A 60,948-nucleotide genomic window follows, 5' to 3' on the forward strand; every position below is an offset into this window, starting at 1 on the left:
CATACATACAAACATACCATGCATAAATTGTATAAGCCCGGGGGAGATGTCTCAGTTCCCCCATGCCTGAAGACAAAGGTGGGTTTTAAAGAGCTTACGAAAGGCAAGGAGAGTAGGGGCAGTTCTAATCTCTGGGGGGAGTTGGTTCCAGAGAGTCGGGGCCGCCACAGAGAAGGCTCTTCCCCTGGGGCCCGCCAACCGACATTGTTTAGTTGACGGGACCCGGAGAAGGCCCACTCTGTGGGACCTAATCGGTCGCTGGGATTCGTGCGGCAGAAGGCGGTCTCGGAGATATTCTAGTCCACTTGCTTTCCCTACCGCAGTGTTTCCCAACCTTGGCCACTTGAAGATATCTGGACTTCAACTCCCAGAATTCCCCAGCCAGCATTCTTCTGTTAAACCTTGGCTCTGCTATTCCTGGATTCCTGGGTACTTCCCAAGAGGGTGCTGAAAGTCGGTTTGACCCTCGCTCGATAAGAAGGGTGACGTTGCTGACCCAGGAGTGTAGAAAGCGAGATTAGCAATCTCTCGACTAAGCCACTTCTTGGAGTCCTGGCACACGTCCATTCCAGATAGTATCCCTCAAGATAGCTGCTATTTAACCATCCAGATAGGGCTACTGATTTTTGCAAGCCCGCAATAATGTTTTAACATGCTAGCGAGCTGCACCATTTTGTCATCTCTCTACATTTAGCTCAGGATTCTATTCTTCTTCAGCCGTCCTAAGGGCCGGAAACTTGTAAAAATATGTATGTTTTTATTAGGGTTTTTAATTAAGTAGTTTAAACTGCCTTTTTTTTTTTGGTCTTTGTTGGAAGCCGTCCAGAGTCCTTTGGGAGTTGGGCAGAATAGAAGTTGGATAAATGAAGGAAGGAAGGAAGGAAGGAATGAAGGAATGAATGAATGAAGGAAGGAAGGAAGGAATAAAGCACCTTTGGGACAACTCCCTCTTTCCTTCCTTCCTTCCTTCCTTCCCTCTTTCCTTCCTTTTTTCTCCCTCCCTCCCTTCCTTCCTGCCAGCCTGCCTCTTTTTTTTCCTCCCTTCCTTCCTTCCTTCCTTCATTTTTTCTTCCTGCCTGCCTGCTTTTCTTTTTTCTTTCTTTCCTTTCTTCCTTTCCTTCCTTCCTCCTTCTCTCCTTCCTTCCTTCCTTCTTTCTTTCTTTCTTCCTTCTTTCTTTCCTTCCTTCCCTCCTTTTTCTTCTTCCTCCCTGCCAGCCAGCCAGCCAGCCTGCCTCTTTTATTTCTTTTTCTTTCTTTCTTTCCTTCCTTCCTTCCTTCCTTTTTTCTTCCTGCCTGCCTGCCTTTTCTTTCTTTCTTTCCTTCCTCCCTCCCTCCCTTCCTTTTCCTTGCTAGACATTTCCTCCCTTCTCACCCCAGAGGCTTCCTCAGCTTCTCTTTTGATTTCTGTTGACGGAACGTCACCAGGGCTACCGGCAGCTTCGAAGGACAGCCAGGAAGGTGTGTCCCTTGCCTCTCCAGGTGGATCTCTGGTGGATCCTCTCTTCCAGCCCAACTCCATAAAAGGAGAAAGACAGGTTGGAGCGGTTCCCCAACTTAGTCATGCTGAGCCACCCAGGGTTCCCCATTCCTTCGGTTAAAAGCTGCACTTCCTCTCCGTTGGTTGGCGTTCCTCTCCCGAGAGCAGGAAGGAAGAGAAACTGCTTGGCAAGACGTCTGGGCCTTCTCTTTGGCTCCTCAACTCTTCCCGGAGAGCAAAGAAATTCACGCAAATTCCCACCAAATCCTTCAGCTCCTTTGGAGAGAACCCACCGCCGTTCTCTTTTGATGCAAAGGATTTGGGTCTTCTCGCCCCGGAAAGCAAAAAAACAGTCGCACAGAATTGGCTTTCTCCGGGTCCCGTCGACTAAGCAATGCCGTCTGGCGGGACCAAGAGGAAGAGCCTTCTCTGTGGCGGCCCCGGCCCTCTGGAATCAACTCCTCCTGGAAATTAGAACTGCCCCCACCCTCCTTGCCTTTCGCAAGCTCCTAAAAACTCACCTATCTCGCCAGGCTTGGGGAAGCTGATATTCTCCTTAACTGCTATGATTTATGTATGGTTTGCCTGGGTTGTGTGATTAGTTTTTATGATAAGGGTTTTAATCTGTTTTTTAATATTGGATTTGTAGATTGTGTATTGTGTTGTGAGCCGCCCTGATTCTTCGGAGAGGGGCGGCACACAAATCTAATAAATTATGATGATGATGATGATGATGATGATGATGATTATTATTATTATTATTATTATTATTATTATTATTATGTCAGTACGACACAGCAAATGAGATCACTATGCTGGATTTCATATTTCATCACCAGTCGGGCGCTTCCCAAGCACCTAGGACTGCGTGATGTAGCAGCGAATTATATTTGCCGATCCCAGTAAAGCGGCCTTTTGCAATTGACTGATGGAGATTTTGTCAATTCCGATGGTTTTCAAATGTCCGCTGAGATTCTTTGGCCCTGCGCCCAGCATGCCAAGTACCACTGGGACCACTTTCACTGGCTTATGCCAGAGTCGTTGCAGCTCGATTTTTAGATCTTCCTATTTCACTAATTTCTCTAGCTGCTTCTCCTCAATTCTGCTGTCTCCTGGGATTGCGATGCCGATGATCCATACTTTCTTTTTCTCCAGGATCACAATGTCTGGTGTGTTATGCTTCAGAATTCGGTCAGTCGGAAGTCGGAAGTCCCACAGTAGTTTTGCTTGCTCATTTTGGACCACTTTTTCGGGCTTATGATCCCACCAGTTTTTGCCGCTGGTAAATGGTAGTTCTGGCACAAGTTCCAGTGGATCATCTGTGCCACAGCATCATGTCTATGCTTGTAGTCAGTCTGTGCCATCTTTTTGCAGCAGCTGAGTATGTGATCGATTGTTTCATCTGTTGTTATTATTATTATTATTATTATTATTATTATTATTATTATTATTAATTATTATCGGCTCGCGTGCCAGCAGATATGGCTCTATGTGACACCTGTGCCATAAGTTCGCCATCACTGGCCTATACAGATGCAGAGAGAGAGAGGGGGGGAAACACACACATACACACACACAGAGAACAGGTGTGTTCCTGGCTCACTGTTATTGTTATTTCTTTTCTCGCTTTTTTTCTTCCTGACACTCTGACCCAGATTATGCCACCAGGAGGAGTAGGCATCACCGCTTCCTCCTTCCCGCCCAGGAAGGGAGGGAGGCTTTGCAGAGACAGCCAGGCAGGGAGGCAAACCAAACATCTGGATTGTGCAGGACTCTAAGTTGGACCGACACACAACCTAAAAACAGCAGCCCGACACCTCTGCCTTTTTTTCCCTGCTCTCCTGGAACTACAATGCCTTAAACACGATCTAAGTATTGCCCACAGGTTCATATGCTGCAACGTCTTGCCTGTCAATGACTACTTCAACTTCAACCACAACAACACAAGAGCACAACCGCAACAACATTCTTCCCCTGGGTCCCGCCAGACAGCATTGTTTAGTAATAGTTAAATAGATAGGGAAATTGTCTCTCTTTGAGGCGAGGAGAGGCTAGTGATGTCAAGTTGGCCACCTTTAAGCCATTCACAGGACCTTTAAGCCACCCCCATCATAGAAACATAGAAACATAGAAACATAGAAGACTGACGGCAGAAAAAGACCTCATGGTCCATCTAGTCTGCCCTTATACTATTTCCTGTATTTTATCTTACAATGGATATATGTTTATCCCAGGCAGGTTTAAATTCAGTTACTGTGGATTTACCAACCACGTCTGCTGGAAGTTTGTTCCAAGGATCTACTACTCTTTCAGTGAAATAATATTTTCTCATGTTGCCTTTAAACTTTCCCCCAACTAACTTCAGATTGTGTCCCCTTGTTCTTGTGTTCACTTTCCTATTAAAAACACTTCTCTCCTGGACCTTATTTAACCCTTTAACATATTTAAATGTTTCGATCATGTCCCCCGTTTTCCTTCTGTCCTCCAGACTATACAATCACATGATTGTCAAGCCATTCCCACCTGGTCTTTGTAGGTTTTCTTTCCCCATTGCTTTACTTGCTCCCAATAAGTTTCTTTCCCGGTGCTAATGATGTTCCAAGCTCTTGCGGGCTTGCAAGCTCTTCCATTGTTACTGTTGTGGTTGGCTCTGGCCCAGCTCCTACCCCAAGGAATGTGGAGGTGGATGCAGGGGAAACATCGACATGTCCTAGGCCTGTTTTATTGCCGACAGAGTCAGGGAGTGCAGTTTCCTTGGACCGAAGAACAAGGTGGGGGTGACTTGGAAGGGGGGGGGCTTGGCACACAGCCCAGGAAACCAATCTCCATTATCTTCGGTCAATTCGGATGAGGAAGTGTTAGGCCCACGCAGACGCAGAATTATGCATCGAAGAGACCAATTGAGGACAGACTGTAGATCTGCAGGTCAGCGGTTCAAATCTCATCACCAGCTCAAGGTTGACTCAGCCTTCCATCCTTCCGAGGTGGGTAAAGTGAGGACCTGGATTGTGGTGGTAATAGGCTGGCTCTGTTAAAAAGTGCTATTGCTAACATGTTGTAAGCCGCCCTGAGTCTAAGGAGAAGGGCGGCATTAAAAAATTGAATAAATGAATGAATGAATGAATGAATGAATGAATGAATGAATGAATGTTACAGGAGATAAGAGAGGCCACCTGTGTTTGGGTGGGGCTCCAGTAATTAGAGCTGCTGATATAAATAGCAGCGTGCTGGCTTGGCCGGTTGTGGAAGATTATCTGATCGTTGTTTCTTCAGGACCATGCCTTGCTGTTTTCCGGACTTTCTTTGTTGATTTTTCACGACTTTGAAACCAAACCAGAGCAAAGTGTGTGTGTTTCACTTCGTGGGAAGAAGGAGGGCTGTGACGTTTCTTCACAGCTGCTAGCTAAGTACTTAAGGACTGATTAAGGGGATTGTACAGACTACCAGGTTGTTTTTGGGACGAGTGCTCTTTGCAATACAAAAAGGGTGCTTTGTTTCTTTTGAATTTTTTGGGATAAAGAACATTGCTTTTGAACTTTCAAGTGTGTGTGTGTGTGTGTGTGTCTGAAATTTGTACCCTTGAATTTTTGGGAGACTCTTACCATAGAGCCCGGCAGAACAGTTACTCTCTCTGAATAAAGTTTTTTTAAAGCCCTAACCAGGGGATAAAATAATGTGCTGGCTAAGGACGCGAGCCAGATAAATACCTGGTAAGCAGTTTCTTCTCCCTATTTTCCTCCTCCAAAACTAAGGTGCATCTTATATACCCAGTTATACATCTCCACCCCATGACCAGTCAACGAAGCAGTGGAAGTGATGTGCCGGTGCCTGGAGGCTGTTGGGGCCTGGATGGGTGTCAACAAACTCAAACTCAACCCAGACAAGACGAAGTGGCTGTGGGTTTTGCCTCCCAAGGACAATTCTATCTGTCCATCCATTACCCTGGGGGGGGGGGAACTACTGACCCCCTCAGAGAGGGTTCACAACTTGTGCGTCCTCCTCGATCCACAGCTGACATTGGAACATCATCTTTCGACTGTGGCGAGGAGGGCGTTTGCCCAGGTTCGCCTGGTGCACCAGTTGCGGCCCTATTTGGACAGGGGGTCATTGCTCACAGTCACTTGTGCCCTCATCACCTCGAGGTTCGTTTACTGCAACGCTCTCTACATGGGGCTACCTCTGAAAAGTGTTCGGAAACTTCAGATCGTGCAGAACGCAGCTGCAAGAGCCATCGTGGGGCTTCCAAGATTCGCCCACGTTTCTTCACCACTCCGTGACCTGCATTGGCTGCCGATCAGTTTCCGGTCACAATTCAAAGTGTTGGTTATGACCTTTAAAGCCCTACATGGCAATGGACCAGAATATCTCCGGAACTGCCTGCTACCACACGAATCCCAGCGGCCGATAAGGTCCCACAGAGTTGGCCTTCTCCGGGTCCCGTCGACTAAACAATGTTGTTTGGTGGGCCCCAGGGGAAGAGCCTTCTCTGTGGCGGCCTCGGCCCTCTGGAACCAACTCCCCCCAGAGATTAGAACTGCCTCCACCCTCCCTGTCTTTCGTAAACTACTCAAGACTCATTTATACCGCCAGGCATGGGGGAGTTAAGATAGCTCTTCCCCCTAGGCCATTACAAGTTATGCATGGTATGTCTGTGTGTATGTCTGGTTTTATTATAAGGGTTTTTAGTTGTTTTATTAATTGGATTTTCACATGCTGTTTTTATCATTGTTGTTAGCCGCCCCGAGTCTGCGGAGAGGGGCGGCATACAAATCCAATAAATTATTATTATTAATTATTATTATACTCCGAAAAATACGGTAGGTCCCAGCAGTGTGTAGCAGCAACCAAAAAAACCCCAATGCAATCCTTCCCTTTGTTGTTCTGTATTCTAATTCTGTAAGAGGATGTGTTTCTATTCTCCTCTTGGCTCCGAGAGGTAGAGAAGAGAAACAGCCAATTACATTGGCTTGAAAGCCTCCTTCCCTTGCAGTTTTTCCTGGCCTCCACCCCATCTCCATCATACTTCATATGCAGCCTTCTGTTCGTCAATTTTCCTGGACAGGCTTAAGCAGCCAATTGTTTCTCCCCCCCCCCCCTCCGCCACTGGACAGAAAGTGAGATTTATTCCTCTCGCTTGGCATCAGCCGGCCAAGAAGAGAATTCTTCCTAGGATGATGACTCATTTTGCCAGCCCTTCTCCTAAGTGAAGGCGATGGCTTGGACGGATCCCAACCAGAGACGTGAAATGAATTTCCAAAGAATAACAGGATGACACAGTTGGAAGGGACCTTGGAGGTCTTCTAGTCCAACCCCCTGCTTGTTCTGTCTGGGTCACTCCGGAAGCCAAGACCAACCCAAAAAGAGAAGCCAGACACATCGGTAAAAGGCAAAGGCAGTTTATAAAATTCAAGAAAAACACAGGTAACAGAAAATGTCCTTACAAACAGGAAAACGCTGTATCTTCAGATATATCCACGAAGGCAAAAGTCCATGCAGCAATACAGGATTTTTGCTGCCAAGACGAGGCTGTAGATAGCAGACCTACACCTCCCACGGGTCTTCTAAACTGCTGGGCCACAAGCCAGGAACAGAGACACCGAGAACAAAGCAGGACACTGTAACTCCAATTGATAACACTCCACATGGCTTCAAGGGCTTGCCTGCCTTTTAAACCCTGCTAAGGAGGACCACACCCAAGCCCAGCTGTTCCTAATTCAGTGCTGATAATACTTCTTTAATTGCTCCTTTCTTTGATCTGACCGTCTCTGTCGCATGTCAATGACGGCTTGTGCTTCATCACCTAATGACTCCAAGCTACTGGCTGGGGAGAGCTCCCCCCCCCCAGGGGTTCTCATGCTGTTCTCCTTCCTCCCATTCCTGACTTTCCTCTCCCCTATCCGACTGTTCAGCCCCCTCCTCTTCGCTGTCATCCTCCTCCGGGCATGGAGCCAGCAGAGACACAGCCGGTCCCTGAGCAGCCTCAGGCTGAACCACAACACTGCTTAGGCAGGAAACCCTACACCACTTCAGACAGATGGTTATCCAACATCTTAAAAACTTCCAGTGTTGGGGAATTCTCAACTTCTGGAGGCAGGTTGTTCCACTGGTTAATTGTTGTAAATGTCAGGGAATTTCTCCTTAGTTCTAGGTTGCTTCTCTCCTGGTTTAGTTTCCACCCATTGCTTCTTGTTCTGCCTTCGGGTGCTTTGGAGAATAGGTTGATATTGAAAATTGCAGCCCAAATCTAGAGGTAGATTTGGCAAAACAAAGGTTATGTGTATTCCTTGCACAGCAAATGTAATATAATAACAGAGTTGGAAGGGACCTTGGAGGTCTTCTAGTCCAACCCCCTGCTTAAGCAGGAAACCCTACACTACTTCAGATGGTTATCCAACATCTGCTTAAAAATTTCCAGTGTTGGGGCATTCACAACTTTTGGAGGCAAGCTGTTCTGCTGGTTCATTGTTCTAACTGTCAGGAAATTTCTCCTTAGACCTATCTACCTATCTACCTATCTACCTATCTACCTATCTACCTATCTACCTATCTACCTATCTACCTATCTACCTATCTACCTATCTACCTATCTACCTATCTACCTATCTACCTATCTACCTATCTACCTATCTACCTATCTACCTATCATCTACCTATCTACCTATCTACCTATCTACCTATCCACCTATCCACCTATCTACCTATCTACCTATCTATTAGATTTGTATGCCGCTCCTCTCCGAAAACTCGGATCAGCTCACAACAAGAAAAAAATACAAATCCAATAGTTAAAAACAATTTTAAATCACTTAATATAAAAAACAGTCATACATCTCAGACAAACCATACATAAAGCGAAAACAGCCCAGCGGAATCAATTTCCCCATGCCTGGCGGCAGAGGTGGGTTTTAAGGAATTTGCGAAAGACAGGGAGGGTGGGGGCAATCCTAATCTCGGGAGGAGTTAGTTCCAGAGGGTCGGGGCTGCCACAGAGAAGGCTCTTCCCCTGGGCCCCTCCAGACAACATTGTCTCGTCGACGGGACCCGGAGAAGGCCGACTCTGTGGGACCTAACCGGTCGCTGGGATTCTTAGTTGCTTCTCTCCTTGTTTAGTTTCCACCCATTGCTTCTTGTTCTACGCTCAGGTGCTTTTGGAGAATAGCTTGACTCCCTCTTCTTTGAGGCAGCCCCTGAGATACTGGAAGACTGCTCTCATGTCTCCCCTGGTCCTTCTTCTCATTAAACCAGCCATGTCCAGTTCCTGCAACTGTTCTTCATGTGTTTTAGCCTCCAGTCCCCTAATCCTCTTTGTCGCTCTTCTCTGCACTCTTTCTAGAGTCTCAACATCCTTTTTGCATTGTGGCAACCAAAACTGAATGCAGGATTCCAAGTGTGACCTTACCAAGGCCTTATAAAGTGGCATTAACCCTTTGTGTGATCAAGTGTAGTTGAGGATTTTGCTTTTAAGAAAGGAGAGGCTGGTTTGAAGGATGTGTTAGAAGTTCTTTGATTTCTTTAAGCACCTCGGCAGCAGCACTCCACACCAGGTGAGTGACTTAGATTAAGACCAAGATTAACATCAGAGCAACAATGGAGAACTAAACAATACCCCAATCGAGAGATTGCCAAACAAGCTAACATAGGACCCAACCAATAAGGGCACTGCCACCAATGCTGAGAGGACAAGTCACTAGAATATAAACTGAGACCAAATCCTGCTCATTAGTAACATTGATGATGTTCTCTAGTTGGGTCATGAAGCGCCTGCAAGAAAAGCCACCAAGATCAGAGAACACCAAGGACCCTACAGTCGTCCTCCTCCACCTCCTTCTGCGCTCCACAAACCCCATTCCCTTCTAGCACTGATAATAATAATAATAATAATAATAATAATAATAATAATAATTTAGATTTGTATGCCGCCACTCTCCGAAGACTCGGGGTGGCTCACAACAGCAATAAAACAATTCATAACGAATCTAATACTGTAGTTTAAAAACATTTTTAAAAACCCCATTATTAATCAGACATACATACAAACATACCATACGTAAATTGTATAGGCCCGGGGGAGATATCTCAATTCCCCCATCCCTGGCAGCAAAGGTGGGTTTTAAGGAGTTTATGGAAGGCAAGGAGGGTGGGGGCAGTTCTAATCTCCGGAGGGGAGCTGGTTCCACAGGGTTGGGGCTGCCACAGAGAAGGCTCTTCCCCTGGGGCCCGCCAGACGACATTGTTTAGTCAACGGGACCCGGAGAAGGCCAACTCTGTGGGACCTAATCGGTCACTGGGATTCGTGCAGCAGAAGGCGGTCCCGGAGATATTCTGGTCCGATGCCATGAAGGGCTGGGTCATGTTCCCTAGCTGGGTCATGAAACACCTACAAGGAGCCACCAAATTCATTTCAATTCCGAGCTACAAATATTCTACCCGAGTAGTTTATGGCGGTCCGTGGCTGCTAGAGGGCAGCATTGAAACGCCAAGACTGCGTTTAGTAAGAAAAAAAGAGATATTTTTTTTGTAGCTCAGGGCGAAAATTGTGGAATAGGACAGGCAGGAAGAAGATGGGCAGGGCTCATGCATGAACTAGCAGTCAAGAATACTCAATAGAAACGTGTCAGACATGGGCAGACTCCATCAAAGTTTCAACTGGGAAACTGGTAAGACAGAGCCAAAACATCGAAACACTAGGGCAGTGATTTTCAACCTTTTTTGAGCCGCGGCACATTTTTTACATTTACGAAACCCTGGGGCACATTGAGCGGGGCGGGGGGAGCTAAAAAAAGTTTGGAGAAAAAAATTCTCTCTCTCCCTTCCTTCCTCTTTCTTTCTCTCTCTCCATCCCTCTTTCTTTCTCTTCCTTCCTCTCTTTTTTGCTCTCTTTCTCTCCCTCCTTACCTCCCTCTATGTCTTTTTCTCTCTCTCCTTCCCTCCCTCTCTCTCTCTTGCTTTCTTTCTCTCTCTTGCTCTCTCTCTCTCTTGCTCTCTCTCTTGCTTTCTTTCTCTTGTTCTCTTTCTCTCTCTCTCTCTCTCTTTCTCTCTCTCTTGTTCTCTTTCTCGCTGACTCACTCTTTCTCTCTCTTGCTTTCTTTCTCTCTCTTGCTTTCTCTTTTTTCTCTCTCTCTTGCTTTCTCTCTCTCTCTGAGCTTCGCGGCACACCTGACCATGTCTCGCGGCACACTAGTGTGCCACGGCACACTGGTTGAAAAACACTGCACTAGGGAATTCTTAGAAGCTTGACATTTAGATGGATCAGCCATCGGTTGACAAATAAATCTTTCTTTCTTTCTTCTTCTCCCTCCCTTTCTTTCCCCTTTCTTTCTTTCTTTCTTTCTTCTTTGTTTGTTTGTTTATTGATTTGATTTGAATGCCGCCCCTCTCCACAGACTCGGGGCGGCTCACAACAATAATAAAACAATGTATGACAAATCTAATATTTAAGTAACTAAAAAACCCTTATTAAAAAAAGCAAAACATACACTCACTTTTATACATTCAAGAGGGATGCTAAAAAAAGCTGACACAAGCAAGCAAAACCAAAACATCCCCACCCTGCAGCCAATACACAAATAAGTTTTTTTTTTTAAAAATAATTTTTATTGGTTTTATAGGTTTACATAAAACAAACATATAACAGTGCACAGTGCATGTGCCCATCACCAAACAACACACACACCCCGTCACCCCCACCACCCCTACAAGAGGATTCAAAGAAATTTTACTTGTTTATCTATCTATTAATCCTTGGCTCTATCTTGAATGAATTTTACTAAAAGAGTGATTGTAATTTATTTTTCGTATTTACATCACAGATTCTACTTAACAAATAATCTTTTACCTTATTCCATCGCACCATCAGCTTCTCTAGTTTATTCTCATCAAAATTATTTAATCTTATTTCCATAATTTCAAAATGTATGTGATCCACCATATACCAGTACCAATTTTGTACTGTCCATTTTGTAGAGTCTTTCCATCCTAATACTATCACTGCTTGAGCACTTTCCAGTGCTGCGGTTTTAATTTCCTTAGATTCTCCTAATTCCCTATATTTAATTAAGATTGCTATTTCTTTTGTAATAATCCAGTTAATGTTTAACATTTTATTAATTTCATTCTGGACTACATTCCAGAATTTCTGTATTTCTGCACACTCCCAGATCATATGCATAAAAATTCCTTTTTTCTGGCACCCATGCCAACATTTGCCCTTCTCTTTCCCCTGGAAGTGTGCAATTTGTACAGGTGTATAATACCACTTATGTAAGATTTTTCTTCTCATCTCTTTAACTCTCGTATTTTTAATCTTGTATATATTTTCTATTGTTTCTTTCATTCTTTCAGTGGGGATTAACACCAGACAAATGATGAATCAGAAAATAATACCCTAATCAATGGAAAGAGTGGGGGGGGAAACCACAGACTCACCAAAACCAGGTGGACAAACTACTGGCTTTAATAGGGAGCAAACCCCACACTCCCTCACACTGATGATGTAGCCTGGTGGGGTATTGAAACGAGAGACCATACAGAAAGCATCCGATGAGCAGAAATCCTATTCTATTGCTTGAAGCTGATCATGGCCATGTGGTCAATTCTGGACATTTGGCCACCAGTTCAACCTTGCAGTCGCAGGGGTCTCCACCCTTAGCAACGTTAAGCCCGGAGGACTTCAACTCTTTGCTGGCTGGGGAATTCTGGGAGTTGAAGTCCACCAGGCTTAAAGTTGCCAAGTTTGGAGACCCCTGACTTAAAGCATCCCAAGTGTCACGTAATTTGATTATGTTTCTTGACCGGGGGGGGGGGGGGACCTTTACTTCATTTCCAACAAAAAACACCCCCTTTAAAAAAAATCTTATACCTGTATATTTTTTCCAGCCCTCTCTAATCGGTTTACAGAGAGTAAGCATACTGCCCCCAATAATCTGGGTCCTCATTTTACCCACCTTGGAAGCATGGAAGGCTGAGTCAACCTGGAGTCTGGTGAGATTTGATCTGCCAAACATCTGGCAGCTGGTGATCAGCATTCAAACCACTGCACCACCGAAACCTTAATATTTTTTCTTTTTAAAATGTTTCCAGAAAAAGCAACCCTTAAGGAAAAATGGATTTGCTTAGTAACCCCGGCACTTGTGTTAATGTCCCCAGTGTTTGTTTAATGACCGTAGCATAAGGGGCGTACATAAGTGCACTAGCCTGCGTTTCGTCCCCTGTCCAATTGTCTCCCCTTATCTCATATCTCATATATCTTTTCTTCCTTTCATATATCTTCTCTACTTTTATATCTTTTCTTTATATATAATACGTCATGTCTATCCTCTTCAATATGTATTGTGTATTGGACAAAATAAATGAATGAATGAATGAATGAATGAATGAATGTATGAATGAATAAATAAATAAATTCTCATCATGATTCAATGCTTGGCTGCATAGCTAGAGGTACAACAAGCAGGAAGAGGGAGGTTGTGATCCCACTGGTGAGACCATCTTTGGAATATTGTGTTCAGTTCTGGTGACCTCACCTACAAAAAGATATGGATAAAATGGAAGGGGTCCAAAGACGGGCTACAAGAATGGTGGAAGGTCTTACGCATAAAACGTACCAGGAAAGACTTCATGAACTCAATCTGTAGAGTCTGGAGGACAGAAGGGAAAGGGGGGACATGATCGAAACATTTAAATATGTTCAAGGGTTCAATAAGGTTCAGGAGGGAAGTGTTTTTCATAGGAAAGTGAGCACAAGAACAAGAACAATCTGAGGTTAGTTGGGGGGAAGGATCAGAAGCAACATGAGAAAATATGATTTTACTGAAAGAGGAGTAGATGCTTGGAACAAACTTCCAGCAGGCGTGGTTGGTCAATCCCCAGGAACTGAATGTAAACACGCCTGGGATAAACATAGATCCATCCTAAGATAAAATACAGGAAATAGTAGGAGGGCAGACTAGATGGACCAGGAGGTCTTTTTCTGCCGTCAATCTTCTATGTTTCTATAACCCTCTGCAAAGAATGCTGAAATATCAAGTCTGCTGATGCTGGGACGGCTTGCTATACGACTGCAGCAAATTGTGGTCGCAAATCGAGGTGAGACTCCTCCTCTCCTCCTCACACACACACTTTTAAGTACCAGGAATGGGGGGGGCAGCTGACCCGAGGACTAAGCTGTTCCATAATCCTACTTGGGGTTTCAACAGGAGCTGCTGGCTGTTGTCCGGAAAAAAAACAACCTTTGCAGACCCGAATGGCTGTGAATCACTAGGCAAATATTTGTCTCTCTTGCATAGCTTGCTCGATGGCCTTGAAGGCAACCAGCACAGCCCCCCCCCCCAATTGGTTACGGGGGTGGGTGGGTGGGTTTCTGGTTTTTCAAACAGCCCTGAGCCTGGCCAGATGGGGCCAACACCTCTGCAAGCAACTCACCGCCTCCTCCCAAGACCAACTGCATGCAGCTAGCAAACAGAAGGGGGTCCTGTCTGTGTCCCCCCACCCTCCACCAAGCCGGTTTCGGCTTTCACTGCCTTCTCCTGCCTCTCCCCATCTTGGGGAGGGTCCTTTCTCCCACTTGCATCTCACCGCCCAGGCTTTGGAAGAGGGGGAGAAGGAGGCTGAGAAAAAGACACTAATCTCTTGTGCTCTCATTGTCCTCGGGGGGGGGGGGGGGGTTACCCCCACCCTCTCTTCTTCCTGACTGTTAGGAAACTGGCAATCTCTGAGAATAGCAATATTTTCACGGCTCGTGCCAAGTCTTGGAGCCAGTTGCTAAAATTGGCTACAAATAGGGCTCCCCACCAGTGATGGGATCCTATGGGTATGGTCAGGTACGCAGAACCGGTAGAGAAATGTTGGCCAGGTACCCAGAACCAGTAGAAAAAAAATTGAATTGTTTTCTTTTTTTCCCTTCTGGGCTCTGGGCATGTTTTTCCTATGGCAGTAAATGAGGTTGACTTGAATGTGTATAATTTTACATGAGCTGTGTGTGTGTATGTGTATACACACGTGCATTTACTCTCCTGTTAGTTTGTCTGCCCAGCCACATATATTGGACAAACTAACAGGAGAGTAAATGCACGTGTTGCAGAACATAAGAATGCATTAAGGAAAAAAGAAAAAACCTCCTCCCTTTTCCAACACTTCAAAACTACAGGACATAAAATTGATTTTGACAGTGCTAAATTAATTTCCAAAACAGAACACTACAGCAAAAGAATAATCATGGAAGCCATCGAGATAGAAAAACATCCCCAAAATATGAACAAGCAGGATGATACCTCCCGCCTACCAGAAATCTGGAAACCAGCCCTCATAAACGAACGTATCCCAGCCATAGAAACTGAAACCAGACTCAGAACACACATTTCAAAACAATCAAGTAGCCTGCAAGCTCCAACTACTCAGGATATCACGCCTAATCCATAACCATTAACTAATCAGCATACCTCAGCTACATCAACGACCCCAGGTGTTACCCCACTGACTCACCAGAAAGTTTCTACACAGCAGGCAATTGCTGAGCCATCAAACCACACCCAGCCACCAGTATTTATAGAAGGAAGGCAGCTCAGGTCTCGCTGTGTTCGCCCTAGAACAAGGACAGAAACACCAGCCTGAAGATGACGAGTGGAACCTCGTCAAAACGTCGCCAGAAATTTCTAAATCCTACACAGGAAGAAACCTGAATATACCAGGACCATCATACCTGTACCCGTGAAAATCTACAAAAACATACATATATGGTATATATACATATTTCTACTAGTTTTTCTCATCATTCCTATCACCTTTTTCCTCCGACTTAGGACTGTATGACTGTAACTTGTTGCTTGTATCCTAAGATTTTTATTTTATTGTCCTTTATCTCATATATCATATATATTTTCTTCCTTTCATATATCTTCTCTATTTTTATATATTTTCTTTATCGATATTACTACATGTCTATTCTCTTCTATATGTATTGTGTACTGTATTGGACAAAATAAAAAAATAAAAAAAAATAAAAATAAATAAATAAATACATATTGATTGTTTCTTCATTGCTTATTTGACCCCCATGACAATCATCAAGTGTTGTACCACATGATTCTTGACAATTGCATCTTTTTCTTTTATGTACGCTGAGAGCATCTGCACCAAAGACAAATTCCTTGTGTGTCCAATCACACTTGGCCAATAAAATTCTATTCTATTCTATTCTACATAGAATTAAATAGTATATTTTGGATGTTCTGTAATAGTAAATAGATGGGGAAATTGTCTCTCTTTGAGGTGAGGAGAGGCCAGACACCCTAACCCTAACCCTTGACGTGAGTGATCTCAAGTTGGCCACCTTTAAGCCAGTCATATGACCTTTAAGCCACCCAAGTCACATAATCGTCAAGCCACTCCTACCTGGTCACATGGCTGGAAAACCACACCCATAAAATAAGCCACACCCACAGTGTGTAGTAAAAAAATTTGCAGCCCTTCACTGCTCCCCACCCTCCACACTCAACACAACAAATCTCAGGTTGTGAACCTCATGCGCAGGACTCTACAAAAGCAGGGGGATGGACTACAACAGTGTTTCCCAACCTTGGCAACTTGAAGATATCCGGACTTCAACTCCCATAATTCCCCAGCCAGCAGATTGAGTTCATGAAGTCTTTCCTGATAGGTTTTATGCTTAAGACCTTCCACCATTTTTGTAGAAGAACTGGGCCAAGGAAATAAGAAACGGAATTGAAGCCTTTGTGTTCGAATGTGGTTTTGCCTGTAAGGAAAGCCAGGTTTTTAAAGCCTGGGTAATTTAAAACTTTGATAAAAGACAGGCACATCAGAGCTGGCTGGAATTTTATGGGCAAGATTGTACCAGGGTTGCCAGCTAAAATATTTTCATTTGGACTGCAGCATCAGTGCAGCCCTGGCACAAAGTGGGTTTTATTTCTTGCGAAAGAAAGAAAAGTGTTTGCATTTGTTTGTGTTGAAGATCTCAATGATTTCAGAGAAGGAAGAAGGCAGATGGAGCCAGTAGATGAACACGGGTTGTATTTTAATTTTATTTTTCCTGTCCTGACCTATCATTTTTACATATTTCTACTTCTATAGTGTTCTGTCGGGCTCTCTGGTAGTCTCCTCCCAAAAATTCACAGGAACAAATTTCACACACACGCACACACACGTTTGAAAATTCAAAACAATGTTCTTTATAATGAAAATTCACTTAACCTAAGCCCTCTTTTGGTATAGCCAAGAGCACTGGTCTCCAAACAAACTGGTAATTTGTACAAGTCCCTTATCAGTTCTGAGATACTTAGCTTGCAGCTGTGAGGCAATTCACAGTCCTTCTTCTTTCACAAAGTGAAAGACACTTTGCTCTGGTTTAGTTTCAAAGCGGGGAAAAATCAGCACACAAAAGGTCAAAGTCAGTAAAGCAGTCACGAAACACAACGATCAGATAATCTTACACAATGGCCAAACCCACAGGCTGCTATTTATAGCAGCCTCACTAATGACCACAGCCCCACCCAACCACAGGTGACCTCATTTTCTTTGATAATAATCTCTCAGTTGTTGTTGCCTATGCATCGCTCTCCGCATGTGTGGCTGTATCATTAACTCCTGTGCTGAATCCAAGGAGGAGCTAGATAATTGATCTTCTTTTGAGCTGTCTGCCACACTCTCCTCCTCCCTGTCACTCATGTCTTCTTGGTCAGAGGAGCCTTCATCATCAGATTCCACCGGGGGCAAAACAGGCCTGCAGCATGTGAATGTCTCCCCCACATCCATAGTCCTTGGGGCAGGAGCTGGGCCAGAGCTAACCACAACATATAGCAGGGTGTGGTTATATTTTGGGCTGTTTTGAAAAAAAAGAAAGAAATACAAATGTGAACTACCCAGCCGGCAGCCAACGCAGCTCAGAAATTTTTCGGCAAAATTCTAAGCATCTCTTAATCGCTCAAAATTCCTGTTGGGATATTGAGTCACTTCAGGACACAAGACCTTCATCTGAGCCACCAAAAAATAAGAAATAAATCCCTTTTTTTTTTGTTAGGCAGCTCAAGCTGGATTGAGTCTCAAGCTGAGTTTCATTTTGCTTGTTTTTCGTCTTAGAAAAGGCCTGCAGGAGATTAGAGCCAACTAGCTACATGGAAAAGACGCCGTTTCGAGATAAAACCTGCCCAAAATTGTTACCCGAATTGAGCTTCAGTTCAAATGGGGGGACAGAAATGTTCCCCAAGGAGGTCTTGGCTCAAAGTTGGTGGTCTCAACAAAATAAATCTGGACAGCAAGAGTGCCTCTGAGCATACGTAGAGTTCCTTGAGCCCAGCTGCAAAGCTCTCCCTTGTGTTGATCCTGATCCTGTTGATTCTCCATATTCCATATTCATTCCATGTTCCGTTCCATTCCATTCTATTCTGTTACATATTTCTTCAGTTCCATGTTCCATGTTTTAGTCTATTCTCCATATTCCATATTCTGTTCCATGTTCCATGTCCCGTTCTATTCCATTCCATTCTGAATTTTATTCTATTCTCTATATTCCTTCCATTCCATGTTCCATTCTATTTTTTATTCCATTTTATTCTATTTTTCATATTCTATATTCCATGTTCCATGCTCCACTCCAATCCATCCCATCGTTATCCTATTCTTGGATGAGGCTATTTATTTATTTTTATTTATTTATTTATTTTGTCCAATACACAATGAGAGTTTTAGTGGGTATATATATATATATATATATATATATATATATATATACACACACACACACACATAGTAAAATACATGATGAAGGTTATAGAGGAGATACTCATAGTAAAATATATCTAAGAAAGAATAGAAAAGAAGATATAGGAATAGAACATATCAATGAAAGAATAGAAGAAGAGATATAGGAATAGAAGAAAGATATAGGAGATATAGGAGAGCAATAGGACAGGGGAGAGAAGGCACTCTAGTGCACTTGTACTCGCCCCTTACTGACCTCTTAGGAATCTGGATAGGTCAACCATAGATAATCTAAGGGTAAATTATTGGGGGTTTGGGGATGACACTATGGAGTCCGGTAATGAGTTCCACCCTTCGACAACTCGGTTACTGAAGTCATATTTTTTACAGTCAAGTTTGGAGCGGTTAATATTAAGTTTAAATCTGTTGTGTGCTCTTGTGTTGTTGTGGTTGAAGCTGAAGTAGTCGCCGACAGGCAGGACGTTGCAGCATATGATCTTGAGGGCAATACTTAGATCATGTTTAAGGCTAGCATTTGGCAACCCCCAAACTCACTCAGTTTTGCCCTGGGGGAGGAGAGAGAGAGTGAGAAAAAGCCCTTATCCATGACAGTTTTCTGCAACCGGTTGGGGTCCCCTCTGCCCCCACAGCTTGGGAAAGGAAGAGGACCTCCCCCCCCCCCCACAAAGACACGTGATTCGGGACCAGGATGGCAGGGGAGCCAGGGGAAGGATGGTGGTTGGCAGAGAACAAGGGGAGGAGGGAGGGAGGAGGTTTGCAAGCAAAGACAAACAAGCCATTTCTCTCTCTCTCACACACACACACACACACACAGAGCGACAAAGGCTTCTCCAGCTGGGGCCAGAGATAAGGGCAGCCAAACACTGGCGAGACAGTCCAGGCTGAATGGATGGATAGATGGAGGAACAGGAGAATAAGGAGGGATGAACAGAAGAGGCAGAATGAAGCCCCAAAGAATAAATCTGACCCACCTCCTCGAAGCCTCAAGTGAGTGGGTGGGAGAGAATGAACAACACCCCTGCAGAGTGGAATCCCCAGTCCCCCATGGCCCCATTCCAGCCCCCCCCCCAAAAAAAAACTACAGAGATTTCTCGGTCACAGACTTAAAATTTAGAGCTGACTTTTGCCAGTTTTTCTTTTAAAAAATATTAAGTATCAATATAAAAAAGAAATATATACTACAAGACAAACACAAACAATTAAATACATAGAGATTTATATCAAAGGATTTAAATACAAAATATTTAACATAGATCTCAACCATCCTGTTCACTATCATTTCCTGCAGCCTATTTGTAGCATCCTATGATTATTCTAAGTGTGTGTGTGTGTGTGTGTGTGTATACACACACATATATACTGTATATATGCACTGCTCAAAAAAATAAAGGGAAGACTTAAAAAACAGAATATAATTTCAAGTACTGGTAAATCTAACTTCTGTGAAATCAAACTGACCACTTAGGAAGCAACACTGACAGTCAATTTCACCTGCTGTTGTGCAAATGGAATAGTTGTGCAAATGAAATATTCAATGAGAATATTTCATTCATTCAGATCTAGGAGGTGTTATTTGAGTGTTCCCTTAATTTTTTTGGATCAATATATATAACCACACCCAGCCACTAGTATTTATAGAAGGAAGGCAGCTCAGGTCTCGCTGTGTTCGCCTTAGAACAAGGACAGAAGCACCAGCCTGAAGATGACGAGTGGGACCTCGTCGAAACGTCGCCAGAAATTTTCAAATCCTACAGGGGAAGAAACCCGAATATACCAAGACCGTCATATCTGTACCCGTGAAAATCTATGAAAACATATATATATATATATATATATATGTATATACAGCTCAAAACAGATCTATCCTTCAAATTCAGCAAAAACATGTTATATATATATATATGTCCATATATTACAACGCAGAGGCTCAGGTTCAAATCCCAGTAAGGGTATGGCTGCCTGATGAGAGCAAATAAGCTTGAAATAGATCTATAGTAGTCTCCCTTTCTTTTCATTATCAGCAAAAATATGTTACACACACTCACACACAAATATATATTCCTTTTACGATCTAACTTTCACAATCATTTAAGTAAGTTTCATTCTTATTTATCTTTATATTTAAGTTTATAATGTCTTTAATTTTTATTCTCATTGTTCTTTTACCAGCTGTATTTTGTTTTAAACAACGATTTGTCTATTAGTTTTAAGTTGTTGGCTATTAGACTTGTAAGATCTATCTCCGTTCATCGCTATTCCTAATCGTGCGCCAGTTTTTAATACAAGTTGAGTATCTGCAGGGCGGGTTTTTTTTCAAAACAACCTGACTTTGGATCAAGAGGGACACCGTTTTAATTTCCAGATCAGTTGTTTAGATAATTAGCCTCCTTCTTACAGATGGTTGGTAATTTGAGGAGAGAATATGATGGCCCCCTCCGAAATAATTCTGCCAAAACAATGCAGTAATTCCAAAATGTGTTTTCCCACCCCCCCCCATTCACAGAATATCCTTTCCTAATTTTTCTCTCCTTTTCATCTCCCAATAAGTAGATCAAAGCTTAGAGCAACAGAACTAGTTAAATCAGGCAGATTGCCAGGATCCTAATGGATTTAGGAACAGAAAACTAGGGTGGAATAAAGTTGGATGGGGAACCAGAAGAGGATTAGGCATGGATGTGTATTCAAACAACAGGCTAAACCATGGTTTCTGGAACCATCATGGAATTGATTAAATGGGTTGAAGCCTTACAATGCACTAAACCAGCCTAATGTATTTAAGATAATGAGCCCCCCCCCCAGTTTTATGATGGCTGTGGACTTCAACTGCCAGAATTCCCCAGCCAAGAAACAGGGCTGGACGCCTGGGCTCGGGACCTCCAGCCACCCCACCCCACCCTGAAATCCCAGCCTCCGACTTCCAGCTTGTCCAGCGGCTGGGGGTGCTGGTCCTTGCGCCCCCCCTCCCCAATAGCCGCAACGGAGGCCCCCACTCTTCCTTTTCCAGCCGGCCCCGCCCTTGCGGACCCCCCCCAAAGTCCAGCTCCTCTTTCTCCCCCTCCCCCCAGCTGTCGTCAGCTGTGACCCCTCCCTAATAGCTGCAGCGGAGACCCCCCCTTTCTACCTTTTGCAAGGGATTCCAGCCAGCCCCGCCCTTGCGGACCCCCCCCCCCCCGAAGCCCAGCTCCGCCCCGCTCCTACCTGGCTCCTCCTTTCCCCCCTCCCACTCCCCACTAGCCCCTCTCCAATAGCTGCACCGGAGACCCCCCTCTTCCTTTTGTAAGGGGGTTCCTGCACAGCCCCGCCCTTGCGGACCCCCCCTCCCACAAGCCCAGTTTCCCCCGCCTTTACCTGGCTCCTTCGTTCCCCCCTTCCCAGCCGTCGTCAGCTGCCCCCCTCCCCAATAGCCGCACCGGAGACCCCCTCTTCCAGCCAGCCCCGCTCTTGCGGACCCCCCCCCCAAAGGCCAGATCCTTCTTCTCCCCCTCCCCCCCAGCCATCATCAGCTGTCCCCCCTCTCCATGGCCGCACCGGAGACCTCCCTACTTTCTTTTGCAAGGGGTTCCAGCCAGCCCCGCCCTTGCGGACCCCCCGCCCAGCCCAGCTCCCCTCCAGCCCCCACGCGGACCGGGGATTGTGTTTGGGGGAGGGGCGGGACGAAGGCAGCTGCAGCGCGCCCCCTCCCCCGGCAGGAGCTCCGCCCCGCGCCTCAATTGGCAGCGGCGGGGCGGCCGCGCCCCCTCCCCGCCTTATAGCCGGCTCCTGACATCCCCCGCGTCTCTCTCTCGCGCTCGGCGCTGCAGCCCGGCTTTGCGGCCAGTCCAGCTCCTCCGTCGGTCCGTTCGAGCCCGGCAGCGCGGCCCTTCCTCCTCCTCCTCCGGCAGCAGCCGAACAAAGGAGCCGTCGGGGCGAGAAGGCAAAAGGCGGAAGAAAGGAAAGGAGGGAAAGGAAGAAAAAGGAAGGAGAGAAAGAAAGGAGGGAAAGCAGGAAAGGAAGAAGACAGCAAGGAAGAAGAAAGAAAGGAGGAGAGAAGAAAGGAAGGAAGGAAGGAAGAAAGGAGAAAGCAAAGAAGGAGGAGAGAAGGAAAGGCAGGAAAGAACGCGCGCACCCGTCGAAGCTCCATCCACCGCCCGCCTCGCCATGACGGCCAACGGGACCCCCTCGCCCCCGGCCTCGTCGTCGGACTGGCTCCCCATCCAGTTCGGCCTCATCAACTACGGCAACCGCTACCTGACGGCCGAGGCCTTCGGCTTCAAGCTCAACGCCTCGGCGCCCAGCCTGAAGAAGAAGCAGATCTGGACGCTGGAGCAGAACGGGGGCGGCGAGGACTCGGGCGCCGTCCTGTTGCGCAGCCACCTGGGCCGCTACCTGGCCGCTGACCAGGACGGGCAGGTGAGCTGCGAGCGGGAGGCGCCGACGGCCGACTGCCGCTTCCTCATCGTGGCGCACGACGACGGCCGCTGGTCGCTCCAATCCGAGCCGCACCGACGGTTCTTCGGCGGCACCGAGGACCGGCTCTCGTGCTTCGCGCAGGCCGTCTCGGGGGCCGAGAAGTGGCGCGTCCACCTGGCCCTCCACCCGCATCTCCACCTGTTCAGCCTCAGCCGCAAGCGCTACGCCCAGCTGGGGGCCGGCGGGGACGAGCTGGCCGTGGCCCGGGACGTGCCGTGGGGCGTGGACGCCCTCCTGGCCCTCCTCTTCCACGAGGGACGCTACCGGCTCCAGGCGCGCGACGGCCGGCTCCTGCGCCACGACGGCCACTTGGTGGAGGCGCCCGAGCCCGACGCCGAGTTCACGCTCGAGTTCCGCGCGGGCAAAGTGGCCTTCCGAGACTGCCGCGGACGCTACCTGGCGCCGTCGGGCCCCAGCGGCACCCTCAAGGCCGGCAAGGCCGCCAAGGTGGGCAAGGACGAGCTCTTCCTCCTGGAGCAGAGCTGCCCGCAGGTGGGGCTGCGCGCCCCCAACGAGCGCCACGTCTCCACCCGGCAAGGTAAGGCGGGGGGGCATTGGGGGGGGCTCTGGACACACATACCCCGGGGGAGAAAGGTCTCTGCTTGGAGGGAGGGGAGGGGGCGCCCGGGGAGGAGAAGGGGCGAGGTCTCTGTTAGGGAGAGAGTGCCTACCCCAACTGGGGAGGGGGTCTATGGGCCCGGCCGGGGAGGTCTCCGCTTGGTAAGGGAGGGAGGGGAGGGCCCGGACAGGGAGGGGAGGAAGGGGGAAGGTGTCCACTCGTCAAGGGAGGAAGTACCCCGATTGGAGAGGGGGCTCTGGACACCCCCCACCCCGGGGAGGAAAAGGGGGGGAAGGTCTCCACTTGCTGAGGGAGGGCCCGGCTGAGGAGGTTGTCTCTGGTCCAGGTCGGAGAGGAAACGGGGGAGAGGAAGGTCTCTGGGGAAAATCTCTGCTTGGCAAGGCTGGGGAGGGGGCTGCTGGGCCACCCCGGAGATGAGAAGGGGGGAGGTCTCTATTTCATAAGGGAGGGAGGGGAGGGGCAGTCAGGGAGGAGAAGGGGGGAGGTCTCCACTCTGTAAGGTACCCCAACTGTTGAGGGGGTCTGTGGGCCTGCCCGGGCAGGAAACGGGAGGAGGGAGAAAGTCTTCTCTTGGCAAGGATGGGGAGGGGGCTCCTGAGTCTTCAGGAAGGAAGGGGGAAGGTCTCCACCCTGCTGGGGAGGGGGAATCTCTTGTCTGCCCAGGGAGGAAAGGGAGGGGGCGCAAGGTCTCCATTCATGAAGGCAGGGGAGGGTCCAGCTGGGGCTGGGGTCTCTTGGGCCATCGGGGCAGGAGGAAAGGTTTCCCTAGGGGTCTTTGTTCCTCTTCCCCGCCCCTCCACAAGCTTTCATTCCGTTCCTCTGGGCTGGGTGGGGGGCTCAGGGTAAACTTTGCTGGGGGCCTTGGCCCGATTGCAGACAAGAGGAGTGGGACCCTCTTGGCTCTTTGTCGGGGGGGGGGGGGGGGGCTGCTGGGAGGCAGGAACCTCAGGGCTGGGGCTCTTGGCATCTTTCCCTGGGCCAAAGGATGGGGTTTCCCCCTTGTATTGGAGGGGGGGTCTGGGCTGTGATGGGCCCCTTTCTCTCCCCCACCCCACAGGGTGGGGCTGGCTAGAAACCCCCAGAACAACAAGCTGGCGCCTGCAAGGGGACTGTGATTTTGGGGAAGGGGCCTGTTTGTGGTGACCCCAGTCTGATCCGATGGAGGAGGAATGAATGGATAGATTTCCCACCAAACCAACACAATGAATCCAAAAGAATTAAAAAAGGTTGGCGGAGCCCGACTCTCTCACTTTGGAGGGTACCCATAATATCTAGTGTCGTTCCCCCCATGAAAATGTTTATGCCCCCTCCTCCCCAATGGAGACCCACTCAGCTGTGGGCTGGAAGAGAATGGTGGGTTTTGTTTGGGGAGGGTCCCTTGCAATCCTATGGATGGAGGAGAGGAGCTGGGAGTTTTTTCTGGGGGTGGGCTGAGATTTCTCCTCCCCAACTCCGCCCTCTCTTCCCACCTCCCTGTTTTCTTCCTGCTGGGCGGGGGGGGGGGGGCAGGGAGAGGTGGGAACGGCCTCGTGGGGTGAGTTGGGGGGGGGGGGTGTTTCCCCCTCCCGGGACATTGTTCAACCAGAGTCCTTTGTCTCCCTTCTCAAAATGGTGGAGGCCGCCGGGTATCAGGTTTTGGAGGATACCGGGAACGACAGGCATGTGTGGTGGGGATGAAAGAATGAATGGAGCAAGGCAGCCTCCTTGTGCATCTTCCTGCAAAGCCTGCCCTACTAAGAGGAGGAGGGGGAGGGGGAGGAGGAGGAGGAGGAAGGAGCTGGCTGAGCTTTGGGGCCTGGGCACAAAAGTAACCAGGTGGGGGGAGAACCCTGTTTTGAAAGAGGCGGCCCCCTCCCTCCACCAAGGAGGAAGGAGGCAGCTGCTTCTGGAGACCCCAGCCTCCTTTCACCCACCCAGCCCCCATTCCGCCATTCTCTGCCCTCCCCCCTGGCTTTCCTCTGTAAGCGCCTCCCTCCCCCTCCTTCAGCTGTGCATTGGTGACTAAATCCAGGCTGAGCTGCTGGGTTTTTTCCCCCCTACCTTCCCTGCTGGGCAACTGCCGCCTGCCCAACTCTAATTCCCTAAATCCTAATCTTGCAGGCTGATTGCAGGAGGATGGGGGGAAAGAGAGAGAGAGAAAGAAAGAAAGGGGAAAAAGAAAGAAAGAGAGAAAGAAAGAGGGAGGGAGGGAAGGAGGGAGGGAAGGAAGGAAGGAAAAAGAAAGAAAGAGAGAGAAGGAAGGAAAGAAGTCAAAAAGAAAGAAAGAGAGAGAGAAAGAAGGAAAGAAGGAAGGAAGGAAAAAGAAAAAAGGAGAAAAGAAAGAAAGAGAAAGAAAGAAAGAGAGAGAAGGAAGGAAAGAAGTCAAAAAGAAAGAAAGAGAGAGAGAGAGAGAAAGAAGGAAGGAAGGAAGGAAAAAGAAAGAGAGAGAAGGAATGAAAGAAGTGAAAAAGAAAGAGAGAGAGAGAAAGAAGGAAAGAAAGAAGGAAGGAAGCTCTCTGAGTTTGGTTGTTTTGCACTAAGCATTTCACAACCCAACTAGGTAACGTTATCAATGCTATAGAAGGGTGTGGGATTTCGGGAGAGGAGGAGGGGGAGGATTATGGGGTCCTTGCCTTGGTGGTTTTCTTGCAGACCTTTTATGACCCAGCTAAGTAACATCATCAATGCCAAAATGGAGTTTGTAAAGAGGAGGAAGAGGACTGGGGGGTCCTTGGGGGGTCTCTGAGCTTGGTCATTTTCTTGCAAGACCTTTCATGACCCAACTAGGGAACATCATCAGTGCTAGAAGAGAATGAAGTTTGTAGAAAGGAGGAGGAGGGCTGTGTGGCCCTTGGTGCTTGGTAGTCTCTTGCAAACCTTTCATAACCCAACTGAGTAACATCCTCAGTGTAGAAGGGAGTGGGAGGACCTGGAGGGGAAGGAGAACCTGTCCATTTTGCCTTGAGTGAAGGAGTGAAGGCCTCCCTTCCTTTTTGCTCTTCCTGTTCTCTCTCTCTCTCCCTCCCTCCCTCTCTTTCTCTCTCTCTCTCCCTCCCTCTCTCCCTCCCCCCCCTCTTTCTCTCTCTCTCTCTCCCTCCCTCTCTCTTTCTCTCTCACTCTCTTTTGATTTGCACAATTCTTTTGTCCAAAGTTTCCTCCTCCTCCTCCTGTCTCCCCTCCTCCCCATTTTGGGTTGGCCTGGGAAGCCTTGGGGCCTGGGGAAGGGGGCTGGCTGGGATTTGCCTTTTGGGACCAATAACCCACCCACCGACCCCCTAGTTGTGCCCCGTAAAAGGTTCTTTCTTCTTTTAAAGCTTTTGTTTAAAAAACGGAACAAATGGGGTTTTTTTGAGAGTGTGTGTTAAAAAGCTCTGGACATGATGACAAGGCAGTTGAAAAACCAACAAGAAAAGTCGGAATATTACAAAACCTGGAATAGGGTCTATATATGGTTGAATAGAAGAATTTTTTAATGAATCCAAGATTATATAAATTTACTATTCTGAAATGTATATAAACAGAGATACGAAGTAGGTGTTTTCTTTCCTTTGAAATGATCTAATTAACAAAAGTTTTCTTTTTTTATTATGGAGACTTCTAAGCTCCTTTTTTGTTACGTGTTTTGTTTTGTATTTTTATGTATGTTTTGTTTTGTTTTGTATCTTAAAAAAAGCTTGAAATTTGGGGATTTGATTTTGGGATCGACAGCTGCAGCACTCTTGTTTGACTTTTTTAAAAAAACTATCTTTGAATGGTTTTTCCTTTTCCTTTTCTTTTTTCCTGGCAGCCTCTAGAAAAAACCCCCAACTGTTGCTTTTTATTTTTTTAATTTTATTTTAAATATAGCTCTGGAAAACCTCAGCAGTTTTTCCTAAAGCTGACTCCACAAAAAGGAAAGATCAAAAGACCCCTTCATTTTATAATGCAAGCTTTTCCATCCACGCCGCCCTCTCTGGTTTTTTTTTTTTTGCAAAAAGAGAGGGGTGCCTCCAAAATTGCTCCCCTGTTTCTTCAGCCATCCTTGTCTTCAACTTATGACCCACAAGGAATGGCCCAAAATTTCTGCCGCTAAGCAAGGCAGTAGTTACAGGCAGTGTGCCATTTTTTGACAATGAGTTGTTAAGGAAATTGGTGCAATTGTTCAATGAATCAAGCCGGGCGGGGTTTGTTCTGTCGGGCTCTCTGGTAGAATCCTCCCAAAAATTCACAGGTACAAATTTCAGACACACACATTCAAAACAATGTTCTTTATAATGAAAATTCCCTTAAACCAAGCCCTCTTTTGGTATGGCCAAGAGCACTCGTCTCCAAACAAACTGGTAATTTGTACAAGTCCCTTATCAGTTCTGTGATACTTAGCTTGCAGCTGTGAGGCAATTCACAGTCCTTCTTCTTTCACAAAGTGAAACACACTTTGCTCTGGTTTAGTTTCAAAGCGGGGAAAAATCAGCACACAAAAGGTCAAAGTCAGTAAAGCAGTCACGAAACACAACGATCAGATAATCCTCCACAATGGCCAAACCCACAGGCTGCTCTTTATAGCAGCCTCACTAATGACCACAGCCCCACAGGTGGCCTCCTTTTCTTTGATAATAATCTCTCAGTTGTTGCTGCCTATGCATCGCTCTCCGCATGCGTGGCTGTATCATTAACTCTTGTTCCGAATCCAAGGAGGAGCTAGATAATTGATCTCCTTCTGAGCGGTCTGCCACACTCTCCTCCTCCCTGTCACTCATGTCTTCTTGGTCAGAGGAGCTTTCATCAGCAGATTCCACCAGGGGCAAAACAGGCCTGCAGCATGTGGATGTCTCCCCCACATCCACAGTCCTTGGGGCAGGAGCAGGGACAGAGCTAACCACAACAGGGTTAAAGTCAGTTTTATCCAGGGGTGGGTTCTGGTTTTGCCCGCTCTTGGAATACTGCGTTCAGTTTTGGTCGCCACGATGCAAAAAGGATGTTGAGACTCTAGAAAAAGTGCAGAAAAGAGCAACGAAGATAATTAGGGGACTGGAGGCTAAAACATATGAAGAACGGTTGCAGAAACTGGGCATGGCTGGTTTAATGAAAAGAAGGACCAGGGGAGACATGATAGCAGTCTTCCAATATCTCAGCGGTTGCCACAAAGAAGAGGGAGTCAACCTATTCTCCAAAGCACCTGAGGGTAGAACAAGAAGCAATGGGTGGAAACTAAACAAGGGGAGAAGCAACTTAGAACTAAGGAGAAATTTCCTGACAGTTAGAACAATTAATTAGTGGGACAGCTTGCCTCCATAAGTCGTGAATGCTCCAACACTGGAAGTTTTTAAGCAGATGTTGGATAACCATTTGTCTGAAGTAGTGTAGGGCTTCCTACCTAAACGGGGTTGGACTAGAAGACCTCCAAGGTCCCTATATATTTATATATTTTCATATTACAATTCCTTTGCTTTTTTCCTTATATACAATCCAATGATACCATCTCTCCCAGGTTTCATAATAACCCAAATCTTTTTGGCCCGTTAGTTCTATTGTGAACCTATCCATTTCGTGCACATTCATATACACTGCTCAAAATAATAGTAATAATAAAGGGAACACTTAACACAATGTAACTCCAAGGAAATCAAACTTCTATGAAATCAAACTGTCCACTTAGGAAGCAACACTGATTGACAATCAATTTCACAGGCTGTGGTGCACATTCAACTTTGTAGAAAACAAAGTATTCCATGAGAATATTTCATTCATTCAGATCTAGGGTGTGTTCTTTGAGGGTTCCCTTTATTTCTTTGAGCAGTATACATATAAATATACATATAAATATATACTGCTCAAAAAAAAATAAAAATAAAGGGAACACTTCAACAACATAATATAACTCCAAGTAAATCAAACCTCTGAAATCAAACAGTCTACTTAGGTAGCAACACTGATTGACAATTTCACCTGCTGTTGTGCACATTCAACTTTGTACAGAACAAAGTATTCAATTAAAATATTTCATTCATTCAGATTTAGGAGGGTTCCTTTTATTTTTTTGAGCAGTGTGCATTTATATATATGAATACGTATATATGTATGAATGTATATACTGTATGTATAAATACGCTGCTCCAAAAAATAAAGGGAACACTTAAAAAACAGAATATAACTCCAAGTAAATCAAACTTCTGTGAAATCAAACTATCCACTTAAGAGGCAACACTGATCGACAGTCAATTTCTCATGCTGTTGTGCAAATGGAAAAGTTGTGCAAATGGAAATATTCAATGAGGATATTTCATTCATACAGATCTAGGGTGTGTTCTTTGAGGGCTCCCTTTATTTTTTTTTGAGCAGTGTATGTATATATTTAATTATGATATTTTCTGATGGGATTCCTGGGTTTTGTGCAAATTGTGTGTGTCTCGCTTTTACGAAACCCTGGTTGGGGGAGCGAGGTGTGCTTTGCAGGCATAAAGTGGTAGCACAGATGCGCCAATGTTGGGTGTGGCTCCATCCTTCCGGAAGCCTCTCTTCCAAGCCTCCCTGGAATCATTCCTCATTTCGCTCCCCCCCCCCCTCCAAACTGGTGATGTGGGGCGGGGGGGGGGGGGCGGAATTGAGACCAGGAGAAAAGGTGGGGACGGACACGTCAACAGTGCGAGAAATGATAGTTTGTTTTGCGGCTGGAAGCTGAATTGGTTTGCCTGGGGAGGGGGAGTTTGAAAAGCGGGTGGGAGGGGAGAGAAAGCTGGGGGGGGCTGCTTCTCTCCGTCAGTGATTCTGGAGGGGGGGCAACGCTTTTTGCAAAATATCTCCCCCTCACCTCGCCCACATACCGATAATTGTAGAGATGGCAGCTGTAGGTTGGTGCCTCCCACTCCTCAGTTGCTGTGTGATTTTTTTAGGGGGGGGGCGAGATGGACTGGCTCTCACACACACACACCCCGCCGCCAACCAGCCCTCTATCCACCACCCCCACTCCATCCCTCTGCCACCCCCTCTCCAAAAGCAATGGGATTCTTTGCATTTTTTTGGTTTGGTTTTTGGCAGATGTTAAATATTTGCCCTGCTGCAAAAAAGTGTGTGGGGGGGAACCAGGCGGTTTGGAGAACAAGGGTTGGATTGTGAGGTTAGAGAGCCCAGTGTCTGGTGGGGGGCGGGGGGCGGAGAGGGAGAGAGGCTCCTGTTTCAATCCTTTTGTCGCTCTGGAAAAACCCAGATGTGGAGTGCCACAGGGCGACTGGTTGCGTTGGGCGGAGACTCAGCTCTTGGGTGTAAGAGAGGCTATTTCTAGTTATCTTCCTGGGTGATGGGGAAAGGGTCTTTTTTTTATTCCCCAGGAAGAGAGTAGAGCAACCTGGGAATTTTCCAAGCTTAAAAGAAGGAGGAGGAGGACGAGGAAGGCAGATTAAACCACAAATGAAGAGTGGATAAGTCATTCGCAAGCTAGCTTTTTGTCTATGGAGATTCTCAGACATCTAGGTCAGAGGAGGAGGAGAAGGGGAGGAGGAAGAAGGAAGAGGAGGAGGAGGAGAATAAGAAGAAGAAGGGAGAAGGAGTAGTAGTAGAACTACTAAACTACGAGCCGCCCCGAGTCTTCGGAGAGGGGCGGCATACAAATCCAAATAATAAATAAAATAATAAATAATAAATAAACTAGTAGTAGTTTAGGGTTGCTTTGCTTGGGAGAAGAGCAGATTTCCACGGTGTTTCTTTCGTGAGCGTCACCAGAATACCCTACGAAAATAGACTAACAATCCTGGGTCTAGAAAGCTTAGAACTACGGCGCCTAAAACACGATTTAAGTATTGCCCACAAGATCATATGCTGCAACGTCCTACCGGTCAATGACTACTTCAGCTTCAACCGCACAACACAAGAGCAGGCAAACAGATTCAAACTTAATATTAACCGCTCCAAACTTGACTGTAAAAAATATGACTTTAGCAATCGAGTTGTCGAAGCATGGAACTCATTACCAGACTCAATTGTGTCAACCCCTAACCCCCAACATTTCTCCCTTAGACTCTCCACGATTGACCTCTCCAGGTTCCTAAGAGGTCAGTAAGGGGCGTACATAAGTGCACTGGTGTGCCTTTCGTCCCCTGTCCAATTGTGTTTCCTTTACCTCATATATCATATATATTTTCTTCCTTTCATATATCTTCTCCTCTATTTTTACATATGATCTTTTTATACAGTGGTCCCTCGATTTTCACGGGTTCGAACTTCGCGAAACAGCTATACCACGGTTTTTCAAAAATATTAATTAATAAATACTTTGCTGATTTTTTCCCTATACCATGGTTTTTTTCCACCCGATGATGTCATACGTCATCGCCAAACTTTCATCTGCCTTTAATAAATATTTTTTTTAATAAACTTTAATAAATAAACATGGTGAGTAATAATCTAAATGGTTGCTAAGGGAATGAGAAATTGCAGTTTAGGGGTTTAAAGTGTTAAGGGAAGGCTTGTGATACTGTCCATAGCCAAAAGTGGTGTATTTACTTCCGCATCTCTACTTCGCGGAAATTCAACTGTCGCGGGCGGTCTCGGAACGCATCCCCTGCGGAAATCGAGGGAACACTGTATATTACTTTATGTCTATTCTCTTCCATATGTATTGTGTATTGGATGGATGAATGAATGGATGGATGGATGGATGGATGGATAGATAGATAGATAGATAGATAGATGGAGAGAGAGAAAGATGGAGAGGGAGAGAGAGAATAGATAGATAGATAGATAGATAGATAGATAGATAGATAGATAGATAGATAGATAGAAATGTCCATCTTGGCCAAGGATTCTGGGAGCCTGTAGATCTTTCCCTGGTGGGAATTGATCATCTTTTTGAATTTGTGGCATATTTTTTTTCTTCAAAGAGACCTCCAGGCGGGTGAGACCTCCTGGGCCGCCTTTCTCCAGTTGGAGAATTGCAGAAGTGGTTCTTGTTCCCTACCTCACCACGTCCTTGTAGTAATTATTGAGCACCTCTTTGTAGTTGGTTCCCTGCCTCCCCATTCCAATACGGTTCTCCTTAACGGAGCGAGATGGTTGTAGCTATTGTGGTACATCTCTTGGGGTTTGCAGACGGGAAAAATTATTTCTCTGGCTGTAGTATCCTCCTTTTCTCTTACCATAAAAAGAAAAATCAAATAAAGTTTAGTTCCCAGTTTTAATTAGAGACAAATCTAAAAGACGGTAACTGGGCATTCTTAGCATCGCACACTTGGAGTTGATTCGGTTTCTTTATTGTCCCTTAAAAAGCATCCCCAATAATTTAGTTTAAACGAATTCATTCCAGGCTAAATCAAACCTTGCGATTTGGAATTAGACTAGCGGCAGTGCTCGACTTGCGACCTCAATGGAGCCCCAGATGTTGGCTGCTAAGCAAAACATTGGTTTTTAAATTTTTGTCCCTTTTTTACGTCTTGCCAGGGTTGTTTAAGCGAATCGCGGCAGTTCTTAAGTTAGCAACGAGGTTGTTAAGTGAATGGGTTTCCCCCCTTCCCCTTAAATTTGCTCGTCAAAAGGTGGCAAAAGAGGATCATGTGACCCTGGGAGACTGCAACTGGCATAAGTATATGTCAGTTGCTAAGCCTCTGAAGTTGGATAGAAACATAGAAGATTGACAGCAGAAAAAGACCTCCTGGTCCATCTAGTCTGCCCTTATACTATTTCCTTTATTTTATCTTAGGATGGATCTATGTTTATCCCAGGCATGTTTCAATTCAGTTCCTGTGGATTTACCAACCATGTCTGCTGGAAGTTTGTTCCAAGCATCTACTGCTCTTTCAGTCAAATAATATTTTCTCACGCTGCTTCTGATCTTTCCCCCAACTGACCTCAGATTGTGCCCCCTTGTTCTTGTGTTCACTTTCCTATTAAAAACACTTCCCTCCTGAACCTTATTTAACCCTTTAACATATTTAAATGTTTCGATCGTGTCCCCTCTTTCCCTTCCGTCCTCCAGACTATACAGGTTGAGTTCTTCAAGTCTTTCTTGATAAGTTTGATGCTTGAGACCTTCCACCCAGCGTGTTGGAGAAGAGACCGAGCGCGCCCCTCTCCGGCGTTGGGAGAGAAAGAGTAGGGAATCCGCTTTCTTTGATGTGAAACCCCACCCTAACACAATTAAGTGGGAAAACAAACACTGGAGTAAAATTCTGTAGAATTTTTTCAGTCGTCCGTCCCCCCCCCCCCCCCCCGCAATGGTGTCCCGCTTTACTGAAGTTAAAGTCTCATCCCCTTGTCCCTGAAGCCTCCGGAGTGCATAAAAACAGCACAACGGGCAAACAGGAATTCCGTTTTTTCAAACTTCCGATTTGCCTGTTGGGTGGGGTGTTTTGCACTTTGAGGCTTCAGGGAAGTTTAATGGAGCCCCAGAGTGTGAAAAACCACCCAACAGGCAAACCGGAAGTTTGAAAAAATGGACTTCCTGCCGCCACTGTCGCCTCCAGAGGGCAAAACGGCCTTTCCCAAGGCCGAAAATCAGCTGGCTAGCGCGCCCATGCGCGCTGCATCTGACACAGGGCAAAGCTTCGTGTGCTTTCTAATATGGCTCCTCGTGTCACCTGTGGCACGCGTGTCATAGGTTCGCCATCACAGACCTATATCTCCAAATGCCATCTAGGCATTTAAAAATACAGTGATACCTCATCTTAAGAAATTAATTGGTTCCGAGGACGAGGTTTGTAAGGTGAAAAGTTTGTAAGACGAAACAATGTTTCCCATAGGAATCAATGGAAAAGCGATTAATGCGTGCAATCCCAAAACTCACCCCTTTTGCCAGCCGAAGCACCCGTTTTTGCGCTGCTGGGATTCCCCTGAGGCTCCCCTCCATGGGAAACCCCACCTCTGGACTTCCATGTTTTTGTGATGCTGCAGGGGAATCCCAGCAGGGCAAAAATGGGTGCTTCGCTGGCAACGGAAGTCTGGAGGTGGGGTTTCCCAGCAAGGGGAGCCTCAGTTAAATTGCAGCATCGCAAAAAACACGGAAGTCCTCAAAACCCCACCTCCGGACTTCTGTTGCCAGCGAAGCGCCGTTTTTGCACTGCTGGGATTTCCCTGCATCATTGCAAAAAAACGGAAGTCTGGAGGTGGTGTTTCCCATGGAGGGGAGCCTCAGGGGAATCCCAGCAGCGCAAAAACGGGTGCTTCGCTGGCAACAGAAGTCCAGAGGTGGGGCATCCCAGTGGCGGCGGCTTGGGTTTGTAGGGTGAAAATAGTTTGGAAGAAGAGGCAAAAAATCTTAAACCCTGGGTTTGTATCTCGAAAAGTTTGTATGATGACGGGTTTGTAAGATGAGGTATCACTGTACAGAATTTGGGATAGGATGAGATGGAGTCCTTTCCATCCATCCATCCATCCATCCCCTTCTCTTCCTCCCCCAGGAAGATTTCCCCTTGTCCTCCCCTCCTTTTGTTCTGTGTGGTTGTCCATATAATGGGGACAACATGGATTTAAAAACATTTAATGCACCTCCTCTTCTCAGCTGCGTTAAATTACTCGGATGTGTATGTTTCTCTCTGCGCAGAAGGATCGAACAATGCAAAACTAATGTTCAGAACTTTTGGGGTCTGGGTGGGATAGATCTCTCTCGTCTCTTAATTCTCTTAATTTTAATTCAGCCCAGGATTTGGGGGGGGGACCATGTGGAAGAAGGGGGAAAAACCCTCCCTTCCCTAAGGCACATACAGGATGCACATTTGAGGTTGCCAATGGGGGGTGGTCAGGAGGTCCTTTGTTGAGGCCAGAATGGGATTGCATTGCTCCTAATTAGTAATTGGGGTGGACGGAGGGTTGGCAGATGGCCCGTGTCTGTGGAGCATCAGCCCCTCATTAAGAGGAAGCCCCCTCCCCTTTAATTGGACTCAAACGAGAGAGGAAGGAGAGAAGCCTTTGAAAATAGATTCTGGGGCAGCCAAAATCTTTTGTCCAATTGGTCAGGTCTGGCTCATGCCTTTGAGACTAATATTAAGCAGCTGGTGGTCATTCGGGAATGGGGGGAAGGCCATACCAGGGGGTGGGTTCTAACTAAGGGGCCAAAGGGGTCCTTCGAATTGAGAGTTGCCCCCCTGGAAGGCCGTTGCATTAGCAGAGAGAAGATTTGGAGCGCAGGGGGGGGATTGTGGGGTGCGCTGAGAGCTTGGGGGTTTCCTTGCAGATGTTTCTCGTGATCCAACTAGGGAACATCATCAATGATAGGAGGAGGAGGGGTTTGGGGAGGAAGAGGATGGGCTGGGGGGAGGGGGTCTTTGGTGCTCTCTGAGTTTGGTGGTTTTTGTGCTCACATGTCATGACCCAACTAGCTAACATCAATCCTTTCTATTTTTTTTCCTTTCTCCTTTCCTCCCTCCTTTCCTTTTTCCTTTCCTTTCCTTTCCTCCTTTCCTTCCTTCTTTCATTTCCTTTCTCCTTCCTCCTTTCCTTTTTCCTTTATTTCCTCCTTTCCTTTCCTTCCTTTCATTTCCTTTCTCCTTCCTGCTTTCCTTTCCTTCCTCCTTTCCTCTCTCCTTTCCTTTTTTCCTTTCCTTTCTCCTTCCTGCTTTCCTTTCCTTCCTCCTTTCCTCTCTCCTTTCCTTTCTCCTTCCTCCTTTCCATCCTCCTTTCCTTTCCTTCCTCCTTTCATTTCCTTTCTCCTTCCTGCTTTCCTTTCCTTCCTCCTTTCCTCTCTCCTTTCCTTTTTCCTTTCCTTTCTCCTTCCTGCTTTCCTTTCCTTCCTCCTTTCCTCTCTCCTTTCCTTTCTCCTTCCTGCTTTCCTTTCCTTCCTCCTTTCCTCTCTCCTTTCCTTTCTCCTTCCTCCTTTCCATCCTCCTTTCCTTTCCTTCCTCCTTTCCTTTCCTTCCTCCTTTCATTTCTCCTTTCCTTTCCTTCCTCCTTTCATTTCCTTCTTCCTTCCTCCTTTCCTTTTTCCTTTCTTTCCTCCTTTCTTTCCTCCTTTCCTTTCTCCTTTACTTTCCTTCCTCCTTTCCTTTCCTTCCTCCTTCCTCCTTTCCTTTTCTTTCCCCTTTCCCCTAGCTAACATCAATTCTTTCATTTCTTCTTTTCCCTTTCCTCTCTCCTTTCCTTTCTCTTTCCTCTTTTCCTTTTTTCTTTCCTTTCGCCCTTTCCTTTCTCCTTTCCTCTCCTCTCCTTCCCTTCCACCAAGTTTTAATAACAAAAACATCTGCAAGGGAAGCCACCAAGCCCAGAGACCCCAGGCATGCCCCCTCCCAAAAGCGGAGAACCACTTCAGCCTCCTGAGGAGGGCCATCCCTAGAGTTTCTCTTCCAACTCAAATGAAATTGCTGCATTCTTCTCAATGCCCAGCTTTGCAGCCTTGAGAATAACTTTGCAAAGCTATGTCGCATCACGAACGGGAGAAGGCGATGCGTTGGAGGAAGAAGCATTGTGGCCCTTGTTTTCAAACTGGGGGGGGGGGAGTGTGTGTTGCACGCATGCCTTTCGCTGAACACCCACGTTTGTTGTTGTTGTTATTGTCATGAAGTAAGTTAGCTCTAGCTAACGTTTACTGGCCGTCCACCCACCCTGAAATTCTGGAGGATGGGAGGCAAGAGAAAACCCCCCCCCATGTGAAACCAGAAAGAGGAAAGTGGGAAGAATCTCCCAAAACCAAGACTCGAGAATTAAAAATGTCCTTTACAAGCATGTTTGGAACATTTTATCACAATAACAGGTGAAGATGGTGTTGATTCTTTTAATGAAAGTCTTCCAATATCTCAGAGGTTGCCACAAAGAAGAGGGAGTCAACCTGTTATGGTCAGCTCTGGCCCAGCTCCTGCCCCAAGGATTGTGGATGTGGGGGAGACATCCACATGCTGCAGGCCTGTTTTGCCCCCCCCTGGTGGAATCTGCTGATGAAGGCTCCTCTGACCAGGAAGACATGAGTGACAGGGAGGAGGAGAGTGGGGCAGACAGCTCAGAAGGAGACCAATTCTCTAGCTCCTCCTTGGATTCGGAACAAGAGTTAATGATACAGCCACACATGCGGAGAGGGATGCATAGGCAGCAACAACTGAGAGATTATTATCAAAGAAAAGGAGGCCACCTGTGGTTTGGTGGGGCTGTGGTCATTAGTGAGCCTGCTATAAAGAGCAGCCTGTGGGTTTGGCCATTGTGGAGGATTATCTGATCGTGGTGTTTCGTGACTGCTTTACTGACTTTGACTTTTTGTGTGCTGATTTTTCCCCGCTTTGAAACTAAACCAGAGCAAAGTGTGTTTCACTTTGTGAAAGAAGGAGGACTGTGAATTGCCTTGCAGCTGCAAGCTAAGTATCACAGAACTGATCAGGGACTTGTACAAATTACCAGTTTGTTTGGAGACGAGTGCTCTTTGCTATTTCATTTCATTTCATTTATTGGATTTATATGCCGCCCCTCTCCGAAAACTCGGGGCGGCTAACAACAGTCATAAACAATATACAATAAAAATCCAATACTAAAAAACTAACTTAAAAACCCCCTAATGTATAAAACCAACATACGTACAAACATACCATACATACAATTGTATCAGCCTAGGGGGAGAAGAAGTCTTAATTCCCCCATGCCTGGCGGCAGAGGTGGGTTTTGAGTAGCTTACGAAAGGCAAGGAGGGTAGGGGCAATTCTAATCTCTGGGGGGAGTTGGTTCCAGAGGGCCGGGGCCGCCACAGAGAAGGCTCTTCTCCTGGGTCCCGCCAAGTGGCATTGTTTCGTTGACGGGACCCGGAGAAGACCCACTCTGTGGGACCTAACTGGCCGCTGGGATTCGTGCGGCAGAAGGCGGTTCCTGAGATAATCTGGTCCGGTGCCATGAAGGGCTTTATAGGTCATAACCAACACTTTGAATTGTGACCGGAAACTGATCGGCAACCAATGCAGACTGCGGAGTGTTGGTGTAACATGGGCATATTTGGGAAAGCCCATGATTGCTCTCGCAGCTGCATTCTGTACGATCTGAAGTTTCCGAACACTTTTCAAAGGTAGCCCCATGTAGAGAGCTATACCAAAAGAGGGCTTGGTTTAAGTGAATTTTCATTATAAAGAACATTGTTTTGAATTTCCAAACGTGTGTGTGTCTGAAATTGTATCCGTGCATTTTTGGGAGGATTCTGCCAGAGAGCTCGACAGAACACAACCTATTCTCCAAAGCACCTGAGGGTAGAACAAGAAGCAATGGGTGGAAACTAAACAAGGATGGAAGCAACTTAGAAATAAGGAGAAACGTCCTGACAGTCAGAACTGTTGATCTGTGGAACAGAAGTTGCCTCCAGAAGTTGTGAATGCTCCAACCCTGGAGGTTTTTAAGCAGATGTTGGGTAACCATCTGTCTGAAGTAGTGTAGGATCTTCTGCCCAAGCAGGGGGTTGGACTAGAAGACCTCCATGGTCCCTTCCAACTCTGTTATTATTATGTTCTGGAGGAAGGGAGAAACAGGTTTGTAGCGCAATAGGTTGGAATGCTTTGGGTCAAGCAATCCCTCCTTTAAAAATCTGCTCCCATCCCTGGTGATGAGAGAGCATCTGTTTTGGTTAGCCTGGCCAGAGACCAATGTGGAAACGCCTGGGTTGCCCTTTAATTGATGTGCAGGGCAGGAAGGGGCAGAAGAGCTGGGGACCTACCCATCCTTTGTAAAAGCACAACAAAAAATTTGATGAGGTTGGCAGCCCTCATTTTTGCATCTGGGGTGTTCCCACAGCCCCTTAGCTCCCCGAGAGCAACAGGTGGCCGCTTGGCTTTGCTTGGACCGAAGTCCGGTTATTTATTTATTTTGCTCAGCGGTGAACCTGGGAAAATGCGCTATGAATGGACTGATTATCCACAAGAGCGTGCAGCTGGCCCGAGTTGGTGCCAATATCCACGTTGGCTCTCCGAAAGGGTGATGCCTAGTTGGCATGGGGAGCCTTTTAAAAAGATGGCAAGCGGGCAGCATCCGAGGTTGCCCCCAAAGTCTCTGCCCAAAATTTTTCAGCTTTGCAATCGTTTTCTTCTGCCCAGGAAGGGTGTGTGTGAGAGAAATATGAGGGTCGCCCATAAAGCAATGCACCACATTTTTTTTCTCAGCCTACAGTGATGGTATGAATGTGAAATTTCAGATATACATTATTTGAATTGTCTTCCTTTAACAAAAACAATTGAATTTTTTGAAACATAAAGCACAAACAAACACATACAAAAAGTTGACACATCATACAATACACCATACAAAAAGTTTACGGAAACTTGTACCTTTCGAAATAAGATTGTTTTTACATTGCCTTTTCTACATTGTCCTCTTTTATTTTGTCTGGTTATTTTATTTCTGTTTTTTCCCCCTCTATCCATTTGTATAATTTTCCCCATATGGTAATGGTACAAATGCGAAACTTTCAGTCAGAGGTCTTCAAACTTGGCAACTTTAAGACTTGTGGACTTCAACTCCCAGAATTCTCCAGCCAGCATAGTGCCTGGCGACTAACCGTACTTCTGTCAACTGCATAGCTGGCTGGAGAATTCTGGGAGTTGAAGTCCACAGGTCTTAAAGTTGCCAAGTTTGGGGACCTTTGCTTTAGATACACATTATTTGAATGGTCAGGCGCGTGTGTGTAAATTTCGAAACAGCGTCTGTAAGTGATGTACGTTACAAGCAGCGTGTCATCATTGAATTTCTCACTGCAGAGAAAGAAACTGTTGGGAACATTCACAAACGTTTGTGTACAGTTTATGGAGAATCTGCAGCCAACAGAAGTACGGTTAGTCGCCAGGCACAGAGGGTGAGGCCATTAGGGATGATTCGCCCAGTGCAGAAATGGCTTCCTGACCTGTACCGACAGGGCATACACGCCCTTGTGTCTCGCTGGAGAAGGCCGTAGAACAGGACTGAGAATACGTGGAAAAATAGGGAATGTAGAAGAAACATTGTTCTTTCTTGTGTGTAAGTTTCATTGTGTTCAGTAAATAGTTGTTGAAGAAAAAAAATGTGGTGCATTACTTTCTGGCCGACCCTCGTAGCATCTCTGCAGGTCTTGGAAAGGCTGTGAGTTTCTGGGGGAGAGGGGGTTGGAATGCTTCCTTCCACCTGCCAGATGTGGCTCGCACACCCTTCTTGTTCCCCAGGGGTTGTTGCAGGGTTGTGTTGCTTTGCCGGGAAGGCAGTTCTCATGGGGCAGCTTTTGCAAATGGGGTAATGAGGAGGGGGGTGTACACCTGCAGATATAAGCCTGGATGTGCTGAGAAAGCAGCCCTCGATTTGCAGGTGGGATATTGTGTCTACTTAGTCAGGAGAAAGGGAATGATGAGAGATTAAAAAATAAAATACGTCTTGCTTTAACAGGAGACCTTTCCTAGTGCTTTTAATTCAGAGGTCTTCAAACTTAGCAACTTTTAAGTCTTGTGGATTTCAACTCCCAGGATTCCTGGCTGGGGAATTCTGGGAGTTGGAAGTCCACAAGTTTTAAAGTTGTCAGGTTTGGGGACCCCTGCTTTAATTGTTGGATGCGAGGCCTTTTTTTTTTTTTTGCAAAGTTTTTTATTTTATTTTTATTTCTTTTACAAACACATCACAGAAATTTTCTTTTCCCTATTTTCCTACCCGAAAACTAAGGTGCGGCTTGTGCTCCGGTGCGTCTTATATTCCGAAAAATACGGTAATATCAATATTGCAGTTCTCGTGAAGGCCTTTGTTGGGCTTCCGCTGACCCCCAATAAATGCCCGGTGGGTTGAACAGAGAGAGGAGGGCAGGGCTGTTGTATTGCTCCCTCTGGGGCTGTGTGCCAGTCGGTGCTGCTCAGCTGGGTTCGCCACAGCCTCGTGTCCCAGAAGAGCCAAACAAATCTCATTGTGCTTTTTCTGTAAAGATTCACAGCCTCTGAAGCTCGCAGTCAACACGCCTGGGGTTGCAGCCAGAAGTTGGTGCTTTCCCTCCAAGATTTTATCCACAATCTGTATTCTGGCCTTTGCAGCAAAAGGGAAGAGTTGGTGGACCAGGCTTGGAGCTCCTCTGAAATTCTCCTTTTCCGTGTTGCGTGTTGTCAGAGGTCTCTCTGGCTTCCAAGCAGAAGATAGATAGACAGATGATAGATAGACAGACAGACAGACAGACAGACAGACATGATAGACAGACAGATAAATAAATAGATATGGTAGACAGATAGATAGGCAGACAGACACAGACAGGTAGATAATGATAGATAGATCCATAGATAGACAGATGATAGATAGATAGACAGATAGATAGACAGACAGACAGACAGACATGATGGACAGATAGAGATGATAGACAGACTGACAGACAGACACAGACAGGTAGATAATGATAGACCCATAGATAGACAGATGATAGAGAGAGAGAGAGAGAGAGAGAGAGATACTGTAGTTACTGTAGGTAGGTAGATAGGTAGGTAGGTAGGTAGATAGATGATAGATAGATAGATAGATAGATAGATAGATAGATAGATAGATAGATAGATAGATAGATAGATGATAGATAGATAGATAGATAGATGATAGATGATAGATAGATAGATAGATAGATAGATAGATAGATAGATAGATAGATAGATGATAGATAGATAGATAGATAGATAGATAGATAGATAGATAGATAGATAGATAGATAGATAGATAGATACAGATAGATATATAGATACAGATAGATAGATAGATAGATAGATAGATAGATAGATGATAGATAGATAGATAGATGATAGATAGATAGATGATAGATGATAGATGATAGATAGATAGATAGATAGATAGATAGATACAGATAGATAGATAGACGATAGATAGATAGATAGATAGACGATATATAGATAGATAGATAGATAGATAGATAGATAGATAGATAGATAGATAGATAGATGATAGACAGACAGACAGACAGACAGACAGACAGACAGACAGACGGTTGGTAAATCCACAGGAACTGAATTTAAACATACCTGGGAGAAACATAGATCCCTCCTAAGATAAAACACAGGAGGGGCAGACTAGATGGGCCAGGAGGTCTTTTTCTGCCGTCAATCTTCTATGTTTCTATGGGGACCAAAACTGAATGCAGTATTCCATGTGTGGCCTCCAGTCCCCTAATCATCTTTGTGGCTCTTCTCTGCACCCACTCTTCCATTGGAAGCAATCCTGTTCACTTTGGCAAATCCAGCTTACTCACGTCCCCAATTCTTCCTCTTTGCAAAGCTCTAGCATGAGTCAAGCTCTTTCCCCTGCGGCCTCCCCCCCCCCTCCGCTCTCCTCCCCCCCCCCCCCTCTGCTCATCTGCCTCTTTAATTGCCACACTGGGAAATCATCTGAATTCGGAGCCTTTGTCTGACCTTCAGGAGGCTAGTAATTCAACGTCTGCCTGCCTGCCTGCCTGCCTGCCTGCCTGCCTTGGGATCTGGCAATGGTAGTTTTGGGGGTGCAAGCCGAACACAATTAGCTCTCTCCTCCCTTTCACACACCACCCTGATTTAAAAAAAAAAATTCACTCCTGGCTTTGGAGAAAATTTGAGAAAAGGCTGCAACACCCAGGAATAGAAACATAGAAGACTGACGGCAGAAAAAGACCTCCTGGTCCATCTAGTCTGCCCTTATACTATTTCCTGTATTTTATCTTAGGGTGGATATATGTTTATCCCAGGCATGTTTAAATTTAGTTACTGTGGATTTACCAACCATGTCTGCTGGAAGTTTGTTCCAAGGATCTACTGCTCTTTCAGTAAAATAATATTTTCTCATGTTGCTTATGATCTTTCCCCCAACTAACTTCAAGATTGTGTCCCCTTGTTCTTGGGTTCACTTTACTATTAAAAACACTTCCCTCCTGAACCTTATTTAACCCTTGTAACATATTTAAATGTTTCGATCGTGTCCCCCCCTTTTCCTTCTGTCCTCCAGACTTTGGGGAGAATTGTGGTAGAGGGGAGGTCTACAACCTCGACAACTTTGAAGAGGTTTCTATGTCTTCAAAGTTGTCAAGGTTGTAGACCTCCCCTCTACCACAATTCTCCCCAAAGTCTGGAGGACTGACAGCAGAAAAAGGCCTCCTGGTTCATCTAGTCTGCCCTTATGCTATTTCCTGTATTTTATCTTAGGATGTGAAAATCTTCAACCTTACATTATCTACAATAGTCCTCTCTCCTTTTCTAAGAGGTCTGTAAGGGGCGTGCATAAGGGTACCTTCGTGCCTACTATCCCTGTCCTAATGTCTTTTTGTTTTTTCTATCTCTACTTTATACTTATATTATGTTTAAACATACTACAATGCTATATTTGTATGACAAACAAACAAACAAACCAAACAAACATACATTCATACATACATACATACATACATACATACATACATACATATGTTTATTCCAGGCATGTTTAAATTCAGTTACTGTGGATTTACCAACCATGTCAGTTGGAAGTTTGTTCCAAGCATCTACTCCTCCTCCAGTAAAATAATAATATACTGGTGGACTTCAATGTTCAGGAATTCCCCAGCCAGCAAAGGGTTTTTAATTCCTTAAAATAAAAAAGAGGTGGTTTTTTTTTTTTAAAAAGGACTTTAAAACTCCTTTAAACCAAGCTTTCGAAGGGGATTTCAAGGTTTTAAAACCCCTCAAATCTTGCTACCTCTTTAAAACCAAGCTTGGAGTGCAAGGCGGATATTGTAGCGCAAAGATATTGTGGCGCAGCAGGTAGAGTGATGTACTGCAGGCCACTGAAGCTGACTGTAGATCTGAAGGTCAGCGGTTCAAATCTCATCACCGGCTCAAGGTTGACTCAGCCTTCCATCCTTCCGAGGTGGATCAAATGAGGATCCGGATTGTGGGGGCAATAGGCTGGCTCTGTTTTTTAAAAAGGGCTATTGCTAACATGTTGTAAGCCGCCCTGAGTCTAAGGAGAAGGGCGGCATAAAAATTGAATGAATGAATGAATGAATGAATGAATGAATGAATAAATAAATAAATAAATAAATAAAGTCAATGCAGGTATAAGTGAGGTTACGGGGCTGCAGACAGGTAAATCTCAATCCAGGGACTGGGGTTTTTTTAAAAAAAAATTGTGGGGGTGCCCCAAAGGCTGAGATGTCTGGGCAACACCCTGGCAGTTGGAGGGCGTGTGTAGCTGACAAATAGGCACAGTCTTTAGCTAAATCCAGCTGCGGCTGTATAAATAGAGAGTGGGTTGAAGACCCTGTCATCCTGTTTCATGATGCTGCCTGCGTTCTCCCTGTGTGCAGTTGCCATAGAAATAGATAATGTAGCTGGTTCTCTGGCCATAATTCAGAATTTTTCTGCTCTGATAGCAGAAGCTCTGCTTCGCTGGGGTTGCCAGAGGCAAGACCAATTCCAAAGATGTATGTCCACTACTGGACTATACAAGAGTAAGACCACTTAAGACTTATATACCGCTTAACAGTGCTTTTACAGCCCTCTCTAAGCCGTTTACAGAGTCGGCCTCTTGCCTCCAGCAATCTGGGTCGTCATTTTATTTTTGTTTATGTTTATCCACCTTGGAGGATGGAAGGCTGAGTACATCTGGAGAAGGTGGTGAGATTTGAACTGCTGGATTACAGCTAGCAGTTAGTTAAAGTAGTAGCCTGCAGTGCTGTGCTCTAACCACTGTGCCACCTCGGCCCTTCCTTCCTTCCTTCCTCCTTCCTTCCTTCCTTCCTCCCTCCCTCCCTCGTTCCTCCTTCCTTCCTTCCTCCTTCCTTCCGTCTTTCCTTCCTTCTTTCCTTCCTTCATTCTTCTTTCCTTCCTTCCTATCTTCCTTCCTTCCTCCTTCCTTCCTCCTTCCTTCCTTCCTCCTTCCTTCCTTCCTTCCTTCCTTCCTATCTTCCTTCCTTCCTATCTTCCTTCCTTCCTTCGCAAGCCATAGCAGACTTATATACCGCTTCATAGTGCTTTTACCGCCCTCTCTAAGCGGTTTATAAAGTCAGCATATGCCCCCAACAATCTGGATCCTCAATTTACTCACTTCGGAAGGATGGAAGTCTGAGTCAACCTTGAGCCAGTCAGGATCGAACTTTGCCAAAAAAGAAAGGGGTGTTTTTTACAAAAACAGGGGCATTTTTGCAAAAAACTGGGTGTACAGGGGATTTGGGAGGCTTGCAGAATGCTCCTGGGATCTGGGGAGTACAATTTTTTTTTCTTACTTACCTCTTTGAAATCTTGGTGCGTCTTACACACTGGTGCATCTTATAGTCTGAAAAATACGGTATATGTATATATATGATGGTTGCAGAATCCAAGGGCCAGCCTTCTCAGGCAATGTCCAGCCAGCAAAATCAAAGGGGAAAACCAGGTTTGCTTAACCCAGTGTTTCTCAATTATTTTCTGTTACACCCCCTTAGGAAGAAGTAAACATTTTGGGCCCCTCCCAACTAATCCTCCAGGACAATTGTTTGCAATATTCGGCACGTTTTCGCTGAAAAAACTCAAGCGGCTTATCAGCGTGGTTGGGGTGTGATGTGTTTAAGTGATGCCTTAATTTATTTGGCTTCATTCTGTCCGCAGTCCACATTTTTAGACAGAGTCAACATACCGGTTTTTCCTCGCCTCCCACTATAGTCCCAGTGAAGCCAAGCGCTACATAAACTTCTTCATATTTCCTTGTCTTCGCTTTCGGGAGACTTACATTTGTCTCAATAGCTCCGTCTCTCTCCTCTTTCTTTTCATCCCTCTCAAATCTTTTCCCATGGTGTCTCTTAAAGGTTTGTTACCTGCACTTCATATGTCCTGCTATGTGCTATTGTTTGGTGGAAAAAAAAAATCCTACTCCCTGCGGCAAAAAAAATATGTTCCCTGGAGTCACGCGCCCCCCCTGGCATTGCTCCCTGCCCCCCCAGGGGGATCTGCACCACTATTTGAGAAACAATGGCTTAACCCAGGGGTAGGCAAAGATGGCTCTTCTCTGACATGTGGACTTCAACTCCCAGAATTCCTCAGCTAGCATGATTGGCTCAGGAATTCTGGGAGTTGAAGTCCACAAGTCATAGAAGAGCCCACTTTGCCTACCCCTGGGCTTAACCACTGTTTCATTCCCTTAACAACCCTGGCCAAAAACAAAAAGGTCATAGAAATCAGGTGCGACTTGCTTAATAGCCGCCTTGCTTAGTGACGGACATTCTAATCCTGATTTTGGTCGAAAACCGAGGACCAATCTGTAGAAGCATAGAAACATAGAAGACTGACGGCAGAAAAAGACCTCATGGTCCATCTAGTCTGCCCTTATACTATTTCCTGTATTTCATCTTACAATGGATCTATGTTTATCCCAGGCATGTTTAAATTCAGTTACTGTGGATTTACCAACCACGTCTGCTGGAAGTTTGTTCCAAGGATCTACTACTCTTTCAGTGAAATAATATTTCCTCACGTTGCTTTTGATCTTTCCCCCAACTAACTTCAGATTGTGTCCCCTTGTTCTTGTGTTCACTTTCCTATTAAAAACACTTTCCTCCTGAACCTTATTTAACCCTTTAACATATTTAAATGTTTCGATCATGTCCCCCCTTTTCCTTCTGTCCTCCAGACTCTAAAGATTGAGTTCATGAAGTCTTTCCTGATACGTTTTATGCTTAAGACCTTCCACCATTCTTGTAGCCCGTCTTTGGACCCGTTCAATTTTGTCAATATCTTTTTGCAGGTGAGGTCTCCAGAACTGAACACAGTATTATTCCAAATGGGGTCTCACCAGCGCTTTCTGGTCCGTTTCCCCATTGTTTTGGCTCAGATAGCAGAATGGATGGGTCAATTCTCCCCCACCCCTGGCCATCCGCCCGAGTTTCCTTCCTTGCTTTAATTTTGCACGTCCGACGTTTTATGGAGTCGATGCGGCTAAGTTTATTTTTGTAAGGAAGAAAAGGCCGATTTCCTGTCTGCACTTAAGAGCAAATGGACAGGAAGGCAGGAATCGACAGGAGACGAGTCTCCGAGGGCCAAGAAACTCTTAAAACTCTAAAAAGCCTTCGGAAGACGAACCTCTGAAACAGCCGGTGAAGAATTGGCTGGAACCTGGAAGGTTTTGATACAGATTCGGAAGGGACCTTGGAGGTCATCTAGTCCAACTGACTGCCCAAGCAGGAATCCCTACACCAGTGATGGCGAACCTATGTCATGGGTGGTGCGCAGAGCCATATCTGCTGGCATGTGAGCTGTTGCAGGTGCGAGAGCAACCATGGGCTTTCCCAGAAATGCCCATGTCACACCAACACTCCGCAGTCTGCATTGGTTGCCGATCAATTTCCGGTCACAATTCAAAGTGTTGGTCATCACCTATAAAGCCCTTCATGGCACCGGACCAGGGTATGTACGAGACCGCCTTCTGCCGCACAAATCCCAGCGACCGGTTAGGTCCCACAGAGTGGGCCTTCTCCGGGTCCCGTCAACAAAACAATGTCGTTTGGCGGGGCCCAGGGGAAGAGCCTTCTCTGTGGCGGCTCCGACCCTCTGGAACCAACTCCTCCCAGAGATTAGAAATGCCCCCACCCTCCTCACTTTTCGCAAGCTCCTTAAAACCCACCTCTGCCGTCAGGCATGTGGGAATTGAGATATTCTTTCCCCCTAAGCCTTTACAATTTATGCACGGTATGATTGTTTGTATTTATGTTTCATTTTAGAATTAAGGGTTTTTTAGCTGTTTTGTATTGGATTTACATGCTGTTTTTATTCTGTTGTTAGCTGCCCCGAGTCTGCGGAGAGGGGCAGCATACAAATCCAATAAATAGAATAGAATATGTATGCTGGTCAGGTGATTTTTGGTTCACACAGATACTCTGGGAGGGCATTTTTGGCTTCCAGAGAGCCTCCGGGGGGGATCAGGCTGTTTCAGACCGGTTCCGACCAGTTCCGACCAGACCAAACCAGTTCAGACCGGTTCTGACCAGTTCAGACCGGACCAAACCGGTTCTGACCAGTTCAGACCAGACCACACCAGTTCCGATTGGTTCAGATCAGGCAAACCAGTTCAGACCAGTTTGGTCTGGTCTGTAGTGGTCAGAATCGGTCAGCCTATTGCCCCCAACATAGAAACATAGAAGACTTGACGGCAGAAAAAGACCTCATGGTCCATCTAGTCTGCCCTTATACTATTTCCTGTATTTTATCTTAGGATGGATCTATGTTTATCCCAGGCATGTTTCAATTCAGTTCCTGTGGATTTACCAACCACGTCTGATGGAAATTTGTTCCAAGCATCTACTACTCTTTCAGTAAAATAATATTTTCTCACGTTGCTTCTGATCTTTCCCCCAACTAACCTCAGATTGTGCCCCTTTGTTCTTGGGTTCACTTTCCTATTAAAAACACTTCCCTCCTGAACCTTATTTAACCCTTTAACATATTTAAATGTTTCGATCATGTCCCCCCTTTCCCTTCTGTCCTCCAGACGATACAGATTGAGTTCATTAAGTCTTTCCTGATACGTTTTATGCTTAAGACCTTCCACCATTCTTGTAGCCCGTCTTTGGACCCGTTCAATTTGGTCAACATCTTTTTGTAGGCGAGGTCTCCAGAACTGAACACAGTCTTCCAAATGGGGTCTCCCCAGCGCTCTATACAGCGGGGTCACATTCTGATTCCTCATTTGACTGGAAGGATGGAAAGGCTGAGTCAACCATGAGCCCTACTGAGATTCGATCTGCCAAACTACAGGCAGCCGATGATCAGCAGAAGTAGCTTGCAGGGCTGCACTCTAACCACTGTGCCACCCAGGCTCTTTTCTCTGCGGGGTTCCTGCCATCTTGTCAGTGTCACTTTAGCTGGCTGATTCTGTCCGTGGAGAGTTGTGTGTGTGTTTGTGTGTGTGTGTGCGCTGACTGCAGCCAGAGAGAGAGAGAGAAATGCTGAGGATGCGAATCTCAACTCAGGAATTTCAAGAGCGGGACTTGCCAAGCATGTGAGCAGTTGGAGTTGGTCCGCGTGAATTTGGAGGAAGCAGCAGCAACTGCCGATGAAGCATTTTTCCTTAGATTGGGGGCGGGGGGGGGGCGTGTGAGCAGGTTCTTTGACAGGGTTGTCCAACTGTGGCAACTTTTAAGGCTGTGGGGACTTCAACTCTCAGAATTCCCCAACCAGCCATGGGTTTCTTTCAATCCCATCGCCCTGTCCCTCTTCTACAGGATGGAGCCTGCGTTAGCTTAAAGCAGCGTTTCTCAAGTTTGTAAGATGGGTGGACTTTGACTTCCAGAATTCGGTATGTGTTAGATGTGTTAGCTTTGAGAAGAGTCCAAGCCAAGGATGTCCAACTGTGGCAACTTTAAGAGTTGTGGTCTTCAACACCCAGAATTCCCCAACTATCCATGGTAACTTTAAGATTTGTGGTCTTCAACAGCCATAATTCCTCACCCATCCATGGTATTTTTAAGAGCTGTGGCCTTCAACTCCCAGAATTCCCCAGCCATCCATGGTACCTTCAAGACTTGTGGCCTTCAACTCCCAGAATTCCCCAACCATCCATGGTAACTTGGTAGCTCACCTTTGTTGGCAGGGCCATTGAGCACTGGCATTTTGCTCCAGCCGAAATATTATCTGAATATGATGGAGTGAATGTGGATTAATTGTTTTTAATAACTGGGGTTTTAGACTAGACTAGATGAGTTTGGGTTTCTTACGTTTAATTTCTGTTTTTATTCTTGCTTTGTAAACCGCCCTGAGTCCACGGAGAATAAATCCAAATAATAAATAAAATAAACTTTAAAAACGTGTGGCCCTCAATTCCCAGAATTCTCCAGCCATCCGCGGTAACCTTAAGACCAGTGGGCTTCTACTCCCAGAATTTCCCAGTCTTGGGATTACCTGTGTATGAGACTTTGGATACCTATCGACGGGCAGGTCTACAAGGGCTGGCCTTGACTCGCTGCGCCATCTCTCTCTCTTCTTCTAGGGATCGATCTCTCAGCCAACCAAGATGAGGAGGGGGACCAAGAGACCTTCCAGATGGAAGTCAACAAGGAGACCAAGAAATGCACCTTCAGGACTTGTACTGGGAAATACTGGACTCTCACCTCCAACGGTGGGGTGCAATCCACCGCCTCGACTAAGTGAGTTCCAGTTTATTATTATTATTTTTAATTATTATTATTTATTGGATTTGTATGCCGCCCCTCTTCGCAGACTCGGGGCGGCTAACAACAGCAGTAAAACAGTACAACAAAATCCAATACTAAAAAACAGTTAAAAACCCATTATATAAAAACCAATCATACATACAGACATACCATACATAAAATTGTGAAGGCCTAGGGGGAAAGTGTATCTTAGTTCCCCCATGCCTGGCGGCAGAGGTGGGTTTTAAGCAGCTTACGAAAGGCAAGGAGGGTGGGGGCAATTCTAATCTCTGGGGGGGAGTTGGTTCCAGAGGGTCGGGGGTCTGAAGTTAGTTGGGGGAAAGATCAAAAGCAACATGAGAAAATATTATTTTACTGAAAGAGTAGTAGATCCTTGGAACAAACTTCCAGCAGACGTGGTAGATAAATCCACAGTAACTGAATTTAAACATGCCTGGGATAAACATATATCCATCCTAAGATAAAATACAGAAAATAGTATAAGGGCAGACTAGATGGACCATGAGGTCTTTTTCTGCCGTCAGACTTCTATGTTTCTATGGGGCCGCCACAGAGAAGGCTCTTCCTCTGGGTCCCGCCAAGCGACATTGTTTGGTTGACGGGACCCGGAGAAGACCCACTCTGTGGGACCTAACTGGTCGCTGGGATTCGTGCAGCAGAAGGCGGTCTCGGAGATATTCTGGCCCGGTGCCATGAAGGGCTTTATAGGTCATGACCAACACTTTGAATTGTGACCGGAAACTGATCGGCAACCAATGCAGACTTCGGAGTGTTGGAGTAACGTGGGCATATTTGGGGAAGCCCATGATTGCTCTCGCAGCTGCATTCTGCACGATCTGAAGTTTCCGAAGGTTGCTAGAAAAAAAATAAATTGTGAATTGGATATGCGTTTGAGTTCTTGCTTTAAATCGTTTGCTTGAACCTGTTGCGGGAACACCCACCATTCTAGTTTATTCCACCAAGTAATTTTGCAATAACCCATAGTTTATCATGAAGAGCCCAGCCACTGGTCCTGTGGGGGAATGGGGTTTAAATTTCCAAAATACAGAGCAATTGATTGGGGTGTGTCGGTATAGGTGCAGAAACTCAACCTGCTCCCAAGAGAGAATAATTCGAACACGGTGAACTTAAGCAGCACTTGTTCCAAAACAAAAATAAAATCGTATCTTGAGTCCAAAATAGTTTACTTTGACTGGTTTCTGAAGGTTTCTGAATTGTAACAGCGTCAAATTCCAAACATATAATAATAATAATAATAATAATAATAATAATAATAATAATAATAATAATAATAATTATTATTATTATTATTATTATTATTATTATTATTATTAATTGGATTTGTATGCCGCCTAGACTCGGGGCGGCTAACAACAATAATAAACACAACATGTACAATCCAATAATAAAAAACAACTAAAAACCCCTATTATAAAACCAAACATACACACAAACATACCATGGATAACTTGTAATGGCCTAGGGGGAAGAGCTATCTCAACTCCCCCATGCCTGGCGGTATAAATGAGTCTTGAGTAGTTTACGAAAGACAGGGAGGGTGGGGGCAGTTCTAATCTCCGGGGGGGGAGTTGGTTCCAGAGGGCCGGGGCCGCCACAGAGAAGGCTCTTCCCCTGGGGCCCGCCAAACGACATTGTTTAGTCGACGGGACCCGGAGAAGGCCAACTCCGTGGGACCTTATCGGTCGCTGGGATTCGTGCGGTAGCAGGCGGTTCCGGAGGTATTCTGGTCCATTGTCATGTAGGGCTTTAAAGGTCATGACCAACACTTTGAATTGTGACCGGAAATGGATCGGCAGCCAATGCAAGCCATGGAGTGTTGAAGAAACGTGGGCAAATCTTGGAAGCCCCACGATGGCTCTCGTGCCTGCGTTCTAAACAATATATCCTAAACAATCTTGTTTCCCAATCCAAAGTGTATTGTGTAGTCTTCGGCGCTGGGCTGCAAACATTTATTTGCTCAGTGCTTAAGAAAATAAATAAAAAAATTTTGGGGGAAAAATCATGGGTTGGAAAATATTTAACTCGGCCATGAAGCTTGTAGAGATGGGTGGCTCATGCGCTCCAGAAGCCATAGCAGAAAAGGAGAAAAAAACCTCATTTGTTTCAGAAGTGTGTGGAGAAATTGGGAGAAAGTTGCCCCCATCAACTTGAGGTGTGTTCAACCATTCCCAGTTGCATTGTGGTCCTGACAAGGGGGTGGGGGATGCTGATTGTCTTCTGGTCCTCCCCATTTCCCTGATGCTACCGCAGAAAAATCCCTTCTCTCTTTTAAAAAAATTATTGATTATAACACAAAAAGACAACGACAGACATACAACAGCTATTGGGTTATTTACAACCCCATTTTCACATGTATAAATTTTTACATTTCTTTGTGGTACTTATAACTATACTATATATATGTGTGTGTAACATATATATGTGTGTGTGTAACATATTTTTGCTGATAATGAAAAGGAAGGGGGACTACTATAGATCTACTTCAGGCATTATTTGCCTTCATCAGATAGCCACACCCTTACTGGGATTTGAACCTGGGACTCTGCCTTGTAAGGCAGTGGACTTAGCCTCTAGGCTACAGGCTCATCTCCTGTATCACCTTGTACCAGGAAAGGGTTATGACTCAAAAAAAATCACACATCTCTCTCTCATTACATATTTTTGCTGATAAGTGAAAAGGAAGGGAGCCTAGTATAGATCTATTTCAGCGTTATTATAGCCTCATCAGCTAGACGTACCCTTAAGTAATTTGAACCTGTAGCTTCTGCATGCAAGGCATGATATTAACCTCTAAGCCACAGGTTCGCTTCCGAATCAGCCTTTTACCAGGAAAGAGCTACGTGGTTGATTTTCTGTCAAAATCACCCTAGTATTCCCCAAATATGGGAAGAAGCAACGTTGTTTTCCTTTTGCCTCTCGGTCCTGCGCAGAGGCCATTCCAAGGCGGATAATTTTTTTTATAGTTTTATAGTTTGTCGACTATATATATTGTATATATTTATATATTGTAGAGAAAGCCCTTCTTAAATTTCCTTTTCTCCATCAGGAATGCCAACTGTTACTTCGACATTGAGTGGTGTGACCGACGTATCACTTTGAAAGCTGCCAACGGCAAATACGTTACTGCCAAGAAGAACGGGCAACTTGCTGCTACGGTCGAAATGGCCAGTAAGTGGTCATTCTTTGCCTCTGTCTATCAGGAGGTGTGAACCTTGACCGGGTGGCCGTCTGTCGGGCTGAAGCCAGAATGCTTTGAAGTCTTGGCCTGTAGCGTTAGGCTATATTCTTTTTTGGAATGTTTCTAGCTGTGGGAAGTTGGGATTAGAGGCGGTTGTGTGAGGAGGTAGAGATGGACAAAATAGAGTTTCAAGGTCATCCTTTGTCCCGTGCCTGGCTGGAAGAAGATGGGAGTGTACAGACCCAGTAGCCGAAGATTAATGGTTCATGTGACGAACTTGTGGGTGCGGGACAGCGGAAGTGGAAACCCAGGGGAAATGAGATTCAGGCGGCTCTAGGAATAAGTTGGAACTTTGAGGAAGTCTTTGGCTCAGACCCTGATTTAAACTTAGATGTTAATTGAACCAATCGGAACTGGTCAGAACCGGTTTGGTCTGGTCTGAACGGGTTTGGTCTGGTCTGAACTGGTCTGAACCGGTTTGGTCTGGTCTGAACCAGTCGGAACTGGTCAGAACCGGTTTGATCTGGTCTGGACCGGTCTGAACTGATTGGAACTGATCTGGTCTGGTCTGAACCAGTCGGAACTGGTCTGAACCGGTTTGGTCTGGTCTGAACTGGTCTGAACGGGTTTGGTCTGGTTTGGTCTGGTCTGAACGGGTTTGGTCTGGTCTGAACTGGTTGGAACTGGTCTGGTCTGAACCAGTCGGAACTGGTCGGAACCGGTTTGGTATCAGTTCCAAATAGTTCAGACCAGACCAAACCGGTTCAGACCAATTCAGAGCAGACCAAACCGGTTCAGACCAGTTCTGATTGCTTCAGACCAGACCAGTTCCAACCAGTTCAGACCAGACCAAACCGGTTCAGACCAGTTCAGACCAGACCAAACCAGTTCAGATCAGTTCCGACTGGTTCAAACCAGACCAGTTCCAACCAGTTCAGACCAGACCAAACCGGTTCAGACCTGACAGATGAGAGCATCTGCTGGTTAAAAACATACTGATTTGGGAGTGATTGGAACAAACTGGATGGTGGGAAGCAAGTTGATTTTCTGGTAAGCAGTGTCCCGTTCCTTCCGTTCTCCGATGGTAGGTGAGACGGAGCAGTTCCTCATGAAGTTGATTAACCGGCCCATCATTGTTTTCCGTGGAGAACATGGCTTCATCGGCTGTCGGAAGATGACGGGCACCTTGGACTGCAATCGATCTTCTTACGATATCTTTCAGCTGGAGTTTAACGATGGTGCCTATAATATCAAAGGTAAGGGCTCTACCTGTACGAGAGGCAAACTCTCCTTAGGACACCGGCCAACCTTCTTCCCCAATCTTGCTTTCTCGGAGAAACCTAGCCTTTGGACAGTTGTGTTTTGAAAGACTGTAGCCCTTGTAAAAAAAGAGTGAGTATCTTTGCTTCAGCCCAGTTTGGAGACATTCTTTACAAACCTTGGGGGGGGGGGCTGGGCTATTCGTTATCGGCCTTGCAGGTAATCCTTTTGGCCATAAACGGACATTCTTCTGTCATAATTGGGGGCTCTCAGCCAAATTTGTAAGGCAATATATTCTGGTGTTTTGGAAACCTGTGTGTGCGTGCTTCTGTTTTTACTTACTGCTCATCTGTCCCGCCGGGCAGAATAGTGGAAAATTGGCCACGATAGTAGGCTTGAATAAATCATCTACACTACAGCATAGACACATAGAAACACAGAAGATTGACGGCAGAAAAAGACCTCATGGTCCATCTAGTCTGCCCTTATACTTTTTCCTGTATTTTATCTTAGGATGGATATATGTTTATCCCAGGCATGTTTAAATTTAGTTACTGTGGATTTACCAACCACGTCTGCTGGAAGTTTGTTCCAAGCATCTACTACTCTTTCAGTAAAATAATATTTTCTCACCTGGCTTCTGATCTTTTCCCCCCAACTAACCTCAGATTGTGTCCCCTTGTTCTTGTGTTCACTTTCCTATTAAAAACACTTCCCTCCCGAATCTTATTTAACCCTTTAACATATTTAAACGTTTCGACCATGGCCACCCTTTCCCTAGAAAACCTTCCCAAAACCATAAAAAAACACATCCCCTCTTTCCCTTCTGTCCTCCAGACTGTACAGATGGAGTCCATGAAGTCTTTCCTGTTAAGTTTTATGCTGAAGACCTTCTACCATTTTTGTAGCCCATCTTTGGACCCGTTCAATTTTGTCAATTTTGTCAATTATTATTATTATTATTATTATTATTATTATTATTATTATTATTATTATTATTTATTAGATTTGTATGCTGCCCCTCTCCGTAGACTCGGGGCGGCTCACAACAATAACAAAGACAATGTAAGAACAAATCTAATAATTTAAAAAACACTAAAAAACCCATTATTAAAAGCAAGCATAGACGCAAACATACCATGTATAAAATGTATACGCCCGGGGGAGATGTCTCAGTTCCCCCATGCCTCACGGCAGAGATGGATCTTAAGAACTTTACGAAAGGCAAGGAGGGTGGAGACAGTTCTGATCTCTGGGGGGAGCTGGTTCCAGAGGGTCAGGGCCACCACAGAGAAGGCTCTTCCCCTGGGTCCCGCCAAACGACATTGTTTAGTCGACAGGACCCGGAGAAGGCCAACTATGTGGGACCTAACCGGTCGCTGGGATTCGTGCGGCAGAAGTCCCGGAGATATTCTGGTCCGATGCCATGAACGGCTTTATAGGTCATAACCAACACTTTGAATTGTGACCGGAAACTGATCGGCAACCAATGCAGACTGCGGAGTGTTGGTGTAACATGGGCATGCCTGGGGAAACCCATGATTGCTCTCGCAGCTGCATTGCACACGATCTGAAGTTTCCGAGCACTTTTCAAAGGTAGCCCCATGTAGAGAGCATTACAGTAATCGAACCTCGAGGTGATGAGGGCATGAGTGACTGTGAGCAGTGAGTCCCGGTCCAGATGGGGCCGCAACTGGTGCACCAGGCGAGGTGTAGGTGAGGTCTCCAGAACTGGACACACAGTACAATCAAAGAAAGGGTCTCGATCCTTTGTGCCTGACATCCCGTGGCCGTATATTGGAAGTGCCTCCATGAATGGGGGCTCACCTCCCTTCTCCCTCTTCTCCTTTTCAGATTCCACCGGGAAATATTGGATGGTAGGAAACGAGGCGTCCATCACCAGCAGCAGCGATTCTCCCGTCGACTTCTTCTTCGAGTTCTGCGACTTTAACAAGGTGGCCATCCGAGTCAACAACAAATACCTGAAGGGCGACCACGCCGGGGTCCTCAAAGCCTCTGCTGACACCATTGAGCCCTCCACCCTCTGGGAGTATTAAACGCACTTTAGTCTCCTTCCCCTTCGCTCTACGCTTCCTCTCGCCCCCCTCCCCACCATTTCCTCTCTTTTTTTCCCGGTTGCCAACTTCCTGCAGGAATTTCCTTTTGGTATGTTGTGTCTTTCTCAAAAAAGAGAGGGATTGTATCTTTCAGACTGGCCCTGCTGCCTTTGGTCTGCCATATTATATCGTTCTTGTGGTTGGTGGTTTAAGTCAGGGGTAGGCGAAGTTGGCTCTCCCATGACATGTGAACTTCAACTCCCAGAGTTCTTGAGATAGCATGATTGGCTCAGGGAATGCTGGGAGTTGAAGTCCACAAGTCATAGAAGAGCCAACTTTGGCTACCCCTGGTTTAAGTTGGTTTTTCCCCCTCCTCCATCCTTTGTTATGTGAGTTCATTTAAAACTGGAAGAAGAAGAAGAAAAAATTGCAGAAAATGTCCTGCTTTCTCACCTTACTGACTTTTTCTAGTTGGGGGTGGTGGTGAATAGTTGGGTGGGGGGGAATGAACGAATCTCTGGCTTGACTCGAACTCAATTCAATTCTGAATTGAACAGGAATTTTGTTTCTCATCCTTGGAATCGGGAAAACGTGCCCCACTCTACCCCTCCCCATGTGTTCAGTCCCCTCCCGAGAAGGAGGGGGTCTTCAGGAAAACCTTGAAGGTTCTTGGGGTCTCCACCTTCTGCCCCCTCGTCTAGGTGGGCGTCCGTAACTCTTGTTCCGACTGGGCTTTCCAGTTTGAGTTGGGAGATCTTCTGCAGTAGGAACGAAGCGTTCTCTCTCTCTTTTTGGCCTTTTAAAAGATACCCATCCCCATTTTCTGGTGGAAATAGAGAAGGAGCAGCTTAGCGTATCTTGTCATGCTATGGGAGGGGGCACAGAAGGAGGGAGGGGTAGGGGAAACGATCATGATGTGAATCTAAGGTTGAGTTACCAAAGCAGGACAGAAATCTCTTGTCTTGATGCTCAACCAACCAGCTGCTTTTTTCTGAATGGAATCGTACTGGACCTCGGCACGCCTTCATCTCAAAAAGATTCAAGTGAATTCCTTGTTTTTCCCACCCTTGTGTTGTCCCCCCTCCCCAAAAAAAGCATCTCTAAATCTCTCCCACTGAGAAAGCGTCGATGTTGCCTTACGATTCCTTTCCCTTTTCTCCCAGAAAGGTGCAAACGTTAACTGAATTTCTCCCTTTTTTCCCTCTCCGATATACCTTCTCGTCGTTTTGGGGGGGGTCTTATTAGCATTTTGTTAGAGCAGGCCAAGATTATCTTGCCGTTGTTGCATACGGGTGGGTGCATCGGACGAAAAGGCGTTGAGTTGCACGTGAATATGTCCGCGCGTCTTTATTTTTTCCTTCCTCCCTTTCTCCTGGGCTTGGGGAGAGAACCATCTCAACCTCTCTGGTTTCTCTTCAGCTGTTCATCCTTGATGGTAGGGCAGTTTCCCCCGCCAGCAGCCGATACAACTGACCTTTGGGAAAAGATTCTCTAACGCAGTGTTTCCCAACCTTGGCAACTTGAAGATATCTGGACTTCAACTCCCAGAATTCCCCAGCCAGCGAATGCTGGCTGGGGAATTCTGGGAGTTGAAGTCCAGATATCTTCAAGTTGCCAAGGTTGGGAAACACTGCTCTAAAGCCCATAGATCTCCAAAGTTGAAAGTTCTCCAAAGTTCAATTGAGAACTTAGTCATGGCACAGAATCCGTCCGGGGGAGAACTTGAGACATGTGAATCTCCCTTGATTTTCCTCCTAACTACTTCCCACTTGTAGATTTGGAGGAGGGGGAATATGGAAGATGAGATGGGGGAGGGGAGATTAGAGGAGAAGGATGTCTGCAACGGGAAGATCCTCCATCGCCAACTATCTGTGTTCCTTAAACAAGCATCATTTGCACATGTCCCCTACATTGTTCTACGTGTTGACCAGAACTGGAATTTATCGTCTTCTCATCTCGCCTCCCCTTTTCACCCCCTTAAACTCCAAGTCAACAGAGCCATTTCTGGCTTCCGCATCTCAGCAGCTTCCTTCATCTCATCTCTTCTCTCCACGAGCTACGCGAGGGTCTCCCTCAAAACGCTACTCAAGCATCATCTCACGACACCCTACCCTTCTGTGCATCCTGCACTTTGCCCCCTCCCCTCCCCAAAATATGGAAAGTTGAACAGGAAATGTCTTCTCTTGACTTAATCAACCTGCCCTCCAAGCCAACATGACTTTAGCCACTCTGCTAGGGTTCGTTGTTCAGCATAGCTAACTCCAATCTTTGTCACACGTTGCTTAGCTCTTTGGGAGTCTTCTGTGCACGCACATTTTTGGTGTGGATTTATGATTTTTGTCGTTGTCCGATGTGATGCCTTCTTGGGGGGTTTTAACCTCTGTTTCCTTAGGCCAAGCAGACCCCAGATTTACCCTGAAGTCCGCGGGGGACTTCGTTTGATGGTGCTCTCTTTCTACTTAAATCCATGAATTTGTAAAATCCGAGATTTGTAGTCGCTAATAAACACATTAACTTTCCGGCGAGCTGGGTTGGGTCCAAATTTTCAAAGGGGTTTGGTGGGTTTTTTTGATTCACCAAGGGAGAAGAGCAGGGACAATGTCCTAAGCCTTAAAAAATAAAAAATAAATAAAGCATCCATACACTGCCATCCATAAGGTGACTTCAATAGGAATTGGTGCTCTAACTTCATAGCAATGGAAATTTATTTGCCTTATGATTAAAAGAGGGTTTGAGCTGGAGTTCACCTGGGAATCTTAACTGGACTGCGCTGAGAAGTTCTGGAAACTAATAAAAAACCTTAAGCTTGCAAAAGAAACCACAATTTTGGGAGCAGGGAGGACTACCCAGTTGGCCTTCGGAGTTTGTCCTGTGTGTCTATCGCCCACCTGTTGGGTGTTGGATTATGTGCACCTCACTGCCTTTCCCTCCTGTAAGAGTTTTTTTTTAAGTCGAGAATTTTCGCCTTCTGTCTCCTTGACTATTGTGGCTAATGAAACAGCATCTCATAATCCTGATAATGTTTAGTTAAATTTTTTGTTTCTCCTTTTAAATACACTTTTTGTAAGTGCCATTTGTATAAGAAGCATCAAATGGAGAAGAGAATTGACAAAATAAAAACCTGCATACGGATATAAAACAAACGGCTCCGTGTTTGGTTATTTTATGTTATTTTACGTGTTGAGAGAATGCGGAGTGAATGGAATGATTGGAGTTTTTTTTAATGGTTTTTGGGGCATTTTCTAGATTTTTAATTGGTTCATTGGATTACATTATGTATTGTATATTTTGTTTGTTTGTTTGTTTGTTTTATTTATTCATCCATCCATTCATTCATTCATTCATTTATTTGATTTGTATGCCGCCCCTCTCCGGAGACTCGGAGCGGCTAACAGCAACAATAAAACAGTGTACAATAGTAATCTAATACTAAAAACGATTAAAAAACCCATTAATATAAAAACCAAACATACATACATACATACCATGCATAGAATTGTAAAGGCCTAGGGGGAAAGTTGGTTCCAGAGAGCCGGGGCCACCACAGAGAAGGCTCTTCCCCTGGGTCCCGCCAAGCGACATTGTTTAGTTGACGGGACCCGGAGAAGATCCACTCTGTGGGACCTAACTGGTCGCTGGGATTCGTGCAGCAGAAGGCGGTCCCTGAGATAATCTGGTCCGGTGCCGTGAAGGGCTTTATAGGTCATAACCAACACTTTGAATTGTGATCGGAAACTGATCGGCAACCAATGCAGACTGCGGAGTGTTGGTGTAACATGGGCATATTTTGGAAAGCCCATGATTGCTCTCGCAGCTGCATTCTGCACGATCTGAAGTTTCCAAACACTTTTCAAAGGTAGCCCCATGTAGAGAGCGTTACAGTAGTCGAGCCTCGAGGTGATGAGGGCATGAGTGACTGTGAGCAGTGACTCCCGGTCCAAGTAGGGTCGCAACTGGTGCACAAGGCGAACCTGGGCAAACGCCCCCCTCGCCACAGCTGAAAGATGTTTCTCTAATGTGAGCTGTGGATTTTATATGTTGTGAGCCCCTCCCTGCTAGTCCTCAGAGAGGGGCAACATAGAAATCCAATTAATGAGTAAATAATAGATAAATAAATTTTATAAGCTACTTTTGGTTCCTTGGGGGGGGGGCGGGATTTGAGCCATGGGTTTTTATCTCCTCTATTTTATTTTATTTATTTATTGGACTTTTATGTTGCAT

At 45.8% G+C, this 60,948-nt stretch overlaps 1 protein-coding gene across 1 annotated transcript; it reads left to right on the plus strand.

The window, feature by feature from the left end:
- Positions 1–21,892: 21,892 nt before the first annotated feature.
- On the plus strand, positions 21,893–58,257 carry LOC139155546 (fascin-like). Its single transcript, XM_070730727.1, has 5 exons — positions 21,893–23,195; positions 50,028–50,184; positions 53,279–53,400; positions 54,499–54,666; positions 56,525–58,257. The coding sequence occupies exons 1-5, from the start codon at positions 22,346–22,348 to the stop codon at positions 56,725–56,727; spliced, it is 1,500 nt and encodes a 499-aa protein (XP_070586828.1). The 5' UTR covers positions 21,893–22,345; the 3' UTR covers positions 56,728–58,257.
- Positions 58,258–60,948: the final 2,691 nt, after the last annotated feature.

This window comes from Erythrolamprus reginae, unplaced genomic scaffold (assembly GCF_031021105.1).
Source record: "Erythrolamprus reginae isolate rEryReg1 unplaced genomic scaffold, rEryReg1.hap1 H_3, whole genome shotgun sequence".
In the NCBI taxonomy this organism is placed as follows: domain Eukaryota; kingdom Metazoa; phylum Chordata; class Lepidosauria; order Squamata; family Dipsadidae; genus Erythrolamprus; species Erythrolamprus reginae.

Coding starts and splice junctions, on each gene's coding strand:
- LOC139155546 (XM_070730727.1), top strand. CDS start 22,346: ATGACGGCCAACGGGACCCCCTCGCCCCCGGCCTCGTCGTCGGACTGG. Junction 50,185..53,278: donor CAATCCACCGCCTCGACTAA/GTGAGTTCCAGT, acceptor TTTCTCCATCAG/GAATGCCAACTGTTACTTCG. Junction 54,667..56,524: donor TGGTGCCTATAATATCAAAG/GTAAGGGCTCTA, acceptor TCTCCTTTTCAG/ATTCCACCGGGAAATATTGG.